The 72,089-nt window shown below is 41.1% G+C and overlaps 1 protein-coding gene across 2 annotated transcripts; it reads right to left on the reverse strand.

Annotated features, from left to right (window-relative positions):
• Positions 1-6,227: 6,227 nt before the first annotated feature.
• C2H21orf62 (chromosome 2 C21orf62 homolog) lies at positions 6,228-23,563 on the reverse strand. Of its 2 annotated transcripts, XM_033122519.1 has the most exons (4): positions 23,151-23,563; positions 14,655-14,756; positions 14,089-14,312; positions 6,228-7,925 (listed from the first exon to the last, which is right to left on the reverse strand). In XM_033122519.1, the coding sequence occupies exon 4, from the start codon at positions 7,858-7,860 to the stop codon at positions 7,201-7,203; it is 660 nt and encodes a 219-aa protein (XP_032978410.1). In that variant the 5' UTR covers positions 7,861-7,925; positions 14,089-14,312; positions 14,655-14,756; positions 23,151-23,563; the 3' UTR covers positions 6,228-7,200. The 2 variants fall into 2 exon arrangements, with proteins under 2 accessions (XP_032978410.1, XP_032978400.1); XM_033122509.1 differs by lacking the exons at positions 14,089-14,312; positions 14,655-14,756 and having other exon boundaries at positions 23,151-23,561.
• Positions 23,564-72,089: the final 48,526 nt, after the last annotated feature.

Genomic DNA, 72,089 nt, shown 5'->3' on the forward strand with positions numbered 1-72,089 from the left:
ACTCAGTCCTCCTATGTCTTGATTGGAGCATTTAATTCATTTACATTGAAAGCAATTGTTGATAGATATGTAGTTATTGCCATTTTGTTATTCGTAATTTTGATCTTTTTTTTTCCGTCTTAAAGAGGCCCTCTAACATTCCTTGTAATACTGGTTTGGTGGTGATGAACTCCTTTAGTTTTTTCTTGTCTGGGAAGCTCTTTATCTCTCCTTCGATTTTAAATGATAGCCTTGCTAAGTAGATTAGTCTTGGTTGTAGGTCCTTGCTTTTCATCCCATTGAATATTTCCTGCCAGTCCCTTCTGGTCTGCAAAGTTTCTATTGAGAAATCATCTGACAGTCTTATGGGAGCTCCCTTATAAATTACTAGTTGTCTTTCTCTTGCTGCTTTTAGGATTCTCTGTTTGACTTTAACCTTTGCCATTTTAATTATAATGTGTGTAGGTGTAGGTCTCTTTAGGTTCATACTGTTTGGGACTCTTTGTGCTTCCTGGACTTGTATGTCTATTTCCTTTGCTAGATTAGGAAAGTTTTCAGTCATTACTCATATTTCTTCAAATAGATTCTCAATCCATTGCTTTCTTTCTCTCTTCTCCTTCGGGTACCTCTATGATGCAAATGTTGTTACGGTTGATGTTGTCCCAGAGGTCTCTTAAACTGTTCTCAATTTTGGATTCTTTTTTCTTTTTGTTGTTCCAATTGGATGTTTTCTGCTACCCTAGGTGGCTGGAGGCGACCTAATAGGAGCTATAAAGTGATCTGTGGTTGTTTGCTGCCTGTGCTAACCCTGGAGGTGTTTGGGAGATGCCGCGATGTGAACTGAGAAGAGCTGCCACCAGTACCAGGCTTGGGGTAACTCTGCAAGAAACCACGATACCTGGAGTCCTGTTGGCACCTGCCAGCTCCCTTAAGTTTCAGCCACTGATAAATCTTTTTGTGGTACACGAGTTGGGTGAGGCAGGGTCTCAGGGAGTCACTAGAGTAGGAAGAGTTGTGGTTACCAGGTTAATATAGACTCCCGTTTGGTGCTAGTGCTGAGCCTGGAGCAAAAATCTCAGACCATACCAAGTCCCGTTGCTGCCAGCTTGGGGTCCGTGGACTCCCACAGTTTTCCAAGAAAAAGACTGCAACTCGAGAGGGACTGGCTGCTCATAGAGAAATTACCTCCAGCTGTGTGCAAGTTGGGTGAGAAGTGTCCCAGCTGAGTCAGCAGGGCAGAGCAGCAAAGCTCACCAGGCCAATCAGATTCAGATTTGGCCTGTGAGTGTGGGCTTAACATAGGAAAAATTATGCCTGTCTGCTATCTGACTGAGAGAAGGACCCCTCATGAAGAAAATGTCAACTGTCCATCAGTCCCCCTGAAACCACACACCTAAGTCTGCTCCCTGTATGTCTCTGAGGCCCCCTGAGTCACCGTTCCTCCACTGGAGCCCAAGGTGAGTGCCTGCATGTGAATGAGTCTGTGGACAGGCCATATAAAAGGATGTTTGGGTTTCCTGCAGACTCCGTCCCACCTAAAGGGTTGGAATCCCCACTGTTTTTCACAGCCAGATGTTGTGGGGGCTCCTCTTCCTGGCACCAGTACTCCGGCTAGGGACCCTGGTGTGAGGAGGTCCCTTGCTCCTCCAGGAGGAAACTTCATGGCCCAGATATCCCTCCTGATTCTCAACCACTACAGGGAGGTTTGGAGCCTGTTTGGCTTGTGCACCCCTCCTGCCAGTCTCAACGTGGCTTCTTTATATTTTCAGTTATAGGACTTCTGTTGGCTAGAATTCAGATGGTTCTCCAGGTTGTTTGTTCTATTTAGTTGTAATTTTAATGTGTTCACGGAAGGACGCAGGCACAGTGTTTATCTATACAGCCCTCTTGGATCTAGTTTGTGTGCACTTTAAGACACATCCCTAAAGTGTGCTTCAAAGTGGCTGTGCCATTTTATTCTCTCACCAACATTAAATGAGAATATCTATTTGCCTACAAGCATAACAAAACTTGACATCAAGTAACATGTTTTGCCAATCTAATGGATGAAATATTAGTATTCCATTGCATTTCTCTTGTAGAGGTAATGCTGTTATTCAATTATTGGATATTTGGGTTTCATTTCATGTGAATTGCATGTTTTTTGAACATGCAATTCCTTGTTTTTCCTAATGGCTTGTTAGTATTTTTATTTTTGTTTCCCACTGTGGGGATAGAGTCCCAGAGAGCAGTTTCTAGGCTCTTGGCCTCATGTGGAAATGTGCTGGCTTGGTTATTAGATGGCTATCAGCTGTAATCAGATGGCCATCAGCTGTGGCTGGGTGACAATCAGCTAAAACCAGTTAGCCATTAGCCACGGATATAACTGCCATGGCTACGCTAGGGCGTTGGTTGGTTGGTTGGTTGGTTGGTTGGCAGGCAGAGAAGCAGACGGAAGATTGCAGCTCCTGCTTCCTGTGTCTCCAACCCAGCCACCAGTGAGAATATAGTGGTATGACTCCCTATCTATGGCTCCATTGGTGTTCCTTTTTGGTGTCACCATGTCCTGTGTTCTTGTGCTGGGAGCAGGGGCTGAGACCCTGCATGACACCCATATTTTAAAGTTGTTTTTTACTTTCATTTTAATATTATCTGACTGATTATTATGATGTTTGTTATGAGATAAGGCTGTAATTTGAAGTAGTAAGCACTTTTTGTAGCATCATTTATGTAGTAATACATCTTATTGGATTTTCCCTATCACAAAGTGAATTTATGTTTATCCAAAAAATTGTTTTAAATCAAGATGATCAAGGAAAAGAAAATAGAAATCACTTCTGATACCCAGACACTGTTAATATTTTAGCATTTGTCCTTCTAATCTTTTTATTTATATATTTATTGGCTTCAAACACCATTTATTGAATAACTTTCCCTTTTCCCCATGGATTTGTGATTTTACTCTTAACAAATACTAATTTTTAAAAATCTGGGGTCTGTTTTTGAGCTGTCCTTACTGCTTTATTTATTTGTCTGTGTGTTGTTGTGCCTTTGTCGTTTGAATTGGTGATACCCATTATTTATGGTATGTTCTCCGCTCTGTAGAGCCAGCTTCCCCTCATTGCTTTCCTAAAGTTTAGACTGAGCATACATCACTTGTGTATCTTTCTGAGTTGTGACTAGAGACTCTGCCAAATTTAAAATACATTAAACATTTGAAGAGAACAGGCTCAGCATAAAACAGAAAGGTCTTTTTACGTTGCTTTTTCCCCCGTAACAAATCATATCAGGTTGACAAACATCCTCCTATAAATTCTGAAGAGAGAGAGAGAGAAATCCTGAAGTTATTAGTGAGCAAGTCTGAGAAATGGAAATTGATTGCCCAACTCCCATTTTTAACTTAAATTGTGTAAAATGCTATTAATATCTTTTCTTCATTCCTTTGTTTCTTCCTTACTTTCAGGGGGCTCTAATAGGTTCACTCAAGGGATTTAACCCCTGTCTCATTTTTCCCAGAAGACCTTAAATTCCTCAACCAATCCCCACCCCCATGTCCCACCTCAGGTTTTCAGGATCATGACTCTGGATGTTGAAGAGTGGGGCTGCTGCATGCTGAATGCAAATTTCCTAAAATTCCCACCTCTAGCTCTGGCAATTGAGATTGGGCATTTCAATCCTGCAAGTGACTCTCCACACCCTGAAGTCATGGTCTTCACTCAGCTCCTTCATCTTTCCACCCCAGTTAGTGGTGTGCTGAGACACCTTTGTACTGGCTCATCAGAGCTGACTATTAAATTTTCAGGAACTTTGCAAGCTGGTTGTTAAATAGTCATTATTAAAAATTAAGTTATATAAACTTACCATTAAATAAATTTTATAAAAACAAAGATAAGGACTCCTCAGAACTCATCACTTCTTAATTATTCTACTGCATTTTACTATTATTTATGCTCCTGAGGTTTCTTGTGCCTTTGGTATCTGTAGGGTTGAAATGCTCTATAACGATGTCCTTCTGTGCGTCTTTGCTCAACTCTGTCTTCAATGACTTCTCTTGGTAGCTTGACATCGGTGATGGTGGCAATATTCACACCACTGAAACTGGACAATGCCACATATCAGGGTTTGCTTTATTGTTTTGTTGAGTGTGATGCAGAAAATGTTACCCATGCAGATTAAACTTAAAAATGCATCATGTCTACAGCTCTTACATTGTAAATAGTCCCCCAAATCGAGGAAATATTACTCCAGTACTTAGAAACTATTATTTGATTCAGCAAAGAATTTGCTTACATTATTGACCAGCAAGTGACATTCCCACATACATCTTTCTTGTTTAACTTTCTTCTTACTCCTCATGTAAATGAAAATAACCAACATTCAAGCCAGATTACACTCGCTCATCAGTTGCACCCTAGTTTGGCTTTGGATAAAAGAGTTTGGTTAAAATCAACTAAAGAGTTCTTTGAGAATGAATTCTGTACATAGAGTTTATAATGAAGATTATCATATATTTTATTATCATTTGTAAATTTTGTGCTACACATCCTTTATATTAGTAAAATTTATAATAAACATATACATATATATTCTTGTTTTTAAAAATTTTTTGGAGAGCTGGTAGTTAAACTTTTACCAGCACACCACTGATCAGAGGTGACAAACAGTTAGGCCCAGGCTTGATGGGGACTATGGACATAGTTTGTTTGACCCACACAGTGCTACTGAAAGCAACAAACAAACCCAAAAGAGGAACAGTGTGCCAACATTTGCAAGTTGTGAGATTTCACATAAAAACCTGGAATTCCTAATTCTCTTGAAGGATTGGATCTCTCATGTATTCTCTCATGGCACACTCAGCCAAAGCTGAGCTGCTGTGGTCCCTTCAAGGAGAGTGGGCACTCTCAGTTTGCCACCATCTCCACGACTCCCTGTTGTCCACTGCCTGGCTCTGCAGCTGAGCACCAAATGCCATTCTTCCCTGTATACGTGCAGTGGATTTTCTCTGTTCCTCATTTATCCTTTGTCAGTGCAACCTGAACCACATTTTCAGTCCAAAATCTGGCAACCTCAAGCTTGATTTATAACTAAACTAACGTTTCTCTTCTATTGACTTAATTCCCATTGACTCACGGTTATTTCTTATAAGAATCACTTAAATTATATGTGACAGGGTTTCAACACTATTAAAAGCCACCAAATGGAAGATAGGTACATTAAGATACTCGGAATTTCTAACGTCATTCAATTTTATACTTTACTAGTAAAAATCCACTAAGATTCAATTTTTTACATTTTCAGTAACTAATGACAGTAAATATATTCATTATTAATCTTTTCACTTATGTCCTTCTTGCCTTTCCTTTCCCTCCCTTTTCTTTCCTTCTTTGTCTTTTTCTATCACTTTAATCTTACCTCTCTCAAGGAGAATGTCAGTAATGAGGTCATTGCATTTTTCTATTAAAATTCATACTTTGGTCTTAGTTGTGGACTATTTAAAACACAGACATTATGGACTCATGCCAATTAGCCTGAATGGCCAAATCCCCCACCAATTAAGCACATGTAGACATATCAGGTTATTTTAGTTACCCCATGTTAAGGTTAAGAGAAAAATATGATGAACGTGATCTAAAGTTATCCACCCCCAGACATCCTCTTAGTTCATAACAAAGCTATTTCTTGTCCTTATGGGATCAGGAATGCAATAGTGTTTCAATTTCTTTGCACTCTGAGTTTAGACATCTGTGCCATAATTACCATCGATTTTTTATATTCCACTTTAATAGTACATTGGGTCTCTGTGGAGGACAATTTTCTTTGTGCAATGATGAATCAGTTTAACTTTTTAAAAAATGTTGCTTTAGTTCCTTGTATCAACACATAAAACCATTTTGTGTTAACCATGTCATACCAAGTGTCTTAACTTTCCAGTCTGAAACGTCCCAATGGACTGAGCCCTAAAAGTTCTTTTGTTAATTACCTATTAGTAATATGAGCATTTAACCCATAGGAATAATGTTACTGTGTTTCCCTGAAAATAAGACCTAGCCAGACCATCAGCTCTAATCCGTCTTTTGGAGCAAAAATTAATATAAGAGCGGGTCTTATTTTAATACAATATAAGACCAGGTCATATAATATAATATAATATAATATAATATAATATAATATAATATATAACATAATACCGGGTCTTATATTAATTTTTACTCCAAAAGACACATTAGAGCTGATGGTTTGGCTAGGTCTTATTTTCAGGGAAACACGTTATGAGTGATTATCAGATTCCCAGGCTAGCCCCTAAACATCTTTCATATGGTATTAATCTAAGTTCTGATTTCTGGAGCAGGAAAAGGAAGACGAAAGGGATGAAGAAAATGAGAGAAGTAGAGGAAATTGTGTAGCTGAGATAGAAGGAGGCAAATAAAGAGAAGAAAACACAAGAGAAGGGCTAGAAGAGGAATATGTCTCTTGATTCTAAGCAAAATTTTAAGGTATGCGCAATTATTGTTGTGTCCCCCAATCGCGCTTCTATTTCCCCCTCCTTGAGACCCCAGTGCCCTCCATTTGGTCCTAAATTTCCACACTATCCAGGCCTGTTCTGTTTCCAAGCTTCTACCCTTCCCTCCCTCCTCCCAAACACATTCACAAAACTCCCCTTTCTCAACACATCTGCTCTTAGCAAGGTATTTGGAAAATATCAGTCTAAGAAAACCTAATTATCTTGTGAGACTCAGTCCTGAAACCTCTGAAATCTATCAATTCTCCCTTTGATGAATCAGTGTGCTGTATTTCATGTGCTGTAACAACATGGCACAGAAAATAACGCAGGCATGTTTTGAAGGAAGATACCTTTCTTGGAGATGTCATCAGCTATGCCAGTCTCCACTAAGTAGCCCCTGGTGTACACTGCTTTCTCCATTGCTAGTCTGACATTACTACACAGACCCATCCATAGCAGCGAGGACTGAGCCTCTCCCTGGCCCTCAAGGCACATTTCTGGATTGAACCAAGTTGGTTTTTGGTTTCTTTTTATTTTGTTTTTTAAACAGCTCCCATGGTTGGGCACGGAGAGGAGTAGAGAGGGCTGGGTATTTCTATGTGTGGCTCTGCTGTGACGGGGGAGGGGTTGGGGGAGAGGCAAAGCTGTGGGGAGACATACTCGTGGCCTTATCTTCACATTCCTCCTTCAACTTATCCATAGGTGGCCAAAGTTCCAGGTGGTTGGACACAGTTACAATGTTAGTAAATGAATGTGACAACGTAGCTTTTGTTGCTTAGTATTGGGAAGGTGTTAAAGTAAGGAAAGTAGGGAAAGTTGTTGGCCATGCCGGCAACGTTTTCAATGCTAAATGATTTTAGGGATGACTCCTTGTTGAAAAGTGCCATGTCCAAGAATGAGACATACGCACAAGTTTGCCAGCCTGTGTGTGACGCCGGGGGCTTGTCTCTGGGCTCTGCCTCCCCAGCGCTGTGGACAAGTAAGCTCTGCTCTGGTGAGGCGTGCTTGGCCTCGGTGTTGATGCGAAGTCTCTTCAGACCCCAAATGGCCAGGTACTCAGTGGGGAGAGTGTTTGTACCGCACAGAGAAAGCTTCAGGTCCTGGACCAGCGTGAAGTTCAGCAGGAGGCCCAGTGCAGATGTGTCTGTGAACCAGATGGTTAGATGGCCACTGTAGCTGGTTCGCTCTATTGCAAAGGGCAGGACGGTTTTACAGCTGCACATTAGGTTGGCCAGACTGTAATCACAGTCCCGGATGTCTGCAGAGCAGCTGCAGTTCCGAATGGTGTGTTCCTTTGTGAAAATTAGTGTGCTGTTCTTCTGACCTCTTGTGAAGCAGTGGAATGCAAAGATGCCCAGCAGGCTGATCAGAAGGAAGCTATGCCCAGAAGGTGGTGCCATTCTTGTCCCAGCATGCGCCAGCGTGCTTGTGTTCCCCTTCCGGGAGCCAATTCATTGGAACTCACCTGAAAGAAAATATGCAGCTTTGTTACCACAGCCTCTCATTAGAAATGTGCAGCTTGTGGGAAAGGCGCCCCCTGAATAACCCGTCATAAACTTTTCTGTCTTACAGTTCTACCACAGGCGAGCAATGCTAGGAGCCAAGGGTAGGGGACGCTCTTTTCTCTGTCCTGGGAGAGGCGGCAGCCAACCCCGTGACCTCTGCTCTTCTGGGCCATAAAAGTCCCTGGGATGTCTGCTGACAGTGAGACTAACACACCAAAGAGAGATCAGGAAAGGACCCCGGAGAGGAGACCTAGCTCATCCTTTCTGTGGGTAGGGATTTGGGGTGACGTGCGTGTGCACATTCTCCAAACATCCAGTTACGGGGACTGAGTACCTCTCAGCCCCTATAAACACGCACATTCCCTCCTGCCCCTCCATATCTGATTTCCTGGGATTCCAGAGACGAAACAGTTCCTCATTGGATTCAGCTGCCCAAGAGCTTCCTGTTAAACAACATAACATGAATACCAGTGAAGCCGTTAGTTAATGGTAAACTTTAATGTCTAACTAGACAAACAGACCCCCCCCCCCAACTTGTTAATCTGTCTGTAGGTCCATTCATACTTTTCCTGGCCTCCTAGAACTACAATGATTAGAGTGCGTTTTAACTGTGTCAATAGAAATGAAAAGACTAGTCACACGCCAGTTAATCACAACGATCTTGATTAATGCATTTATGTACTCCTTTTCCAGGACACATTTTATCAAATACTTTACTGTAGGGCTCCCAAACCAGGCACTGCCGAAAGACCTCAATAAGGTGGGCATGCATGCGTGGTTCTAAGAGCAACACCAATGTCCAGTTTGGGAGGAAAACGCACTACTGTTCCTGGCATACATTGGGGGTGCAGTCTCCTCTTAGGATGGAATTGGAAGAAGATACATATTATGAAACAGGGCACCAGATTTTAGTTTCGCAAAAATAATTAAATTTCCCCTGTGTTAGCTGATGACTGAAGAGAGAGAGACCAAATAATACAATTCAGTTCATCTGTATTTATGGAGCCCGGGGGGTATGGTGAGAAACTTGGAGTGAAACTCCTGTTTAGGACAGTCCAGAGCTGAGGTCTGGGACCCTGAAGGAAGGGCCGGGGAGGGGTATGCGGAGGGGTCAGTCTGGGGAATTAATAAGAGGACACTAATAGCAGGAAAGAGGCTAGGCAGACATACAACATTTAGGGAGCAAGATGAGGCCACAGGTAGCAAGGCCAGGCAGTGAGAAATCCAAAGGGGACCATGCTGAAAATGCCAGGTCAGGTGCACAGACAGGCCGTCGTCAGCAGGCGGTGGGAGTGCAGAGAATTAAACATAATTCAAGTAAACTTGAAGGGAAGGTGCACTGCATTGAAACGTCCTTCATTCATTCACCAAAGGCTTATTGGAAGTTTACTAGGTGGCAGGCCCTTTGCTGGCCCTGGGGATACAGCCCAGAATAAGACTAAGAGCTTCTGGAGCTTATGTTCTAATGGGCTTGATTCTGCTTGCAGAGCCCAAGGTGGGCCAGGCCTGCATGTGAGCAACAAAGCCTGCAGTAGTGGAGACGGGGAGGGAGGCAAAGGCAGGAGTCAAGTGGGCTCCGCATGGGCTTTGTGCCAAACACCAAGCAGAAGAAATGAAGATGAACAAGCCCCAGGCCCTGTTCTCTAAGGGCTTACGCGCAAAAGAAGACAAATAAGACTGAATTGAGAAAGGCTCTACCAAACGTGCGTTTGGCTATAGGAACACAGCAGAGGGGTAGATCAAAGTCCATTTTTGGAACCAAATAAGGTGCCTCATAGTGTTTTGTATTTATTTTAAAGTGGGCACAGGACTCTCTTAAAGGAGTTGTTCATTGGTTCGTGTTGTAAAAATGCATAGAACCAGAATTCTCCCTCAACGAGAAGCTTAACAGTTTTAATAGCGTTACAATGTGGTGGTGACTAGCCCATTTAGTAAGGAACAATGAATAATTTATTAATTAAGATAATTTTAGACGGTCAGCTGTCCCAGATTCCACTGGAGGTTTCTAGGACTTCATGTTCCGGTAATGCTATCATCCCACTATCACCCCAGAACTATTGCTGCTGTCAGTGCCACGGGCCTGCTCGGTCCCAGCCCTATGGGGGAGGGGAGGGAAGAGGCTCTACAGACCAGCCTGGCACCTGGTGAGAACAGGTCCATTGCATTCTTTCAGGCACAGATACCTGCACGCAAGAAAAAAGGAGGTAGAAAAAAGAAAGGACGTTCATTTGCAGGAAGGAGTGGGGCTGGAAGTCCCCAAAGGGGTTTGTGAGCAAATTCCCAACAGCCAAGGCCCTGGCTGGACCTCAGGGTGGCCTCTGCCTTCTGGACACCAGGGAGCCCAAAGGGCGGGCCAGGAGGCCAGATGCAGGAACCTCATGAAGGCGTACAGAGAGGGACAGATATCCTTGGGAACCAGTTTATGGGGTGACCACAGACATGCCCATTGGACAGTTTTCTCCTTCAGTATTACCACAAATTTCTTTCTGTAGGTTTATTGAGCATGGGTTGTGACACCATAGTTTCACTATGTGTTTATCCATGAGGGAGCAGATTCCATCATGGCATAAGCAGAACGGGCACAAATACATTACGCTGCCTCTGCCCCTTGCTATGTCCTTGCCTGAGTATGAAGGGGCTTATTTAGGATACAGAAGGAAAGTCTCAAGGATGGAGCACACCACAAGCTGGCACACTGAGAAAATGACATGTCAGAGTGAGCCAGAGGGTTCCAGCTCGACAAGACCCATCAATTCCCCTCTCCCACTGCCACCCCTGTCATCTCCATAGCCTGACTACCTCTCTTGGAGTTTTCAAATTCTAGACACCCCATGTTACATAGGTAATTTTCCTTTTCTTTTTCTCACTCAAGAGATATTCCCTCACTCAGATATTATCTTTCCATGAAGCTTATCATGACATCTTCCACTCCTAGGTAAAGTTAGGTGCAGACTTAACACCCCCTACAAATTGTTATTGTGGTGATTATTGGTTCAAGTGTCTCTTCCACTGGGGTATAACCCCTTTAGGGAGCTTTAACTGGCTTTATATTCTCAATTGCCAGCACAGTGCCTTGCACACAGCAAGGACTCAACAAATGTTTATTGACTGAATGGAAAAAAATAAAACCATAGTTTATCAAATGTCAGTGTAATAAGACTCCTTTAACTGCTTGTGATGGAAATCCAATTCAGGCTGTCTTGAGTAAAAAAACAAACAAACTTCGGTCACATAATTTTTCAAAAACCACGGTAGGATGTCAGGTATGGCTTGATCCAGGTGCTCAAAAATAGGTTGTTAGGACTGTCCATTTCTTGTCTCTGGTTTCCTCTGTATTGGCTTCATTCTCAAATCACCCTTTCTGGAGACCAAATGGTCACCAGTAGATCAGGTTTCCCTTCTACAAGCTGAGTCACCCCCAGAGAAAAATGTCTGTTTCCCTGTAGTACTGGACAAATATTCACTGGGCTCAGTCACATGCTCAGCCCTGGAGCCAATGAGTAGCATCAGCTACACTGGAAACAATGGGTTGTTTCTAGTAAAGGAAATCAGAGAGCTTTAGCAGAAAAAGGCAAGGTAGGTAGTCATAATGACGGCAGCCTATTAGACCCACGGGGGAGCCAGGCCTTCTTACTGCTCTCAGTGTTAGCAGACATTGGGCACCCGCTTGATAAGATACACTCCTGGAGGGTGAGTATGTGCCTCCCTTTGTGGGATACACCCAAGATTCCAAATGGCCTATTGCACTGGAATTCTCATTTTCACCTCTGCCAAATCTACAAGGATTTTTGCAGGAACACACTTTGGGGGTTGCATTTGAGAGAGACAGCCTGGCCTCGCCCCCTAAGTCCTGGCTTCAAAGTGGGTGTTTGGGGGGCTCAGACACTGGTTTTTCTTCTGCCTTTCTTTGCAGTGCTGCAGCTCAAATTGACAGGTCAGATCATCTGCCTCCTGACAGAGCATCTCGTCAGCTTCTGGTCTTCTCTAATTTCCACAGTTTTCTCACGTGAGCCTTTTCCCTAACTGCCGATCTCCTTTTAAAATAAAAACCACTTCTAATTTCAAGTTAACCTCATTTCTGAATTCAAATTTCAAGTTGCTTTTGATTTTTAATTGCTGTAAGGATTTGGAGAATGTCACTATATTGTTTCACAGCTAAAATCTTGTCTTTTGTGTTAAGACTGTGGAGTTCAACATATCGTTATTTATGACATTTCAAATCTGTTTGGGGCAAATGGTCCAAATGCTGTGCTCCCACTGACACAGTATCTCCTTACTAATAATATCTTCTTATGAACAGAACTAGTTCAGTTTGAAACATTCCTTTTGGAGCCAAGTATAAACATTATGTAAATGTTGGGTGTAATCCTAGATTGAGAGGAATCTGTGTGGAATTTGTTTTGAAGTAACCGATGTCTATATCTGCTCGATGCAAACACCTTTGCTTCCAGGCAGCTGGTTGCTAGTTTTAATTGCTATCAAGATTTCTTCAGCTGCAATACAAAAATAATATTTGCACATATTCGGAATAGTAGCTCAGGTTTTTAAACATGTTTGGGGATTTAAAGGCTCAAAGATTGAATAATCATGCACAGGTTTCAGCGTCTTGCCTGAAAACTTTCGGTGGATTGACAACCACCCGCGACCTCCTCTCCCCCACCACCACCTCCGAGCTTTGGCCATGGTTGCAGAATGCCATTCATTGTGTCTTACAACCTAGATATGTCAGAAACTTCTAGTGCCTGCCGGTGGGTACCCATGTTCTCCTCTCCTCCCTTGGTACGGTGCTGGACTTCATTTCCCAGCTTCTTACAGGGAGGTGGTACCATGTGGCTGAGTTCCAGCCAATAAAATATGGGCAGGAAATCCTCTGGAGAACCCAAGGGCCTGAGACAAAAACTTAAGTCCCTAAATGACTGTGAGGAACAGAGCACACCCCTCCCTTTTCTTATCTCCCCCACACACACACCTTACATGGTGTTAGGCTGTAACGTAAGGGAGGCATTGAACTCGACTTTCCTAAGCCACTGATATTTTGAAGTTTGTCATAGCAGTTAGCCTGACCTGACTGATACAGCAGGTGTTAATATTCCTTGGCAATGTATGATTTTTGACATTCTCTTTTTTCAACAGAAAGTGAGAAACAAACATTTTCAGAGAACACTTGTATGGTGCCAGGAAATGGCCTTAAGCAGTGGGAAATCAAAAAGGAAGTAGACATCTCTGCCCTCAAGGAACGTGATATTTGCCCAAGGAGCTTCCCCTGTACTCTGGGGGCAAACCACTGAGCAACTAATTATAAGACAATGTGATTGGTGAATACTTATTAAAGATACAGATTACACATTGGGCAGGAAGAAACGGGGAGGACTCCCACAAGGGGTGCTGTTTGGGTTAGGCAGAGAAGGGGTTGGGGTGAGGACAGCGGGGGCACTGCAGACAGAGGGTCACTTGACCAAAACCTCAGAGAAACTAGAATACTTGGGGTGTCTCGGGGGCCCATGAGGCGGGGAACGTAGGCAAGGCAGGGTCACAGGGGACCTTGCCGACCGAGCAAAGGGTTTCATCTCCAAACTCTTCTGATCTTCACCCCATCAATTAAAACTTAAAATAACCCTCCCCAATAGGTGTGATTTTTTATTTGTAAAGGTATTATAAATATGAAGCATACATATTATTTACATTGTAAACACAACACAAACAGTAGAATTTTTAAAATTTGAGGTGTAAAGTAAATATGAAAGTTTGAGTAATTTCAGTTCTACCCCATTGGCTTGCCTTGTGAACTCCCTTTGATGTAAACACCCCCTTTGGAGGCTCCTGAAAGAGGCAAAAAAGAGGTGCTGAAGCAGGGGAGACCTCATTAGATTTGTGCTTCAGGAAGGTCGTTTAGAGACTGAAATGGGGAAGTAGAGATGAGAGGACAATGAGTTCTAAGAGAACATCTTTTGTATTTTTTTTTTTTTTTTGAAGGTTTACCTCTCTCTGTTTGCTGACTCCTAACTCCAGGCTTTCCAGATAAATCTATTTCCATATGTGAAATCCTTGAGGGGGTGGAGAGGACTAAGAGAGTAGGATTTAGGAAGTAGGGATGAGGACACGGCATGTGGCCCAGACACCTGCCTGAATCCCTCGGAAGGAATGGGTGATGTGGGAGGCAGGAGACGCCAAACGGGCAGCCCTGGGAAGCATTCGTTGTTTCATTCTTAGCATCCAACATGCTTGCCTGGGACTCCACTCCGGGAGACATCCACTCTGCCCCTGACAGCCACGAGAAGGGCAGGGTTCATTTTCTCAGAGTGAAGAGCTTCTTGGTGGTGTCGTTACACTGGCGACAAGACCTGCTGCTAATGAGACAAGCTGTGGTCAAGATACTGAAGTCAGTACAGTGTCTTTCCCATCCCCAGGCTCCCCTTGCTGTGCTTTGATCTTAATTCTTTCATCTTCCCCTCATCTTCTCTTTCCGGACACCTGGTGCTAAAAGCCCACTTTTGTGTAGGGTCTCATACCACTTGGTTAAGCCTTAAAACAAATGTAAATAATCACATCCTTGCTCAACGGTATTTACACTTATTTAAACTTTATCCCTAACGTGTCCCTTGTTAGAGGGGCACAGAGAATTAAATAGGAAGCATGGAAGAAGTGTGGGGTGGAGACACCTCTGTAGGACCTCAGAAGGGACTGGTCACCTGTTCTCAGGCCGGGTTCCCACTGGTCTTTGCCTTCCCATCCAGGCTAAGAAGGAAACGTTGGCTCCTCTACGTTATGTGGATGAGATGCTCACGGAGACACTATGAATGAAAGTTTTTGGGATAGAGCCTTGAGAAACTCTTTGAGAAAAGGGATTTTTAGCATTTTTCTTTTCTTTGGCTCTGACCCACAAATGCACTACAGGAGGTGAGAGATAAACACGATGTAAGATGATATTTAAAAGAGGAATGACATCCTTGTTGTTAATATTTCAAAGCTTATAATGTGCAGAGTTCAGTTAACATGGGTCTCTCCCTCGTGTTTTCTTACTGGGATAAGTGTTGTCTTTTCTTTCTTCTCTACATTCCACAACATCCCCCACCCCTGGTACAGCCGCTGAACGTTCACAGGCCCTTACAAGCATCTGATTCTGATGTCACCGCTTTGTGGACTCTCTGATGGTGGAGACCACTTTCCTTTCATTGAGGGTCAGTCACACAGCTCCCTGTGAGAAGCAGGAAACCGAGTTCGCTGTGATTCTGACGTGATCAGTATCGCGTTTGATTTCTACAGCAGGATCTAAACTATTGCTCCCATCTGACATATTTTCTCACCTGGAAAAAGAGGAAGAAAAGTCCACGTCGCCAGGCAAAATTAGCCTCAAGCATGCAATTCGGGTCTTAAAGGACACAATTGAAAGTATTTCGGTGATTGTTCGAGTTCGACTCAGGTACATACATTGTTGAGCCAGTCAGAGAGCCTTTCTGTGTTATTTCTCTCCATGTGGCATGGGGATAACAACACCTACCATGCAAGATTATAATAAGACTAAAGCAGGTAACATATATAATCTATTCACAACTACGATTACTATCACTCATAAGTAAGTGTACACATAGTATTATAGTACTACTCACAAACAATGATATTTTGTTATGTCAGAATTACAGTGATAACAGGAATAGACAGAGGGTGCCAAAAAAATGTATACAAGTGGACCCTTTGGTCAGTGTGGCTCAAGCAGTGGTCTGTCATAATCAGAAGTGTCTGGGGCGGCTGGACGTCTCAGTTAGTTGGAGTGTGGGCTCTTGACAGCGGGGTTGCCAGTTCAATTCCCACATAGGATGGTGGGCTATGATCTTGCAACTAAGACTGAGGGCAGCGACTGGACTTGGAGCTGGGCTGCACCCTCCACAGCTAGATTGGGGGATGGCGACTTGACTTGGAGCTGACAGGCCCTGGAGAGACACACGGTTCCCCAATATTCCCCAGGAAAAAATTTTTTAAAAGTGTGGTGGCTTGCAACAAGAACAATTTATTATTTTTTAATAAAACCCACACAAAACAAAGTGTCTGGACGCTAACGGGAACCACTTTGAGCACCTCTTGTAACTGCAGAAGTTAAACGTGACTTGTATTCATTTTTTGTTATCGGTACATATTGAGTATTACAATTTTAATAGTTTTTTCCTTTCTTAAAATGTGTATACCTTTTTTTTGGCACCTTCTGTATTAGTATGCTCTGTCAGGGCACCTCAAATCTACCCCAAAGAAATCTAAATTAACTGGTTCATTTAATACACAGCATGCATTGAAAATATGAATGGTGAAAAGGCTTAGAATAAAACGAAAGGCCTCTCTGCATCATTTTTCCTGTAACAAACAAATCTGATTTATAAATGTTCTCTTGTAAATTTTGGAGAATGAGAGGCATTAAAATTACTAGTGAGCAAGTCTTAGAGGTGGAAACAATTGTCCAATTCCCATTTTTACTAATTTAAATGTATGTGAAATGTTGAAAGGCACAGCAGGAGTACGGGATATGATTAAAACACCTTCTTTCTGGTCTCCTACTCTGCGTGTTGGATATGGTGGTGGGCTGAATAACGGCCCCTAAAAACGCCCACACCCTAATTCCTAGGACCTATGAATGGTAAACCTTACAGCGCAAGAGGGACTTGACAGGTATGATTAAGTTAAAGATCTTGAGATGGGGAGATTACCCTGGATTATTGGAGTGTGCCAATGTGATCACAAGGTCCTAAGAGGGACACAGGAAAGAAGAAAAAGGCAATGTGACAACAGAAGCAGAGATGGGAGGGATGTGGCCATGAGCCGAGGAATGGGAGCAGCCTCTGGAAGCTGGAAGAGGCAAGAACAGATTCTCCCCTGGAGTCTCCAGAAGGAACCAGTCCTGCCAACACCTCCTCTTTAGCCCAGTCAGACTGATTTTGGACTTCTGAGCTGCAGAAATGTAAGAGAATAAATGTGTGTTGTTTTAAGCCCCCTACCTTATGGAAATGAGTTACAGTAGTAATAGGAAGTGAATACAGAGATTATGAGGAAACTAAACCACCTACCTCAAACCACCTTTTGGACGAACCACACTAGCCTGTCTTTATCCACAGCCCCACGGTATTCGCGAATTGTTTCATGTGTCTTATTACTCTCATAGACTGGATCATAAGTTCTTGGGGTAACTGTCCTGAGCTCCTTTACTACTCTCCTGAAGTACCACTCAAAGCTGTCACAGAGTGTCACCCGCTATTAGACACAGCCCAGCCTCAACACATACATCTGGACACGTCTCCTGAGTTCAGGGAATGACTATATCCGGGTGGTTATCTGCATACGTGGAACTGTGGAAGAAAAAAGAAGGAAGGGTGAAGATGACGTGTGAGGGCCTGGGGCAGGGATGAGTGGAGGGATAGGATGGCACTTGTCTCTTCTCAGCCCGGACTAATTAATGCCTTGGGCTGAGTCCAGTGGAACGGCAGGCAGAGGCTGTGTGAACTGCCCTCAAGAAATCTGAGATGTGAGGCACAGGCGGCCCCTGCCCAGGTGACAAAGTGTCACCCTACGTGTGGGACACAGGCATTCTCCCCACTTCTGCACTGAATGCAGCCCAGGTGCGGCACAGTGAGGCATGAGGGGCAGACATCACTGTCTGGCCCTTTCCGGAGGACTGACTGGGGACGCGTCTCTCCCGACAGTGAATCAGTGGGGAGACCCATGGCAGAGGCAAGGGACAGTCAACATCCCATGGTGGTCGAGGACAGGAGCAGGCTAAAGGACCATTTTTGAGCTCAGGTAAGACACTCCTGGGGACGCTAAGAAATAATTGGAGGAGACTCTACTGTGTAGACAGTGGTGGGAAGGAGACAGGACCTATATCAGGTGGTGGGAGCACAAACCGGCAACATGCAAGCTAGTATATTAGGGTTAATTTAGCCTTATTCGTGCCCACTGGTTGGTGAAGCCAGGCTCTCTTCAAGTATCAACTGATTTACTGCTTTGAGATTAATAATAGAAATGGACTAAGGTGCTCAGATGCTTCTAGACTAAGATGATTAAGAATGTCTGTCTAAAAAGCAGACATTTTGTGTTTTGTAAGCATTGAGCTCAACTGGGTGTTGATTTCACCCACTGATTTGCTTATTGGGTGCTGGACCCCTTCCTGTTGGCGTGCTGTGTAAGTCAGGGTTTAGTGTGACAAAGCCCTTGTCTTCTTGTCAACCGTGGTTTTCCCAGACCCTAGCTCAGTGCCTTCTGAGAGGCACTCCAGAAATCTCTACATTATCTGAACAAGTCTTTACATTAGCTAAGTCAAAGGTGCATACTATTGCATCTTTATTTTTACCTCCTCTTTCACCTGTTCCCTCCTAGACGTGTGGAGTGTGTCATGTTATCAAATCAGCAAGCAAAACTCATCTTCTTCTGTTGGATTTTCAGCGTATGGCCTAAGCCATGACAGAGAAAGCATCATAAGATTTTTGTGCATGTGTGAGAGGGTGTGAACTTTGAGCTCAGTGTCCTGTGTCTTGCCTGTGGGTCTCCTGGAAAGCCACTGAATGAATGACATCTGGCAAAAGTCCCATGAGGCATCCCCAACCTCCTGTGACTTAACCAACGAGCCAAGTCTAGGTTCGTGGTTGACTTGGAACTTTCCAGTAAATGTGATGGGGACACAGGTGAAACACACTCGTCTAGATTGGGGACCATGAGCCACAAGTCAGAGCCCATTAGTGTTTTTCCACCTCACTCCACCCAGCCTCCCAAGGCCTAAGGGAAGCATGAGCAGACTTAGCATATATTAATGTCACAAATATTTGTGAGCATCAGAAGCCACTGCCCAAATTGCTCTTGGTCGAGGGCTTTATAATAGCCCCTGCTGCAAACTTCCTCACAAGCTAACATTTAAGTGTCCAGTTTCATAAAACTAACTTGAAGAGAGGTGCTCAAATTACTAGGCCACTATTATATGAGGGTGGGATTGGTTGCCAAGGAAAATGAGTCAGAGTAATCCGTTTGCTAGGAGATGGGAAACAAAAAAAAGCTGGCAGACCTTTAATATTTTAATTACTTGCTTCCAGAACAATAAAAAGGGATTCAGATCTTCCACTTACAAGTTGCACATTATTACACTCCCGTAAAGTACCTTGAACTATTTCCTCAAGATGTGAGACTTCAGCTTTTTCCTTTCATCTGTATTCAACTATTCCAATGATTAGATTTCAGAAAAGTAAAAATTAAATTTTCCTTTAGTGGTTTTAGTTACAAATATTAGAACCAAAGGTAATTTAAACCTTATTGCTTTCTTGAAAGATTTTTAAATGCCCCCTGAGAGGGACAACTAAAGGTAGTGTGAGATCCTGGAACAACAACCAAAAACAGGATATTAGATAAAATCTAAGGAAATCTGAATAAACTATGGACTTTAATTAATAATAATAATAATAATGTATTAATATTGGTTCATTAATTGTGACAAAGGTACCATATGAATATAAGATGTTATTAATTGGATATGCAGTATATGAGAAGTCTCTGTGCTGTCTACACAATTTTTCTGTATGTGCTAAATCTAAAACTATTCTAAAAATAAGAGTTTATTTAAAAGAATGCCTCCTGATCTCATTGATGCCTCCTTGAAGATTATTTTTGTGACAACAGCAGAACTCCAGTGAATAATCTGGGCATCACAATTTGGGCTAAACTGAGTACCCACGAAATGGTGTGTACGCATAACTCCAAATGAATTCCTTCAATCTCCCGGCCACAGAGAAGATTCTGGCTTCCTCAGTGACTTTGAAGACCAGGCATTTTGGAGACGCAAATGGGAAGTGATCCTTTTATGGGAAATGGATCAAAACTGGAAAGGAGAGGCAGCAGGGAATATTGTGGGAACAAGTCCCAAGGGTTGTGTGTGTGTGTGTGTGTGTGTGTGTGTGTGTGTGTGTTGTCTTCTGTTGTGTGTGTGACACCTTCCTCATACTGCTTATGTTGCCCCCTGTATCTGGGACTGTTTTCTGTTTCTCATCTTCTAAGCAACCACCTCCATCTCTTAAATGGTATTCAAAACCCACCTCCTTCACAAAACTTTAGTAAGCGAGGGAAATGGATGACAGTTTCTGCCTGCCTCAAACCTGTTTTTTTATAGGGCACATTAGTCCACCATAAAAGAAATTAAAAACAAGCTTTTGTATGTAAATCTGCAATCAAACAGAGAACGCAGTGCTTATTTGTGTTGGATTTTTAAGCCACTCCAATCAGGATGTTCTTCCCATCACTTCATTGGAGCTATTCTCTTCAGGTTCCCAGAGACCCACAACCAGCAATGTGCCAAATCCAATGGCCAATTTCCTGGTCTCATTTCACTTGAGTTCTCACCAGCATTTGACATGGTTGCCCATTCCCTCCTCCCTGAGCAAAGGACTTTCTGTTCTTCCGCAACACCACATTCTCCTAGTTTTCTTCTACCTCAATGAGTGCTTCTCTAGTTTCTTTGGCTGGGTCTTCTTTGCTCCTCATTCATTGTTGCATGTTCCTGGCTCAGTGCCTGGCTCTCTTCTCTATGTATATCCACTCCCTTGGTGATTGCATGCTAACCCGTGGATTTAAATGTTACCTCTCTGCTGATGATTAACCAGCTCCCAAATTCTTCCCTGAGCTTCATGCTCTTATATCCAGCATTTCTCTTGAAAGCCCTACCTGAATGTCTAACAGATAACTTAAACTTAACTTGTCAAAATATACAACCCTTGATTCCCAAGAGAGTTCAGACTGCTAGGTAGAGAAGACATGTCATTGGTCAACATTTTACCACATCAGAATTTACTGTCCCTCAGCCCTGCGTTCCCAAGGCTACACTAGATAAATATAGAAAATGCTCATTGATAAGGGGCAATGTACTTTTACAGAAGAAATGTGAGAGATACATGTGTGTTGAAAATTGACTGAAAGTAGGACGTATAGGTATATCTCATGTTTTATTGCACTTCGTTTTACTGTGCTTCACAGATGTTGCATTTTTTTTACAAATTGAAGGCAAGATTGTCCACCAGCAAAAAGATTATGACTTGCTTTATGCGGTGGTCTGGAATCAAACCTGCAATATCTCTGAGCTATCCAGACCACCACAATAAAATGAGTATTGCGAGTCGTAATCTTTTTGCTGGTGGAGAATATTGCCTTCAATCTGTAAAAAACACAACATCTGTGAAGCATAATAAAACGAGGCACAATAAAATGATGTATGCCTATATACATATTTTTTATTAATAACATTTAATGAGTGCTTCTTTTGTGCCAGGTACTGTTCAAGGTACTGTACATGGTTTATATTATTTAATCCTTCCAATAATCCTAGATGTAGATATTAGGGTTCCATTGTCATACCAAAAAATGGCAACGCAGAGAGGTTATGTAACTTGCTCAAGGTCACAGAACCAGTAGTAAACAGCTAAGATTTGAACACAGACAGCCAAATATACTTTAGGGAGTCATGGTGAAAATTACAGTCATAGTGAAAATTCCCACCCCAGGGTCACGTTCCTACTCAAGTGACATTCCATGACAATCTATTGTCATGACTCTGGCCTGAAACTAAAGAGTGTATAGATAACCTCATGCCAGACGAATAGAAAACAAAAGGAATCAAGTGAGTTCTATTATACACACACATTTCAGAAACACTTTTTTAAAAAGGAAATGTTTACAAGTTAGATTTAAAAATAAGGGCATTAGTTGAGTGCCACTTCTGCTGACATAGGCGTGGAGTATGGGACAAAGAGTGACTCAACGGGAAGTTGTAACTGAAATATGTCGCCACTGCCCCTTTCTACTTGATCCAGGTCCTTGCGAGGGTTAATTAACCAATGACTGCACACCCCTCAAGGCTTTCCCTTGGTATATGCTCAGCTAATTAGATAACTGGGGTTCAAACCCCTAGCTTGACACAGATGCCCCCTTGATCACACAGCCATGGACCTATGTGGTCTGTCTGTTCTCCTCACTGACACAGAGACACAAGCCACTGGACACTGGAATTTTAAAAATTGGTGGTATACCAGCTTTAAACAATGAAAATATTGGTGTGGAAAAGAAAATCGGGCAATCCAAGTCAGCCATTGAAAAGTGTTCATTTCCATAAATACTTTATTGAACTCATTTTCAGAAAATGCCAAATTTCTGTCAAATAAATTTAAAGAGAAATGTTTTTTCCTTTTAAACATATTGCATTATTTGGTCTAAAAATAAAAGTAAAATCCTTCCCAAAGATCACTCTTTTCATTTAAAAACAAAAACAAAAAAAAACCTCAAACAAATGAGGGCTGATATTTTTGGCAGATTTTTAGGACAGAGTTTTATAAATATTATGCACAATTCTTTTGAAATATTTCCTTTCCTCAATATATACCAACATACTTATTGCTAAAATACTATTCAAAAACATGGTTATTAAACAATGAAATACATGCAGGACTGTTAAGGACTACCGAATTTTGCTAAAACATCATTTTGCCTTTTATTAAAGTATCATTTTTTTTTCACTTTTGAATAAAAGGAGTCAATTTTTTAAAAAGTTAACTAACCAATTCCAATGTTAATGATGATCTAAACTTAGTTTCTTATCTACCTATGTGTTCTAATGAGTTGTGTATAAATAAGCAGTAAATGTAATACTATTAGATGAAAACAGAGCAAAGAAACAATATTCGCTGATGTTTTGAGAGTTCCTAGTTTTGTTTGTGATCACAAGAAAGAGAAGAGATATGACACATATCTCTTTTATTTAATTGAATTTAGCGTGGAAGGCCAACAGGAAAAGGAAAATAAAGCCAGATTTTAAAAATAGAAACAAGAAGCCCAGGTTTTACTGAGATACCTGTTATATAATGTTAGCCTAAGTGAGCTTATCTATTTAGGGATTAGTGGGAAAGTCATTTCATTCTTGGCTTAATGTACTGAAAACATTTCCTTTAAAGGCAGAATCTCAGTAAATAGCAATTCATGTGCCCGGAAGCCTAAGCTGTGTTCCGTGGTGAAGGCCACCCATAAGTGTACATTTGGTTCAAGAAATGCAAATACTATAAGGAGATGCCGCCCACAGTGTCTCTTCAAACCGTCGCAGACTCCTCCTGCCATGCAGCAGAGATTCTGAGGTTATGAAAAACTGACAACGCTTTTCAAAAAAGAACAGAGAAGTTACTTACGTGTCCGAGTTCCACCGCGAGGCTCGCTTCTCCACTCGGCAGACCTCGCCCGATCCTTCACTCCGGCTTGACAGCTGGTTGAATCTGTAGGGCAGGATGGAATGCGTGGTCTCGCACTTGCTGTTCTCTTATGTTTTCAGAGGGCCAGCGGCCCTGGTCATTTCTATGGCAACCAGGAGGAAGCTGCCGGCCTACCGGTTTTATTAATCGCACAGTGGGAGAGAACCTGCCTTGGTGACTGCTGGCCACTCTTTCGGGATTCTAAAGCAGAAAGTTTCCAGAAGGAACTATGGAGACGGCTGCTGTATGCTGACCTTGAAGGCCTGACAGTAATGGAAGAAATTCTACTTCAGCAGGAAATTGAATGGATTAAGTGGAGAGCATGGAGACGCCTTGATGCTTTTACTTTCATGATTTGTTCCATTCTTCTTGGCCTGATGAATTGTTACTTATGGCAAATGCCTGAACTAGCGTAAAAATTATCTTATTATGGTTGTTCCAAAGAGAAAATCAACTCCTTTCAACTCCAAATCCTGCTCTCGCTCTTTTTTAGTTCATTTTTAAAACTGTTAAAAGCCACAAAGCAAATTAACATATAGAAAATATTCTGTGTACACTAACTGGTGAGGACTTACTAAATACAGGAGAAATTAGATGGACAGTGGTGATGGAGGAAAGTCTCACTAATTCAGAACACTAGGAAACCAGAATAATTGATTTGTAATTAACTGGATGCAGATTATCCAATATTTTAAAGAGGGTACCTTTTTTTTTTCGGGAAATTTATTCATTTATGGATTATTCATCTAGTGAACCCTTACCGTACTCATACACTGTGTCAGAAGATTTAAGGGACGAGAGAGATAAATGTCATGATTCTTGTCTTCGAGGAAGTTATAATATGGGAGGAGTGAGTATATAAATTGGTTGTGGGAAATGTTTGAAGGCAGATACAAAGCCAATCCATGGGAGTGTCTGAGAAACTAGGGCTGCATTTTGGCGGGGAGATTGGAGAAGTTTTTGGAGAGAGGTCGTTCAATCTGGACCTTCAAGGATGGCTAGGATTTGAGTGGTCAGATATAGGGGAAAAGGACAAACATGCCTCATGGAGTTATTCTTTGGCCAATGGAGGATGCGAGCTAATGGATACGTGTTTTCTCCTTTCTCACCCCAGACTGTTCAGACACATGTCATCTGGCTTCCCAGGTGGTCCACAGTATTAAGCACCTCAAGAAATTAAGAAAATTCCTGGAGCAAAGGTTAGGAGATGAGAGAGTGCCAGGCCTATTCAGCTCTTTGGAGGCAGTGAATCATAGTCAGGAGCAAGGGAATTGAGAATAAGAAGAATCCCACTATTGTGGCTGTTTCGTTTCAGCAAAGCAAACATAAATTCTGCCACATGAGAATAGTAGAACATGGGCTTTGTTTTAAATCTTGATTCTGCTACCTTCTTGGACATTTTTATTTAAACTCTATGAGCCTCAGTTTCCTTATTATAAAATGGGGAGAGCAATACTTCATTGAAAGGTTGAGGTGAGGATTAAATGAGATGATATATGTGGACAGGACACCCAAGGATGGGGGGAGGGCAGGCTGACCAATCATACACAATCTTTCCCAACTTTCCAGAATAATTGTGGCTGATATGGTGGTCTGGCATATTCAACCTCTGTTCCGACACCTTTTTTTCTTGCCTGCCTCTGTTATAGAGATCGGAAAGCTAAAATACTCAACTTGCAGAGTCCCCAGCTACCATTGCATCTGGCGCTCCACACATGATTTAAGTTTTATTGATCATTTATCCTTGAGTTGGAACTGAGTCACATGGAGAAAGGACCATGAGGCTTTGTTTGGGAGTTAGAGTTCAGGGGGGAGTGAGAGAACTCAAGGCATCTCTTTGGCTGGCACAGGTCTTAGCAGAATTGGCCTAATCAGGGAGCTAACGCTGTAGGGAGGAGGGGGTCTTCTGACTGACTTGCATCCTGGTGGCAGATGTGTCATGACTCGGAGCTGACGCCTGCGGCACTGGCTTCCTGTTGGAGAAGGTGGCCTCTTAATTCAGCAACTTGCTGATTGTGGAAGAGGCAGCAGCCGCCTCGATGGCCCAATTCTGTGGTGACTTTCTGAGTTCGGCTAGAGTCTGTGCAGCCCTCCCAATGACTCAGGAACTATCTGTACGGCCTTGCTGTTTAATTCAGCTGGAGTGGGCTCCGTTGTCTGTAACGGACACGAAGCCTGAGTGACATACCAGCAACTAGTTCTGGCCAAGACGAAGTGAGTGGAAGTTTACTGGTACTGCTCCTTCTCCCTTCTTGAACAAAGATGCCAGTTGGGGGAGCAGTTCCTACCACTAAGTAGGGCGGAGTGGGAATGGAAAGGAGCCTGGTGCCCTGAGGACATGGCTGAAACCCTAGAGCGGCTCTGCACTGCCCAGTCTGCAAAACAGAGATATCATCACCTGCTCAGTTATTTTAATGACGAAGATAAACTACATAAAGTATTGAGCGAAAACTCTGCACACAAAAAAGGCATTTAGTAATGGTAGCTAATATAATTATGACTCTGTCCCTTTCTCTGTTTATGACATCGATGCCTTACAAGGCCTCTTGCTGAGGGGGCACTGGGACAAAGGCAGAGAGGAGGTGGAGGTCAATTTCTTCCTGGAAACTCCAGGGCCAAACAACTGCTAATGAAATATGGCTGGACCTCTGTGTGTGGCATGTTAAACATTTACCACAGGTTTTATAGCTCTCCATCTTTCCTTTACTTCTGTTTGTTCCTTGTGTTAACTGGGTCACACAGTTTCAGTGGACTTAGGAAAATTGAGTGCTGGGAAGACTAATGAAACCACACCTTAGACTGCCTGTTTCGTTCAAAGCGAAGGGTGGTGGACAAGTGTTTGTTCAAAACAAACTAATTTTGGTTTCTTTCTTTTTAATCACAAGAGCAATGCAGGCTCTTGACAGCACATTCAAATAATACCCAGTATATTAAGTAAGAGTGAAAATCGACACCAACTTCTCTAAAATATCCTGCAGAATTAACACTGGTGTAAGTCTGCATTGCAGCAAATCTTGCTTTGTCTTTAAACTTTAGCAAGTGCTTTGACCGTTAGTTAACATGCTGGCTACCTGAACTCTTTACAATGAGGCGTCAAATTCCACTGTTTCCAACAGCCTTTCTCCGGGTATTATTATCATGTGAAGTCTCTACTACCACTGGCTTAACCACCTCCAAATCATTACCAGTATCTTTTGTTACCATTTATTTGATCCTAGGCAACTCCAGAAACCGTCTCAAGTTCTCCTTTTCCTTCCCAAATCCCTCTGTGGCGATGCCAACATCCATATTACTCAGCTCGTTGCAGGACAGCCATTCATGTCCTCCCCTAGTACCTCTGACTGTGCTCTAGACCTTATCATTAGTACATGGCTCTGTTCCACCTTCAAGTCGCCATTTCCTTCCTGTTCTTTCTCCCGTGCTCTTGCTCTGCTCCACTTTCACAGAAACTTCCATATTTAGGGCCCTGGTTTTACTTCAGCAGTTCTACCCACTCTTGATTCCGTGATCAACGGCTTCCATGCTGCCCTCCCTACCACCCCAATGGCCCACCCTCCCAATATTTGCTCCACATCAGCCCACCCCTGGAGGACCCCCGAGGCTGCGTTCTCAGCTCCTACTCTGAAGGTGCAGGCAGTCATGGAGAAAAAGCAAAGGACTGAAAGTTCATACTGCTGGGTGTGCAATGGGCCCCTGCCACCTGGGATAATTGTTCTCCAATTGTAGCCAGTGCTTTTTCTTACCACAGCATCCTCATTCTTTTTTTTTTTTTTTTTTTTTTTAAGATTTTTATTGGGGAAGGAGAACAGGACTTTATTGGGGAACAGTGTGTACTTCCAGGACTTTTTTCCAAGTCAAGTTGTTGTCCTTTTCAATCTTAGTTGTGGAGAGCGCAGCTCAGCTCCAGGTCCAGCTGCCGTTGGTAGTTGCAGGAGGCACAGCCTACCATCCCTTGTGGGAGTTGAACCGGCAACCTTGTGGTTGAGAGGATGCGCTCCAACCAACTGAGCCATCCAGGAGGCAGCTCAGCTCAAGGTGCCATGCTCAATCTTAGTTGCAGGGGGCAGACCCCACCATCCCTTGCGGGACTCGAGGAATTAAACTGGCAACCTTGTGGTTGAGAGCCCACGGGCCCATGTGGGAATTGAACCGGTAGCCTTCGGAGTTAGGAGCACAGAGCTCCAACCGCCTGAGCCACCGGGCCAGCCCCAGCATCCTCATTCTTGTAAGAGGGACTTGTGTCTTGTTTTCCTGGGAGGAGCCAGGGGCCTGGTCTAAGTTTTCTTCTTATCTTGCTCACACCAGCATAATGTCTTCTTGAAAGACAAACATCTTGAATCAGGAACCTCTTATGCACCACGTCAGGTCCTTTTAGCCAGACTTGTCTTTTATTCTAGTTGCCACTGTGGCGACCAGTTCTGCCATGGGTCCAAGCAGCTACACATGGTGGCTACCAGCCAGCACCTCTTGCTTTCCATCTTTTCAGTTTTCATTGTGGCTTGGGATACTGCAGGCACCCCTCAACAACCTCATTAGTACAACATGGAAATGCTGGGTAGTTAACGCCTCATGGAGTTTGTCTTTTTTTTTTTTTTTTTTTTTTACCAGTGTTCGGGGGGGAGGGTGTGCAAGCTGATGCATGTGTTGATATAAGAAATGTCCAAACCTGTGAAGAATTTTTATGAGTTTATTTGAGCCAAACTGATGACATATTCCGGGGACCTCGATCCCAAATGCTCTGTAGAATAAGTTTTGTGGCTTCTTTTATGCATTAGAGATTAAAGAGGGAAGGTAAGAAAAATTACATGGAGGTGGGAGGAAGAAACATGGGGATTGGATTACAGGATAGTTAACAAGATGATGTGCTCTCTTGAGGGGGGTTGAGGCATATTTCAAAGATATGTTAACCTAGATGCGCAGAAACAATGGGCAGAAACAATGGGCAGAAACAATATCTTTGCTTACTTGAGCAAAGATAAGCCTTTTACTGAAGAAGTTATATGCCTAGCGTGTGACTCCCCACCAAGACCTCTCCAGTTCGGAATTTATGATCAGATCCCCATGTGAGGTTACTTTCCATAGAAACCCCTTTTTTTCATCCACAGATAAATGCTTCCTCCTTTCTTACCCCAGACTGGCAATGTTGAGGCATCTGTCAAATGGCTTCTCAAATGGTCCATGGGATCATGCAAATCAATAATGTATCTTGTGCGCCTTCTCACTGCTTCACTATCCTTCACTACCGGGGATCACACTGCCCAGTAAAGTATGTGCAGATAGTTAATTTTCTGATATTCTGCTCTCTGGGGATATCAGGCTAAGACACATCCTTTATTCTTCCTTCCAAAGTCTAAAATAAATTCCTCCTCCTCCTCTGAGCTAAAAAGCAGCCCTTCCCATTTCCTGTGAGAGGTCTCTTCTATAATGATGTCCTCACTTCTTCCAGTAAGTAGAATCTTGACTTTTAAGAAATGTGTCCTGAGAGCTTAAAAATTCCGTTTTGAGTATCTCTTTTATATATAATTACCTCCATAAAATGGAGAGAATATCTGAAACATCAAAGTGGTGTCTTCAGACCCTCAGATGGTGTTATAAAGTACGAATGCACTTTGTCATAGTACATCACCACAATAGCAACATCCATGAGCTTACCTGGGTCTACAAAGAAGCAGAGTTCCTACCACTTCACCATCATTACAGCATATATGGGGATTAATGGAGAGTAACAAGGTATGATGTGATATAGAGGGCGTAACTGCACAAGAACTTCATCTCTTCAGCATGCATTCTGCTTTAATCCAAGCTCATTTTACTTAGCCGGATAGAACTACAACTCACCTGCATTTATTTGTTCCCCACATCTTCCTACCTGTACATACACTGTATGTCCACTCCTTTTAATCATTAAGCCCTGACGACATTAGGTTCTGGTCAGCGTCAAACTCACACAGGAATAAAGCTTCAGGTCTTTCAACCATGACCAAGATACAATAACCACACCTCAAACTAGAATAAGGTTTTAGTTAAGCAAAGGTCACACCTTGGCCTCGGTTATGTTTCAGCTCCGGGTTCAAGAAAGCGGAACGGCCCCATGGACGGCATCCCCTGGAAGCCGGGCAGAACAATGCCATGACTGACACCAGGACTGAAGTCATGATCAATTGTTCCCTGCCTTAGCCGGGCCCAATCAGTAGAGCCCACAGCCCCAACTCCTAGAGCAGCCATGAGTAGTGATTTTCTCATTATATAACCTAGCCCCTAGAAGCCATCGGGGAGCCAGGCTTTTGAGAGCCCTAGCTCACCTGTGTCTCCCGGCTTGGTGCCAACTCCTTAAATAAACCTTTACTTTCTTTGCTGCAAACTCCTACTCATGTCTTTTTGTGGCTTGGATGCCCATAGGCAGACAGAGCCTTTGAGTCCATGCTAACACTGGGTAGCTGGCTAGACTTGCTCTCCAAATAAGCGACACTCATGTACACAGCAGATATAATTCCAAAAGTGTGCCTTGGCAAATTTAAAAATTACTACCTGTCATAGATCATGGGGGTCATTGACAAATAGTAAGAATCAAGAATATTAATGCTACAAATGCCAGAAATCTGCACTACTTTCTATCATCTAATTTCTACTGTCTGGACTTTGGGCTTCAGATGTACACAACCTCCTCATCCTGAAAAAATAAACCTCCACTTGACTTTATGGTGCCACTCAGCTATCATTCTATTGTCAAATAGATCCAGTGAAATGACTCTCCAGGACCTTTCATGACGTTCTTTTTAAATCTGGTGACTCCACTATTTCATGAAAATGGAGATAAAAAAACAAAAACAAAATCAATGGGGGTAGCAATACTTGTACCAGACAAAGTAGACTAAAACAAAGGCTATAACAAGAGACAAAGAAGGACCCAGTAATCCCACTTCTTGGTATTTATCCGAAGAAACCCAAAAGGCTACTTCGAAGGGACATGTGCATCCATATTTTCATTACAACATTGTTTACAAGATATGGAAGCAACAGGGTGTCCATCGATGGATGAATGGATAAAGAAGAGATGGTACATAAATACAATGGAATTTTACTCAGCCATAAAAAAGAATGAATTCTTACCATTTGTGACACCATGAATGGACCTAGAGGGTATTATGCTAAGTGAAGTAACAGACAGAGAAAGACAAATGTCATATCACTTATATGTGGAATCTAGAGAACAGGATAAATGAACGAATAAAATACAAACAAACTCATAGATACAGAGAACATTTTGATGGTTGCCAGATGGGAGGGAGATTGGGGGGATGGGTGGGAAAGGTAAAGGGATTAAGAAGTATAAACTGGTAGATACAAAATAGTCATGGGGGCGTAAAGTATAGCATAGGGAATATAGTCAATAATATTGTAATAACTATGTATGGTATCAGATGGGTCCTAGACTTATGGGGGGATTACTTTCTAAGCTATATAAATGTCTAACTACTATGCTGTACACCCGAAACTAATATAATATTGTATGTCAACTATCATTGAAAAAAAAATTATTTAAGAAAAAGAAACTAAGACTTCAATTACCGTAGCTCCTTGTCATACTACTTTTTAACACGTACTATTAATTTTAATGAAAAATGATTGAAAGTAATATTCACTAAATGTTTTGGAAATTTTCCAATCTATGTTAATACGTAATTAAAATATGCCTAAGGCACTTAACATATATTAGCCTTACACTGATGGTTGTTTGGTTTTGCATAAAACTAAGAGAAATTGTAAATAACGGCAATTCCCTCGGGGAGAAAGACTGGAAAGTATAAACCTAAGGTTAATGAAAATGACTTTTCTGCCCAAATGTTACTGTCAGAGGTAAAAAGAATGAGTTATTTGTTAGTTATGAAAAATAAACAAAAAAGAAGTACTCTAAAAAAAAAGTCCAGTGACTCTAAGCCTTAATCTATTTACCCTCTCTATGGTACTTAACTATCAGCCAACCTTTCCTTGGTCTTCCGTTGTCATCCATGATTCTGTGATTTTTCTCTGGTTTTTACTTCATTGATCACATCATCTCTTTCCTTTTGGCTCCTCTTTCTCCTTCCTTCGAGTACTACCTAAAACTTCTTGACCCTGATTTCTTTTACGTTTCTTCTTTATGAATTCCAATCCTTTGTTTCAATTATACTAGAGTCACCCCTACTTGAAGAAAAAACTCAACACAGACCAATTGATTTAGGGGAGCTGTCTGCTTGATATTTGGTAATCCATCCTCAGTAGGAACGCCTTCAGAAATGAGTAATTTACCTTCTCACACAGCAGCTTTTTGTGTGTGTTTTTGGAGAGCTCTGCTATGTAAAATGGTTTATCATGTATGGTTGAATCTGACTCCTGGTAATTTTGAGACATTGACCGTTTTTCTGTCCTCCAACGTAACATTGAAACATCTTCCCTCTTCTTCTTCAGAGCCCTTCACAATACTCTGTGGGTTCATATTAAGTTCCTCTTCGTCCCTCAGACCCCAAGCCCCAGCAATATTTTTTATTCTTCCTTCTCTTTTAGTTCATAAAGCAAAAAGTCACCAAGTGCTGCAAGTTTTGTTTTGAAATTTCTCCTGCAGAACCGTATGTTTCAAGGTAGAGAACACACCAACAGTTTTACACTGTGGTGTGCTCTCAGGCATCATCCAGCTGGATGGAGAAGGACTGTGAGGGTGTGAAGTAAAGATTGGTACACCATCACTCGAGAGACGGTGCCCATGGAACCCAATGTGGAGGGCTGTTCTAACTTAGCGGTGTTGTTCTTCACTGAAGTCCCACATTTCCAGTTAGTCTTGTCCCTCATCTAGCAAATACCCACTTCCTGATATTTGCTAAACTACCTGGACCATAAGCATCTCCTCATATTCTGCTTTATAAACATTTGTAGCTGAGCCGGCAACCTTCTCCATTACCTCCCCGCACAGGCCCAAGGATTTCTGACCAAGTACTCCACCTACTGGTGACACTGGATTCTCAGGGTCAGACCTAAACCTTGTTTTTTGTTTTTTTGTGGGTTTTTTTTTTTGTTGTTCTTTGTGTTTTACCAACGCTTACCTTGACATGTTAGAGGGATGCTCACACTTGCTTTAGCCCATTACGACCAGAAGTTTCAAACTAATGACAAAAAATTAATGTCCGTTAGGGGCTCTATCCATGAAGCAATAAGAGAGTAATTTTGTATGAGCCACACACTGATAAGATAAAACCAGAGATGAAACCCAGCTTCTTGTGTTGGTGATGGGGTACCTAACTAGAGGATGGCCAGAAAGGCCAACTGCACTCCTTATTCAACTTCGTCCTAATTCTGACTCTGACTAATTCCTCCTAACACAGAACCTTCAAATCTGGGACCTGGTTGTCTGTTATAAACCCTTAAAGTTTATAGAGGAGGAAGGCACCTCATTTACATGTTTTGTTTTTTTATTTGAGTGGATCATGAATTCTTAATTTGTCCTTTCTTTATGTTTTTCTGTTGCTTTTTTCTTCATTGTTGCTACCCTCCAATACTGAATATCCTTTTCTTCTCTTAATTACTAAAATTTCTGAACTTTTTTGGGCATAGATCTGCCAATTCAAGAATGCCTGTCCCTTGTAACTAGATGTAGCTACTTCTGTAACAACAACAACTAATAATAATAATAACTGGAAAAACCTATATGGCACTTAATGTCAGACAGTATTTTAAACGCTTAATGCATATTACTTATGTCATCCTCTCAACAACCTTATGAGATGTTATTATTAACGTTACTTTTAAGATGTGGAAACTAAAGAACAGGGACTAACTTGTACAGGCTCTTACAGCTATTGAGTCCTAGAGCTGGGATTGGAACCCAGGCAACCTGGCCCAGAGCCCTTCCCTACTCTGAAGTCATAAAAACATTTTTCATATTTTCTTCTGAACATTTTAAAGTTTTACTTTTCACATTTGAGTTTTTCATCTATAATTAATTTTAAGCATGATATGGTTTAGGTATCCATTTTAATATAATTAATTTTCCCAGTTCTGTGTATTGATATGCAAACATAAAATTTCTATTTATGTATGATAAAGTTTCTTTCTATTTCTTTCTATACTATTCTCCTGGAAAATTTGTCTATCCCTGTGCCAATATCAGATTGCCTTAATTAATTTACATCTCAATAAGATAAAACTTCTCTGCCACTTCATTTCTCTTCTCCAGCAGTGTGTTGGTTACTCTAGACCCATGCTCCTCTCTAAAAATTTTAGATTTAGCTTTTCCCATTTCCCAGAAAACCTCTTAAGGAATTTTTTTAAAAACCTGGCTTGCAATAAATCCATAGAAAAATGTAGAGAAAATTTGCATTTTGCGATAGTGAATTTTCCTAGCTGTGAATATACCTCCATTATTTGAATATTCTTTAATGTCTTTTAAGCAGAGTTTGACAAATTTTCACATAGAGACCTTGCACATCATTTGTTAGACTTATTAAGCAAATTTTTATTGAAGTAAAACATCCTGGCAACAGAGGTCACATATCTTAAGTGTGTATAAGCTCCGTGAATTCTCACAAAGTGAACATGCTTTGTTACCAGCACTCAGATCAAGGAAGTGAACATTACCTGCATCTCAGAGGTTCTCTTCCAGTCTTTACCCTTCCCCCAGATAATCGCTATTCTGACTTTTAACACCCTAGATTGAGTTTACCAGTGTTTGGACTTTATAGATATGGAAACATTTTAAAAATATTCTATCTGCTTCTTGCACTCCACATAATGGTTATGAGATTCAACCATTTGAATAGTTAGTTATAGATGACTCATTCTCACTAATTGTATGTTATTCCATTGTCTGAATATAACACAATTTATTTATCCATACTACTGATGGGCATTTGGGGTATAGCTGACTTTTGACTATTACAAATAGTAAGGCCATGAACATTGTTATGAATGATTTTTGATGAACATATGTGTACATTTCTGTTGAATAACATGCCTAGGAGTAGAATTGCTGGGCCTATATAAGGTACAGGTATGTTTCAGCTTTAGTAGATACTGCCAGTTTTCTTACATGGGTAGACCATGTCACACTCCCACCAGTAGTATGTGAAGGTTCCAGGTTTTCCCCATCTTTGCCCACACTTGGTAGTATCTTGTTCATTTCAGTCATTCTGGTAGGTGTATAATGGTATAGAATTGTGGTCTTAGTTAACATTTTCTTGGTAACTATTTGATGGATATCTTCTTTGTGAAGTAACATAGTTGTCCATAATTTTTCCCATTTTTCTATTGAGTTTTCTGGCTTTTAAAAAAGTCATTTTGTATATAATCTAGATATGAATCTTTTGTTGAATGCTTGTATTTCAAATATATTCTTCCACTCTGTGGTTTATCTCTTTATTCTAAATGATATCTTTTGAGGACAAAAGTACTTAGTTAAAAGATATTCTAATTTACTTATATTACCTATTAGTATATTCCTTTACTATTATCACATTTTATGTCAGTTTAATAAATTTTTACCTACTTTAGTATTATGAAAATATTCTCCTATGTTTTATTTAAAAGCTTTATTGTTTTATTGGGTTGCATCATATGAAATTACCAATATTCAACCTACAAAAATGGCAATATCATATGTTTCAACCTAACATATTTAACCTACAATCAGTCTGGAATCAATTTTCATGTTGGTGTGAGGTAGGGAAAAAGCTTTCTTTTTCTAGTCAACTGTCCCAGTGTCAGCTTTTCAAACAAAAGTTGACTGTGGATCTCTTTCTTTCCTTTTTTTTTCTTCAAATTTTTTATTGCGGAATATTGGGGAACAGTGTGTCTTTCCAGGACCCATCAGCTCCAAGTCAAGTCATTGTTTTCGATCTAGTTGTGGAGGGCGCAGCTCACTGGCCCACGTGGGGATCAAACAGGCGACCTGGGTGTTATGAGCACTGTGCTCTAACCAACTGAGCCAACTGTCCCTCTGGGTCTCTTTCTTGATTCACTATTGTTTTGTTGGTTTATTTGTCTTATTCCTGTGCCTATACTATGCTTTCTTAGTTACGATAGCCTTATAATAATGCGCCTTTCTTAAGTAGGTTCTGGGTTGTTCTTCTTCAGGAGTGCCGTGGTGACACTTAGCCCTTTTTATTTCCATTTAATTTTAGAATATCCAGTTTTCCAATTATCACTTTATATATTTTGATGATACTTTATGTAATGTTTTCAAGTTTAGAATTGTTATGTTTTCTTAGTAAGTTGAATTTTATATCAGAATGTCGTTTACCCTCTTTATTGGCTGTCCTAGATTTTTTTGTTTTATATATTTTTCTAATGTATCTTTATTCATAATTTTACTTTGACTATTCCCTTATCCATAGGTTTTGGGTTATCTTATGTCAATAGAATATAGCTGAATTTTAATCCAATCTGTTTTAATGTGAGAGTTTGATGCATTGATATTAACACTAGTGTATTTAGACTTGATTCTTCATTTTGCTCCACAATGGATTTATTTTTTTATCCCAATCACATGTTCTATTTTTATTCTAAACTTTCTAAGATTTGCTTTGCCAAGGCCTATGAGGCATACCTGATAATGCCCATCATTCACAATTTGACTGTCACAAATCTTAAGCCTTTACTCTGGATGTTGAGTCATCAGTTCATCTCTATTTTGGCAGTGATTTCTTGTTAGCAAATTTCCAAAACAAGATCCCCAAACCAGAATACCACATCAGGAAGTTTTGCTAACATGAGCACCCATATAACTGGAGTGCATGGGGCAGGATTAGGTAAAGCTTTTGACAAAAGAGTAATAATATATATGCTAAAAAAAAAAAAAAAAGAATAAAGTGCCAGCGATAGTGAGGGAAACAGCAAATTGATCATGAACTAAAGATACTTTTATTCCCTCCTCATTCCCTGTCTAGCTCAGGTGTCTGGTAATTTCCATAGGAAAGCAGTGCCCAACGAGGTTTTCTTCAGTTCACTGAAGTACAACATTTAAGGTAGAGAGAAGAGCAAAACTTTTCCTAGGAAAGTTGAAGCGACTCCGCTGAAGAGAAATGGGACCATTGCTTTTTCTTCCACTAGATGGCAGTGCTCTTTTGCAAACCAGACCAGATTTACAGGCTCTCGGACAAGCTAGCCTACTTCCCCTAGGAGGCACCCAAGTACTCCCTGCAGCTTTTCTCACTCAAGAAGCCAAATTAGAAGTGGTCAAGCTTCTATTTACTGAGGGAGGAGCAATACTGATACTGCCTGTCCCCTGAGGCTTGTGACTAAGTCAGAACTGGGGAAGGGAAGAGAGAGCGAGTGAGTGAAAGAGATGAGAGGTATGCTTACTTACAGCAAACACTTCAGTGAAAACATACAAGGAAGCAGATTCCTTTCGGAGGAAGTATCCTTGGATTAAACTTCGGATTTGAGAATGGAGCTCGCTCTCCTTCTCTTGGATGGTCCATATTCACATACTTTCCTTATCTGATTGTCCTGGAAAGAATTGAGTAATAGGGAGTGCTGCTTTAGGTCATAGTATGACTCAGTTAAGGGTCAATTCACCTGACAAGATGCTTACTTAGTTATATCATGGTGCCTCCTCAGTAAAAAAAGAATTTTCCAGAACATTTCTTTTAGTATTGCTGATTTTCACCAATAGATATTTGCAGAGATAATTCTATGTTCAAAAAAATTGTGCTGGTGCTTTGTTAGGTACAAAGAACTACTTGGTAGGCACTAAAGAAGCGCTATTATACTGTTGTATAATCATATTGGGTCATAAAAAATGGCACAACCAGCGACCTATCTATGAAGGGGCTGTATTTTCAAATTTGAGGAACTCAAAATACATTTTCTAATTAAAATATTTTACATGGCCATTAGTTTTCCAATTAGCTCATCATATTACTTCATATTTTATCATTTTCCTTTACCATTAAGTTAATCTATGTTATCAAAATATATAAATATAAAGAAAAATATTGTAATGTCCCCAGATTCCGTCCCCAGAGATGATCACATTAACATTTTGGTGTCAATGTTTTTCTCTGTGCATTGCAAAAAGTTGTCATAATTTTTAATTATCAATAGGATTTCTTGTTATCAATAGACAGTCTTCAGACATGAACTCTGGAGAGAAACTGCCTGATTTGATTTCTGGAACTAACATTGAGTCGGTTTCTTTCTCTGCAAAGCGAAAGTAATAGAATCCCTACAACACAGGATTATTCATAAATGAGATAATACAGGCCACGTGCTTGCAGTGCCCACTAAATGTTAGCTTTTATGTTGTTATTACCATTATTACGTAAACTTTTCTCCTGTTATAAAATTATTATTAGAAGTTTGGAAAATTCAAAGAAGTATAAAGAAGAACATAAAAATCACTTATAATCTTACTACACAGATGATCATCGGTCACCTTTCTTTTTTCATGTTAATTTAAAAAATATCGAAATGGGATCATACTGTATGATTTTGTTTGGTGCTTTTTGACTTATAATCTCACCCAAAAAACCCCTCTGATTTTACTGGCTACAAAATACTGTATTATACGGATGCATTGCAATGAACTATTTCCCTACCACTGGACGTTTGGATGTTTGAATGCCTTCCGATTTTTGCAATGATAAACAATGATGTGATTAATTCCCTAGATTTAGAGCTTTGTCTGCATTTGACTTGTTTCTCTAGATTAGTGTCTTGGAAGTGAAACTATAGGGTTGATGTATAGGAACTATTTTTAAATTGTTGATATACATTGGTTAACTTGCTCCCCCAGTAGGTACTGTCTGGGCTAACTTGGGCAGTCGCCAGGCAGGAAGGTGAACGCCAAACCAGATGAGCCCATGACACCTCTGCAGATTTCAGGCCTGGTCACCACCTTCCCCATGTGCGTTCTCATGTGTTCAGGGGTGAACAAGAGCTTAACCCCCTACCATGTATTTAGAGATAAGGTTTAAGATTTAAATAGAAGCGGTAACCCAACTACTTAAAATGAGAGGAAGGTATAAACATGGATATCAGATCTTTTACCAAGAGCTGGGACTAAGAAGGGCTGCAAAGGACGAGAAAAGAGGAGGCCACAGGTATTCAAGATAAACAGGCTAATGTCCCACCACAGCGTAAGGTTGTCAAGAACATAGACGCCAACCCTTGTTGGCCTGTCGCATGTGGTCTTTCTGCCCTTCCAGGCCCAAGTCTAAAGTTGAACTGAGAATGACGGGCAAAGCCAAGTCACCCACCTTGGCAGGTGGATGGGAAGGACTTCACGCCAAGGTGTCCTAATGAACCTGGCAGAGCCGGGACCTGGCTGGACAGATTGCTCTTCCCCAGCTCTGATTCCACCCCCCCCAGAGGGTTGCATAGCTCTCTCGTATTTTATTTTTGTCACCAGCATTATACTCCAATCCTCTCTGGTTATAACAAAAACATTGTTTATTTACTTGCTTCTTGCATAAGATTCAAGTAATAAGAGACACAGAGAGGAAAAAAAAGAGACATGGAGAAGTAGCATAATTTAAAAAAAAAAACCAAAAACTGATAATATAACTATATTTCAAATTAATTTCATATAATTTCATATACCATTTATTTCCTTTTATAACTAAAAATTACATTTTAATCACATCTATTTGAATATAGGAGGACTAGCAGTTTAATTGTAATTTTTTAAAAGGAACTTTGTGAAAAGATTCTGAGTTCTTAAAATATTAAATATTTGCCTGGAGTCGTTTGCAATTATCATAACTCAAACATGGCCTTTCTAAAATTATACTGGATGGTAAGGTATAAAACAAAAATCATTAGCAAAGCATATTATATTTAATTCAGATGATTACCATGTTCCCCCGATAATAAGACCTAGCTGGACAATCAGCTCTAATGCGTCTTTTGGAGCAAAAATTAATATGAGATCCAATATTATATTATATTATATTATATTATATTATATTATATTACCAGGTCTTATAGTAAAATAAGACCAGGTCTTATATTAAATTTTGCTCCAAATATGCATTAGAGATGATTGTCCAGCTAGGTCTTATTTTTGGGGAAACATGGTAATACAATTATATTATTGGAAAGGAAGAAATACAGATTCATATAGAATTGTATGTGAGTAAAAAAATCTTCTTAATTAACCATACATTTTTAAAAGCAGAATCCTAAACCTAAAGAATAAAATTTCTCTATTTAAATAAGGTGAGAATAACATTTTCATTTTTGCTTGAAAACTTTTTACTTGTTTAATTGTTACTTTATTTTGTTAGACTGTTACAAAGTATACCATAATCAGAATGCAAAAAACAAAGAAACTGAAACTTGCATTAAACCTATTTATCAACAAGCTAATAAATGATAATACATTGTTTGTGTGTGTTTTTAAGATTTAGGAAAAGAAACAGATTTGTTACCTTAAGCAAACACTCTGTTTTCATTGATTATCTCAAACAGCAAAGAATTTTTAGGTCACATTTCAGCTTCGTTGCCTGCCCCGAATAAAGTGATAAGTAGCAGGGTTTCAGCTTATTTTTCACTGATATGCTATATAGCTGAGAACACACATTTTAAAACCAAACTGTTGCTTGGATCGAAATATAGCTGAATGCTGTTGGCCTCTTTGATCCCCAGCCCACCCAGGCTCTCCACAGAGAGCTATCAACCCTCTCAGGTGGGTCAGCCTCCTTACTCTATCCCCCAGCAGGTCCCGCCAGTAGATGTCAACCATCCAAGATCCGGGTCCATCGTCTCCCAGGGGGGCTGGTTGTGTTATGAGACAAGTACAGATTTTGGATTAAGACCTGAGATCATCCTGTTCTGCCCTCAATTACCTAGGCAGTTATGTCTCCCTGAACCTCAGTGTCACTCTATAAAGCAGGGCTAAATAAAACTGACCTTTCATCTGAAGTGGCTGGAGAGTTTCCTGAGATAACATAAGTAAATTGTCTGCCACAATGCTTGGCACATACTGTGTTTCCCCGAAAATAAGACCTAACCAGACTATCAGCTCTAATGCATCTTTTGGAGCAAAAATTAACATAAGACCCAGTATTATATTATATTATATTATATTATATTATATTATATTATATTATATTATGTTATATTAGACAGGCTCTTATATTATAAAATAAGAACAGGTCTTATGTTAATTTTTGCTCCAAAAGATGCATTAGAGCTGATGATCCGGCTAGGTCTTGTTTTCGGGGAAACATGGTACCTCGCAGATGCAAGATAAAATACCATTTTATATAGACCGCTAGGCATCAAGTGGGCTTAACCTGGCTCCTACCATCTTCAGTAAGTCAGCTGACTTCCCTGAACCTCAGAGTCTTTATAAAATGTGTCCATAAGGCTCAATCAAGACAGGGACCATGCAAGTGCTTTGTAAATGGTAAAGCATAAATAAATATTACAAACTTATCTTTCAACACACATTTTTCTGATGTCAGTTTGATGAGCAAGGAAATACTACATTCCCGCAAATGAAGAAACTGAGGCTCAAGTACATTAAAGTGAAGTCATTAGCTGGGATGCAACCCAAATATAATTATAATGCTATCCTCAAATCTCTTCCTCAAATACAAGTACTCAGATGTTATGATTTTAATACTATACTCAAATATTTTCCTACAGTAGCAATATTCACATTTTATGATTATAATGCCATACTCAAATATTATACTAAAGTATAACACTCAAATATCATACTAAAGTATAACACTCAAATATTATAATTATCACAGTATACTCAGATATTATACCATTATACTAATACATGTTGTAATCGTAATACTATCTTTAGAGCTTTCTCATAATTATCTCTTTGTTTTGTGATTTTTCATTTATTTCCAAGTTCTGTCTCTGTGAACATGGGCTCCTGTCATCCGGACCGAAGTTGCTTATGGTTGGGGCAGCTCAGCACAGTGGCCGGCCCCACTGGCTCGGTGGACTGGCTCCTCACATCTGGGTTCTGCTGTCACTGATCTAAGGAAGGGCAATTCTTGCTATCTCTCTGAAGACTTCCTTGCTCACTCCAGGCTACATGGTCTCCCCATTTCCTGATTTCCCAGGGTGCTTAGAGGCAACACCACCGGATTTCAAAGTTTGTTCAGTGTTCTATGATAATTTCCTGTTATTAATTCTTTGTGTTTCCTTTGAAAGTAGGAACCATGTTGTAATAAGTACTTAGTAATACCTAATAAGTACTTGTAACTTAATCTATTAGTTGAAGTGCAGCCCCACCCCAGGCCTCAGTTTCTCACATGTACAATGTCAGACTCTGAAGTTGTCATTTGTCTTCTTCATGGGGTAACATCTCCACTACAGAAAAGGCACCAAATGTGGATAAAGCATCACGGATGGATGCATTTCAGGAAAAAAGATGAAACCTGGATTCTTGGTTTTTAAGACCTCATTGGCTGCAGAATCCTGCAAACATTTTTATAAGTAAGTGATGTTTGAAAGCTCAAATTGATTTCTCTAGATGATAAAGTCTTTGTCTCCCTACCTCGGTGCATTTGCATTCTTTTAAAAGTGGTCTTAATACTGTACAAGAGCTCACTTATTGACAAATGGATAATCAGTCACACACAAGAGAAATTATTTTTCATAAGGGAGCACATGAAAAATGTTCAGACTTCACTAGTAGTCAAACAACTCAAATGGTGGCAAATTATATAATTAGCTAACGTGTCTTAAAATGAACATTTGCTGTGCCAGTGAGGCCTTGGCAAAATGCTACACCCATATGCAGCCAGTTAGAATGTAAATTGATTCAACACTTTTGAAAATCAGGTGGTAATTTGGATTTAAGATCTAATGTCATAAAAATGTTCACATTTTTTGATTCAGTAATCAGATTTCTTGGAATCTCTCCTAAGCAAAGAATTCAAAAGAAGTCGAACACTATGTGTTTGAAAATGTTCACTATAATCTATATTTTTAGTATCAAACATTTGGAAACAAGCTAATAATAACTACCACTTGTATGGGCACTATAGTTCAGAAACAGTTTTCACATACACCATCTCCTTTGACTTTACAGTGGCTCTGGAAGGTTGGTGCTGCTGTTACCCTTAGTTCGTAGATGAAGAGACTCACATTCAGAGTAGTACAGGTACACAGGTCACAGACAGAACACACTGAGGTTTTCAGATTCCAAAGGTAAAGCCTCCTTGCCTAGAGCATGACATCCCTTTATAAATATATATGTCCAGCAGTAGGGTAAATATTAACTATGTGAACTTGATGAAATAAATATGTAGCCATGAAAATAATCATTATGAAAGCAACATAGCAACATTAAAAAAAAAAAAACTTGGCTGAAAAAAACACAAAGTACAAAAAAAGTCATATCTTTGCTGTGATTATTATATGGAATTAGATAGTCTTAATAGTTAAAGACTGGGAGGGAAAGGAAAAAATGTTAGTCATTGAGAAGTTTTCTTTTATTTTGGTACCACTGCGTCTGTAATTGCATATTGCTGTGAACCATCTGGCACCCTTTAGCTCTTTAGTGGAACATAATTTTTTAGGAAACATAATATGTATAAAAATAGTTCCACTGGGTTGCACTCCCTTGGAGAACTCTAAATATAAAAGTGTCTGGAAATCAAAATAAGGCTTTTCATGGAATTATGGGTCCAGAGAGTAACAAAGGCCTGTGAAGGATGGGCCAGTGCTGGTCACAGAGGCTGGGCCCGGCCGTCACAAGTCCCATGTACTGGCTGTTTCATCTCAATGACACTTGTGAAGCGAATCTTGTGTGGAGCTATGGGGATGTGGGGCCTCCTTGTGGGGCTGACAAAAGAGGGCTGGGTTTTGCCAAATGGAATCAGGCTCTGGGAGGCTGGAGGGGCCTCCATTGTCCTCAGCTCCAGTGATTAAATGCCGGATTAGAGAGGAAACATTCCTTCCACCCTCCCCTGCCCCCCAACCTCGGCTCATCAGGCCCATTCACAAGTCTCCTTCCAAAAAATATTGACAGGGGTGCCTTCTATTCATCACCCTCACAGCTGACACTGCCTCCCAGACAAAGGGGCTTCAGGAGGTTAATTAAAACCAGGTAATAGACGGAATCAAGGGCCAACACTTCAAAAATGCCACAGGGACTCTGGGGCAGGGGAAAAGACATATGGCATGAAAGCCACCTCCTGGACACTGTTCCACTCTCATGCTCTGCCTGTAGCTGCACTTGCTTATTTTCTTGTGCTGATGGACTTGAAGAACTACTTCCTCCCTAGTTTTTATACTTCTATTGACCAAGCACGTGGTGTCTTGCTGCTCGTCTTCGTCTAGCTAGTTTCTACCCCTCTCAGATATGTTATGTTTGGCAGCATCATTTGCAGCCTCTTTGTGGAACTGACACGGATATTTAGCTCTCTTGTTGCTGAGGGCGTGCCTTTGCAGGAGCATCCATGCAGGATCGGCCAGAATGCCATCAGACTAAGCCAGTGTCTTGGGCTAAACTTAACATCCTTCAGTCCGACACATTGGGTCATAATATTGAAAGGTTAGGGAGAAAGCTTTATGGAAATACTGTCTGGACTAAAGGGATACGAACTTTTTAGACCCATTACTTAGACCTAGCTATTCATCAAAATATTCGCTTGTTTTTTCAAAGGAAAATTTTTGTTTAGTGCCTTCCTAATAGGAGGCACTCAGTAAATATATGTTGCAGGTTGAATAAATGAGTGACTGAGGGAATCAAAGCATAAACTCTCATGCCAAATTGCCTGGACTTGGCAAATTGCCTCACTTACTACTTGTGTGGCCTTGAAAAGTTACGTAAGCTCAGTTTCCTCATCTAAAAAAAACAGATGATGATGGTGATGATGGTGGTGATGGTGGTGGTGGTGATGACAGTACTTTCCTCACAGGGCTGCTCTGAGGATTGAAACCATTAATATATGCAAAGCTGTTAGGTTAGTATCTGTCACAGAATATATGCTATATAAGTGTGAGCTACAATTATTATCATAACTTGCTTTCAGCAAATAAGTTCTAGAGGTGTATTAACAGTGTCCCCCTTCCTACAGTGCCAAAGAGAATAGAAACACTGGAATGGAGACAGATAGTACTATTTCCTTATATTGTATATCCTTAAGTACAATTCTAAAAGAAAATATTAAGCATGTTGAATTCAGCAGTTTATTAAAATGTAAAACAATAATGGGAATGCAAGGATAGTTTGATATTATGATGTCTGATATCAAAATTCATTATATTAAGAGGTCATAAGACAAAACCTCCATAATTATACTTTTGGTGGCCAAAAGAGCTTTTTATAAAAATTCAACAGCTATTTTTTTTATTTTAAAAGTTTTAATTAGGAATAGATTCTGGACATAATAAATTTACATGTAAACACATACACACATATTGAAAAACTATCATGACAATTAATTATAAAATGGTAGAAGCATTTTCCCATTATCAAAGATAAAACAATATTGACCACTATGGAAACTATTGTTTAATATTATTCTGGAAGTACTGGCCAATGCAATTAGACAGGAGAAACAAAAAAGTTATAAATATGGGGAAGGAATTATTTGCAAATGATATCATATATCTCTAAATTCATAAAAATTAACTGAAAAGCTACTAGAAACAACAAGATTACTAAGTAAATGTCTGGTTACAAAGTTAGTTATACAAAATTAATAGGTTTCTATAAGTAAATACAGTGGGATGAAATTGATTACTTGCAACTCTGATAGGCTAGATGAATATTTTGCTTCTGCAAACCAGGCTTTCTTCTGCCTCTGAACAGTGGGCTGTGACAGGATGAATTTCTGTTGGATAAACTGAAATGGTAGCTTGGACAACAAGGCAATTCTTCATTAAGACACACCTTTTTGTTGCTTCTGATTACCTGCTGGCAGGAACTAAGTTTGTCTGTTATATGTGTGCCATGTGTATCAAATCAGTCTTTGAAGTTGTTCAAATAAAGAGGATTAGTCATAGTTCTAGGGAAATATAAAGACTAAGCTTAAAAAAAAGCAGAGTTCATACAGCTTCATGCATCTGTTAACCGGGCTTAGACACATTTCCTTGTAGTATGGGTATTTTATGCACTGTTTGCCTTGAAACAGTCACAGATTTAATCAATTCTTTATGGTACTAGACCTATTGTATCCACAAAGAAAGAAGATGTTCCATCATTATCTTAATAGCATAACTAATACAGAGGGGCAGGACAGTCCAATCAGAAAGTTATTTCTCTGACCATTAAATTTATACATAAATTCCAAACACCATATAGTGCTTACTTTCTGATCTCCTACCTGAAACCTGATATGTTGCTTTATTAAGATTAGCTCTAGATAATAGTTTATTTTCCCCTCTAAAATGTGTTTTAACATTTTTTAAGTTATGTGATTTATTCTTACTTATTCTTCATTGTCAAATGTACATTATTCAAAGATGTGTTACCATTTTCAAGTGCTAACTAGTTAGGGAATATAGAACTTGGTAAATGATACAAAACTTCACTCACAAATCCCAACCTCCTATAATACTGCATACCTACTTCTCCCATAGTATCAGAAGAATCCTATATATAACACATATGCTGAAAAAAACAGAGGTACTGGTATATGTTTGTAGAAAATTTTAATTTAGATAATGCTAATCATTTAGAAAAGCCCCAAAAATGTATTTTAAAAACCAGCTTGAAGAATTCTGGTTATTTAATATTGTTTTGACAATGGACACTTGATAAATTTGTAAGAGATAACAATAATTATAAAATATAACACCATTCAGTTTTGTGCTTCTTACATGTATGGCTCCACATAAACAAAGGGAAGTGAGACATTGTTTTACCATAAAAGAATCCTTTACTGGAAGCAAATTCAATATAAACCCTCACATTTTTTAGAAAAATTAATCATGGTCTTTATTCCTTTTCTAAAACAGAGTGTTTAATTACAGGAGCCACAAAAATTGATTCCTTTATATAGCAAGCTCTTTTATAATAACCAAAAGTACTTAATTTACAAAAATTAAAAACACATTTATCTATTCAAGAGCTCCTTTAGTAATTTTTTGATTAAAAATTTTCTGACAGATACGTCTTTGTTTCCCTAATTTCTACCTCCTTCTATTTTGGGTTTGTGATCAACTTTGAAATACATTATAAAACAAAAATATGTAATAAAATTACTCAACATTCTTACATTGAAATTTGAATTTAATTAAATCATTCATTCATTCATTCAACAAATATGAATTGAAAACCTATTATGTGCCAAGCATATATGCCCTGGGGTTATAGCAGTGAACAAAATTCCTGTCGTCATGGAGTTTATATTCTGATTTTGATGGAGATAGGAAACTGGTGACTTTAAAAAATTTTTAAAGTCTGTCAGGTTCTGAGTTTGTCATGAAGAAAACAAAGAAAAGATAGCTCAGGTCAATAACTGTATGTTGCTAATCTAAATCCTTCTTGGAAGTAGGCAGGGTACTAATCCCTCAATTATCAATCCTTTGGGCATTCTGTGAGGATTATGTTACCTCCCTAATTGCAGTGCAGAAACAGAAGAAATCCTTCCAACTGCTGTTCCCATCTGATGGGTCCTTTGGTGGGAACAACAGGCTGTTGGAATCTGCCCAGTTTCATAGCAGTGTAAGAGCCATTCTGAGAAGAACATTTGCTTTGATGTCCGAGGAGCCCACCTTCAAATCTCACCTCTTACTATGACATTGGGCCAGATACTTGGTTTCTCTGAACCCAATTTTTCACCTATTAAATCCTCCTTCAAAGGATCATATTAATGTAAGAGTCATTGAGAAGTTATCTTACCCAAGATCCCCATTTAGTGGCGGAGCCAGGATTAGAACTTATGTCACCTCACTCTGGGGACTTGTACAAGTCCTTTGTCTACTACCATGTTTGTGTCCAGTAATCTGGTGATTTTACCCACAATGACAAGACAGTAGGTATATTCATCATTTATTAAGAAGACCTAAACCGTATGTCGTGCTGCCCCATGGACCCCTCTGGGCCTCAGTTTACCGTTATGTAAGATGAGAGAGTTGGATAAGATGATCTTTAGAGTCTCTTAACCATGCACTTCTGCTACTCCAGGTGGGGTGACCAGCTCTCCTGGTCTGGCTGGGATTGAGAGGTTTCCTTGGACTCTGGACTTCTAGTGCTGGAGTTCAGACAAACTGGGATGAGTTCACTCTACTTTCAGGCTTCCTCTGTGCTTGGTTCACACCATCACTTTTCCTGATATACCACTGAATACCTCAAATTGAATCCTGCAAAAGCTTTCAACATAAAACTAGCGAACAAAGCCGCAGTGTTGTGTCCTCTCCACCTCTCCATTCATCCTTTCTTCTCCCTTAGCAGTTTCCTATCTGAAAATGGTTTTGCAAACCTATGTTGAATCATCTACTGCTGTGGTTTTAGTTTGGGTAGCTAGCTATAAAGCAGATGACCAGCCATCTCAACAGACTAAGGGACCGTCACAGAGACTTTTTCCTCTGCCAGGCTCGATGTCTCGATGTCTCTGTTCACGTCAATGGGAAGAAATGAGAATTTCCATAATCCCGCCACCTGACCTTGTCAGAAATGTTCCCGAGTGAGTATAAATACAAGTTTCTTCTCTTGTTCCTCCTCCTCTTCATTTTAATTTTTTTCTCATTCTCTTTTCTACCCAAAGGCAGTCCCCTTCATGGGAACACCCAAAAGGGAGCTCTTGGAGCATGATGTTTTGATCCTAAGCGGAGACTGCACACCTTTCGGCTGGTCCCTGCTGGGGACACTGGCTCCCAGACCCAGCTGAGATATCACTTAACAGTGCGGGCCTTCAGGGGCATGGGATGTTCAACATGTTTACAAGATGTGTAGCTATTAGCAACATCTTACTGTTCACGCTAATTATGGAGAGGTGGCTGATGAAGCCCAGTGCTAAAGAGGGCCAAATTGCCTCAGGGTTTGGGTTTTAAATTGATACCCCAAAAAAAAAAAAATAACTCATTACAGGTGTGTTTTGAGTAGCGCCTTCCCCCAGCAGGTTGGTTGGTTGCTATGCTTCAGCTACAGCAGATCCCAAAGTGGCCAAAACACCAGGGTTGCAAGTTTATTAAGGTCTTTTAAATTGGTTCAGTGTATCCATTATTTTAGCTGCATGACAAAGACCATACGTACAAGTGTGCCAACCCCCGTGAATCCTACAGGGAGAAACCTGGTCATTAGGTCCTTCCCCTGCTGTAGTTGGGGATATAGATTTGTGTTAGGTTCTAAGCTTGTAGTGAAGGGGCCACTCTCTACTCTGAAATGCCTGTTATTACAGTAGGAACATGGGGTTTCTTTCACGTTTATAACGAAATCTCTCCATGCTGAATTTTCTTAATCAGACCAGTACATGAGTACTAGTGCTTATAAAATCACCCTGTTACTTTATTAATAGCTTCTTTGCCAAACAATGACCTTGACAATTGTTTATTCAATTTCTGCTTATTTGAAGCTTTAAAGGTTTCATTTGGTTAAGGAAAATAACTTGGAATTTTGAGGTCACTGCGATTGCTATTCTCCTGGATTTTTATTGCCCTGGATAACGAGTTACTTATTGCTTTTTGCCCCCTGGTTGGAAAGCGGTAAGTTTTATCACCACTTTATGGCCCATTTTATGAAGGGTGGTGAAATCGCACCCCATGATACTGTCTAATCCTACCAGAGTTAAAAAAGGAAATAAATCAGGATAAATACCATATCTCCCCACTGCTAGTGTAACCGCTATGTTATTTGTGAGATATTCTCACCAGGGATAAGTTATAAGGACATTTCAGCTCATCCTCAGCCTCACAGAAGAGATTCCAATATCCACTGGAAATCGGTCAGGCACCATGGAAGTTCCCGTGAGGATATAGAACATGCCAGTGACCGTGGTTACCCTTGGGCAGAGAGAGAAGGATGGTCAGAGGCGGACAGTTGATGAGACTTTTTATTTTATCCTCTTCAGCATGTTTTGAAAAACTTAAAAGACAATTGTGTCTTGCTTTTCAATAATATGAGAGAGGGAGAGAGAGAGAGATCTTTTTCTCATGCTGCGATTCAAAGACTTCCTACCTGCTTGGTTGTGTTTGCCTCCAGGCAGTCAGAGAAGGGGTTACAGCCTTAGGGCTGGTCCTTAGGGGTGGTGGCAACTGTGCGGTGAGAAGGTAGGTAGGTGCCCATGGTAATCTTGATGTAACCTCTGCACCCAGATTGGTCAAACCCTCTTATGTGGGGGTGTTTTGAGGGGAAGGTGGGAGAAAGAGTTGTAGCTGGAAGACAGGAAGGTGACCAACTGCCTCAGACACCATTCCACACTGAGCTCGGGGCCTCTGTGAGGACTGCTCTTTGCTAATTACACATTGCCGAGCGCTCATGCTCCTTGGAGGAAAGGCCAGCCACATAAAGGCAAAATAACAACCAAACATTGCTTGGAATACTGCCTACCGATATTTCTCTTGAAATTCAGTCTGATTCCATGGCATACACACCACTTGTATACTATGAGGGTTCTGCAGGATCCTCCAGCAGCGAGGAAGCAGCCCTTAGGTTGGCTGGTGCCTCCACAAAATGCTGTCCTCTCTCTCCTGATCATTAGAGAAAAACGTCTCCCTTTCAGCAAGTCTTTTAACCACATGTAATTATTCTTATCTTTATTCTAAAACCTACCCTGAGTCTGCTTTGCTTATGAGACAGAGCGAAACATAGATTTCGGAGAGCTCAGCATCTCTGGGGGCAGGAGTGAGTACAAGTATCTGTTCTGTGATCGCTGCCCCTGTCACCTCGATGGGGGAACAGGAAAAGATGGACAGTTGACTTCCCCCTCCTAACCTGGTCGTGTCTACTCTCCTTCACATCTCACGTCCTGGCCGTGCTTCCAACAACAGCAAGTCTGCAATAAAAAGCAACTTTTATGAGACATTGTTTTGCAAAAGCAAATACCCTCAGTGCGGTGATTTAGAAGGTTTCAGGGGAGCCACGGTGAGGCTGCTTGGGCAATGCCAGTCTAACTACTTCTGAAAGAGGACCATATGTTGCCTTTACAACATCCCTTTGGTGTTTAATTTGATGAAACAATGTGCCATAATCAGCCGTGAGGACAGCAGTCATGATTGATGGAGAGGGACTCACGTGGTAGAACTCTGATTTCAATATCACCACTCTAATCCCATTATTCGCTTGAGTTGGCTTGTTTTGGGCTACCTTAAAAAAAGTTATTTCTTTAATGGTCAAATTGCCATGAGGTCTGGAAGATTTAATGTATCATAAAACTCATTAAATAACCAGCCTGGCAACCCCCATGCTGGGTAGTGTTCTGGCATATGGAGGGCCCAAGCCAAAGACTGCAGGATTTATTTATACACCACCGAGCCAATGCCTCAGGGATAAGTTTAGAGTGCACAGAGAAAAGTGTTCTAAGCCAGCGTTCCTTAAACTTTCATGTGCATATGTGTCATCAAAGTTCCTTATTAAACCGTAGATTCGGATTCAGCAGGTCTGGGATAAGACTGAGATTCTGTGCTATTGACAACTCCATAGTCACCGCTGGTCCAAGAACCCCACTTTGAAGAGGAGGGTACTGGGGGATCCTGAGAATATCTAATGCTAGCAGCTAACAATTATTAACTACATAGTCTGCCTTACAAGTACTTATGTGTGTGTTACGTTGTTCTTATTTCATCCTCACTTGCAACCCTATGAGACAGATGTGATCACCCCCACCTCAAAGATGAAACCAACATACAACCTAGCTAAGTAACTTAACCAAAGTCACACAGCTTAGCTGAAATCAAGTTCAAAGCCGAGTCCTCTGACTGCACAGTCTATTTGTTTGCTGTCTTGGTTTTCAACCCCTACGCTGTGATTCCTTTGACATAACACCTAATCCCCTGGCCCCATCTTTAGTTAAGAGTGCTGGCTATTAAATAGATTGTCCAGGAGCTGGAAACATGATGACATTTGCCTTGGGGGCTTTCATTTCCTCTTTCTATATCCCTTTCTCTAAAAGATAATCTCTACCAATTTGGGCCACTGATCATACTTGAATTTTAGAAGAAGTCTGTTGAATCAAGGCGATAGTTGGTCCAAGCAAGGAGCTGCTGATACCCTAACCTGAGCCTGGTGGCTATTTCAGCCTCTGTCCCTTCATGTTGAATTGGTTCTTGTGAAGCTGATCTGGCAGCCTTCCCAGAAAGGGAATGGCAAAGGAGGAAACAAAAATCTTTGTTTGGGACCTTAGGACATCTTAGAAAAGCTGTGTAAGGTAAAGCAAGAACATTTATTATTTACCTGTTTTAATTGGCATTCCTGTTTAGGTACATTGTTTAGGTACAGATTTTTCAAATCAATACTTTTTTTTTAATGTGAAAATACATTTTTCATATTACATTGTTAAAGGACTTTAAGTAACAAGTAGATTGGTTTGGCTTTATTTGTTTACTTGACTTCACAAGTTACAGAACAATAACTACTACCTCTGCATTTACCTGAAAAAAAGTAGACACTGTAATTAACTTCTAAAAATAGCTCTTACAGAGCCATAAAAATACTTAAAAGGAAAAAAGTAGCCAGATGACATCACTTCAGAAAAGTCACTGAACTCATCCAAATGTCCCGTGTTATACAATTGAAATTAGAATTATGTATCAAAAAGATAAACCAGGTTACAGCTTTTACAGCTTTTCCTTTAAAATGAATGAGCTGAAGACAAAGAACGTTATTAGACTGGGAGTCAGGAGGCTTGAGTTTTAACCCCATGTGAATGTGAACCTCAGTTTCCTCATCTGTGAAATGAAGGAGGGAGACATCAAGATCTGACATTTGATGAATTAAGACTTACCTGGCAATGTAGCAGCAGAATAGGGTTTACCAATCAGGTTAGCTTATTAAGCTGCAACCATGACCCTCTGCTTTCCATTGGCTCTTTTGGATGCCTCATAAGGCAATAGTATTTTTCTATGTCAGCCAGTTGAGATTGCTCAAAATCCTCACAGGAGTATATGTAGATATGTAATACATATTTTACATATATTTTTGATTGCTGGACCAGGCGACCAGGCACTGAGCTACACATAAATTATTCAATTCAACAATAGTATGAGGTACGACTCTTCTCATTTCATAGATGGGGAGACAAGCTGTTAGAGGGGTCATTTTCCACCACGGAAGACTGTACATAGAGATCAGTGGCACGTCCTTCACAAGAGACCTACACCCAACGTCCATCCTTTCCTGCTAATTACACAGCTTTCTTTAGCATCAGGTCTCCTTGTTAGAGCAGAGGGCTTTGTATTTTAGCTTACCATTTGCTATTCAAAAATAGTTCCGCCAGCAGCTTGTGTTGCTCATCAAAGAGTAAGTACTTGTTCATTTTTCTTCCGTTTTTGCATGGAACTTGAGTCAGATTTGGTCTTCTTCTTCTCTGGGTTCTTTTTAATCTTAGTGGATTGTAAAGAGAAGCGTGCTCTAAATAGGTGACTGATTACTGAACGCCCTGCATTTTCTGATAGCTTTCCATTGTAAGGTAGTCATTGCATTATCAAATTCGTAGGCAAATGCCATTTCTCTAAACATATTTCTCTAAAAATATTATTTCATTCAACATATACATTTTCTTAGTCCAAAGTTCTACATAAGTCATGGCCTCTGTCTTTGCAATGCCCTAAAATGTCATAACCAAGTAGGAAAAAGTCTTAGGTATGACAGAAAAGGAATGGATGTTATAGGAAATTGTTTGCAAAGTGCTGGGAGTAATGGGAAGAGATGCAAAATGGAAAGAGACCACTGGGGTCTGTTCTACGTATAGCCATAGTGCAGAGTTTGTTGTTAAGTTGTTCATAACTTTCCCTCCCACTCCTGTACCCAGATTTAAATGACCAATTTTGGCATAAGGGCTCACATGTACGGTATATTCCATAGGCCAGGATGACTTCATAAAAAAATTCAACCACATTTAGGGTGAAGGCTGTCCATGAGTATCTCTACTGTGTGTCCCTGAAAATAAGACTGGGTCTTATATTAATTTTTGCTCCAAAAAATGCATTAAGGCTTATGTTCAGGGAATGTTATCCTGAAAAAGCATCCTAGGGCTTATTTTCCGGTTAGGTCTTATTTTTGCGGAAACATGGTAGCGGTCTAATGCTTTTGCTTTGCTCAGATTTTCAGTAGCCAGCTGTTATTGATTTGGTGTATTTCTGAATTAAGATTATACTTATTGTTTGGAACTCTTAATCCTGCAAAAATATCAGTACAAAATGTAGACACTGATAAGGGGAAAAGATCTAAGGAATGTTTGAATTAAATCATAACTGCTGCTGTATAGTTTCCAAAATATCTGTTTTTAAAAATTGTCTTGGAGTACGTGGAAACATGATAATGAATTTATAAAAATATGAGACTAACTCCTAGTATTACAAGAAGTTTGGCCAGCCTGGGGCTATATCTGATCAAGCAGGAAAGAGTTCTTAATTCAAAGATGTTAGATCAAGATTGAATTTGAAAACAATTCTTAGCCTGTTCCTTTTTTTTGTTAGTTTCTCCTATAAAATGATAGAAATACATGATATAACCTTTGTCTACTATTCTGCTGCAGTTATAATAAACCAAAGAGTTATTTAACCCAATCCAGCCTAAAAATTATCACCAAGCCAATGATAAAAATCACATGGTAAAATATTCACCTTATTTCCTGTAAAGCATTTTCCCTCAATGATTCTGCATTAGTTTATTCACAAAATAGTGGAAACCACCATGAAAAACCAAAATGGTTTTTATCTAATTTACACATAATTGCCTATGAAAAAGGTTCAGAAATCGAAATGACCCGTTTTAAAAGACCAATGCAGTTAAAAGGAGAGGAGGTATTGTAACCAGTCTTAAGCAACAGGTACTAAACATGAATAGAAATAAAAGTTTTTGATCTCCCCCTCTCTCTCTGCTCTCTATGTTTTAAAATCACCCATCTTAAATTAATTCCATTAGATTTTCAGCTGCTTTCCGAGAAGCAGGGTGCCAGAGCAGAACAAAATGTTTCCTGCCAAACAATGGTCCTGCTTAATTTGATGCCTTAAGCAAAAACCCAACAATATTCCATGAGACCATTACACACTATTTTATCCTTTTCTTTTCTTTTTCTTTTCTTTTTTTTTTTTTTAATGTTTCACTTGGGGGAGGTAGGGGGAGGGGGAAAGGCTAAAACAAACTAATTTTTGGTCATTTTATTCCTTTCGCAAACAGTTTGAAGACTAAGCAATTTGTACTTACAAATCTGGGGCATTAGCAGGCGGGGACCCTAAATCCGCAGGCACACAAGCAGTAACTGTTTGTATGCCAAGCTGTTTGTAAGCCTGATTTGACAGGAGAGAGCTATTCATTCTTTTGTCAACTGTCAGTCTAAAAAACGTTAACCTGCCCGGGTCCCGGGGTATGGGAGCGCTAAATCTTCCGTCCTACAACTGTATAATGAACAGACTGTTTCATTAGTGGGACAATTCACTCGACAAATCCAGCCCAAACAACTTATTTCACAATTTGTGAGCAGAATTAAATTTCGGGGGAGCCGCGAGAGGGGGTGAGGAGGGAAGGAGGGGGAGTAGGTGAGCCGCGCACAATATACTGAGGGATCAATGTGTTGGGACAAGTGTTGCAGGCAATTTTGCCGGCAGTTGTGGGCTGAGGCTCGCGAGGCCGCGGCATGCAGATCAGCGGATTAGGGGAACGGCAGCACTAGGTCAAGTGTCTCGAGGGGGGCTGATAAACACCCCAAACCTGACAACAGATTTTCCTTTCTTCCTGCACCACTTGTTAAGTGTCAGAGCAAATCTTTTGAATGGCAGTCGAGTTTACTTAGAGGCCCTTTCTTCAAGAAGACACTCTATCCTTTTTCTGAAGCCCGTTCCAGGCTGCCTCGGGAATAAATTTGCCCCGCATCTCACACACAAAAAAACGTCTTTTTCCTCCGCATCTTGACTACGAGCCTTTGTCTCAAGGTGTGTGAACCAGAACAAAAATCCACATGGAGAGCCTCTAAGGTTTCAGAGCCTCTGGATTTAGCTTTAATACAAATTAAACACTTTGAAGATCACACAAATACTTTTTTTGTCACCAAAAAAAAAAAAAAATCATTTTTTAACATTAGCAATGTATAGATTCCGCTGAATGGGAAAATTTCAAGTAACAAATGGTCATAGAATAACTGAATCTTAATGATATCCTATATAAACGTTGCTATTAATTCAAATCAAGTAAATAGCCAGTGTGCTATATTTCTTATGTTTTAAGAATCCCAAATGGGAGAAGCTATGCTTATCGTATTAAGTTGATCTCTGTGTTGACTCGAGTGCATGATGGAAAATCTGTGTTGATACATCAAACATTTCCTAACTAGGTTTGAACAGAGATGCTTGTTTATCGCTTTGAGATGTTCTAAAATGTCTAAATAGGCTCAAATGTCTGAGGATTCTTTGTTGCAGCTTGGTTTTGCTTAATGGTTTTAATTTTTATTTCTTTTGGCAGTTAAACTTTAAAATGATCCACTAGGAAAGCCCTCTGAAAATTAGGATGTCACTTTCCCAGACATTTATATTGGAACTCTTGGATGTAATAATTTTGAAGATCTTTTTCTTTCAATAAGTATTTTGACTATATTTCTGTAACCCTTTTTAAATTTAGATAATGGAAAATGTTATTGAAGTATTGAAAGTTCTTTAAAAAGTGAGTAATTTTCATTTCTCTTGCTAGCTCTACCCATTTTTTTTCATAAGGAATATTCAATCAGGCAAACTAGTAATCAGGCCCAAAATGCTTCTCACTTACCCACCCAGAGAATTTTGTACCGTTAGAGCTATTATATTTTCTAGTAGAAAACAACTCACATTTTTGGCTTATAAGGATTTCCAAGGGAAATATAATAGTTACAGGAATATTCTATAATCACTGCTGGAGTCCTGTTATAGTCAGAGATACATCCTTTCACCTCTTTCTTCACCCTTTTTTAGGAAAGAAAAGCTTACTATATCTCATAGTCCTGAAAGCAACTTCCAATCAAGACACTTTCCAGCCTACCTGTGGACCTTGGTGAAATAGTATGTTCTGTGGAACAATTTCTCCTCTACCTCCAAACATTGATATTTCTTGAGAAACTTAGCTTGGTGTTTACTTTCCTTGCACAGACCTCAAGCCAACTGAAAAAAATTCCCCGTTAGCCAGGCTGTTCCAATGGTCTACTGAGTTCTATGATGGCAGGAATTCTATGAATAATAATGGAGCCATGCAATCCCGTGCAGCCTCAAAGAGAATTCAGTCTAATCACCCGGAAATTCTGCTTCGTCACAGTCCTTTCTCTTGCCCTAAACTGCTTTGGCTCCCTCTTTGCTTCCACATCATTTAAGCCTTTCTGCCCACCCTCAAATCCATCCTTGGGGCCTCCACTGGTGGTTACGCTGGGGTTTCCCAGGACTTCCCAAGAGGCTCCAGCAGCTCTGTCCAGGCAGGCTCCTTCCAGTACCCAATGATGAAACCCACACTTATTCTTATAGAATGCTCAAGCAACACAGGACAGAATAAGGAACAAAGTACAAGTTTCCCTAGAATCTCCACTTAGAGGTATCTACTGCCAACAGACTGGAGGCCGTTTTTCCAGATGTCTATCATTTGTACATCTTGTTAAATAAAAATGGCACCATACGATATATGTCATTTTATAAAGTGTGTGTTTTTATTCAATAATATGTCATGGAGATTTTTTCCATGTCATTAACTCTATGTCTGCATATTTCTTTTTAAACAATGTAAGAGTCCATTGTATAGATACTCCTTACTTTTTGAACTAGGCCCTTTTTGTGGGCCATTTAGGGCATGACTATTTTTTTCATATTATAAAAAAGCTGAAACAAACATCTTGGTACAAACATTTTTGTGTACTTCTCTGGTTAGCTCTTAAAGACTTAAAAAAGGAATACACACATTTTGGGGGCTAAAAGATGTACACATTTTTTACATATGCAGTCAAGGTGTCTTCTGGGGATTTATTCTATAATATGAATCCTGCTAGCTGACTTTTTGGAGACAGAGAGAACACACAGGGGCTGGGACGCTGTATTTACCTGTGTTAATTCAGCATCTTGCAGCCTGCAGCTCTTAGACCTTCGAGCTGTGGTTTGTCCTTGGTTCTCATCAGAGACATTTACAGTGTATCTCCACTGCCTTCTCTCTCTTTCTTTTTCTTACCAAAACAGCATATGACATTTTAGGGACCTAATGCTTAGAAAGGTCTAAGGTATTATTTGAATAAATGGGTGATACAAGAAAGAAAAATTAATCTGTATATGTTCTATGACTTAGCTGGACTGTGGACTAGCTCTCTCCACTGCTTTCTTTGGCATTGCCACCTTCCCTTGTCATTTTGTATGAAAGGACGAACCTTGGCACATGCCTCTTACTTCAAGCCACAGTAGAGATTCACTCTATTTTATTTTTAGTAAAAATTTATTGAAATTATAAAACAAACATGCTCAGATTCCATAAAAATTGAAAAACAGAAAAAGAAAACATTACCATTTCTCCAAGTTGTGACATAATCTTCAACCATCCTTTAGAAAGTTACACAAGCGCTTACCCCATTGGTGACTTCACTGCTCCCTTGTGGCTGGAATGTGGTATTTCAGCCCAAACGGAAGAACTAGAGGGATTTATGAACTTTTAGAACATTGGCTCCTCAAAATAAACGTGTTTTGTTTGTGTGTTTTTCTAAATAGGATTGATTTTTGGCTTTTTAAAAAAACGATTTCTCCTGGTGCAGTAAATATGAGATTTTTATTAAAAAAAGAAAAAGGAAAAAGGGAGCCCTATCTGTGTGTTCCTAATTTCATCATTGAGTAAAATGTGAAGAATGAAGTAACAGCAGCAGAATTTGTGTCCTATTAAAATGAAGTTCCGAATGTCTGGGATAATGTTCCACGATGATACAAGAGGGATGAACACACCCTAGGTTCCGTGATTGTGACATCAAGATTGGTTGGTCTTCAGCGTGGTCCGGGACCGCCCTTTCCTGCCTTTCCTTTCCTCCTCCAGCGATCCCCTTTCTACGCTGGGTGTCCCCTGGAGCTTCTCTTCTTTGATGTGTGTGCCTGGATTCTGACTTCTGCATATTTTGACATTCTTCATTTCCAACAGCTGTGGGCTAACCACTTGCAGGCAGTGCCCGGTTTCATTCTGCAAGTGACAGGATGCTTGCCAAAAGTTTGTTTCCTTATCCGGTATGCAAAGCCTTTCAAAACATTTTCTTTTCTCATATTTCTAACAGTCTGGTCCTCTGTTTTAGGAGATATGGCTTCTGAATCTGGATGTCATTTTGGAACAACCCCTTCCCCCCCACATGGGGTTTAATTTCTCTCTCTTTAAAAAAAAAATTGAATGTATACTGCTTCCTTTCTCTTTGTAATTAACAGTTGACTCATATTTGTAATTCCTACACTCACCAAATTATGTCAGTAGAGAATTTGTTCAACATCTTTGATTCGAATTAGGTGGTTCCTGATAATTGTAAAAACAGCAGCCTCTGAATGGAAAATAGAATCAGGAATTGACATTATAGTGAAACCCTGTAACAGGAACTCCATGAATGAGCTGAATTTTTTGTCTGTTTTGATCACTGTTATATCCTCAACAGTGCCCAGCACATACTCAGTACATATCTGTGGATTGAATGAATGAGGGACTCCAATAAAAAGGAACATATACTTTGAATAATTAAGTGTAATAGGATTTCAAATCTCTTTCCTCACTCCCTCATTGATTTTTTTTAACTTTTGTTTTTTTAAGTTGTGTTTTTCCAGGACCCATCAGCCTCAAATCACATAGTTTCGATCTAGTTGTGGAGGGCTCAGCTCACAGTGGCCCATGTGGGGATTGAACCGGCAACCTTGTTGTTAAGAGCCCTGCGCTCTAACCAACTGAGCCAACCGGCCGTCCCCCCTCATTGATTTTTAAGTAAATAAAAGCTCTGTAACTTTGTCAAGTGTCTTAAATTATCTGAATCTCAGTTTCCTTGTCCATAAAATAGACACTTGATAACCTCTAAGGTCCCTTCCAGGACTAAATCTCCATCATGGTATGTGGTACACACACATCAGTACTGATCTAACCTATGCACCTGCTGCCAGGCAGAACTGCTACAGAAAAGATGGTTCCAAATGGGAAATTTCCAGAAATGTTTGGGAATGGAGGTCCCGAAGAATAAATGTGTAATCTCAAGGCAGCGCTATTGAATGAAAATATTAATTTGAATGCATAGTTTCCCTCCCTCTCTCAATCTCTCTTTCCTTCCTTCCTTCTTCTTTCTTTCCTTCCTTCCTTCCTTTCTCTCTTCCATCAGTCTCATTGCTATATCCGGTAATTAATTGATGGGTTCTCTGAATATAATTAATTTTTTTAAACTTTTATTTATTTAAGTGTGTTTTTCCAGGACCCATCAGCTCCAAGTCAAGTAGTTGTTTCAATCTGGTTGTGGAGGGCGCAGCTCACAATGACCCATGTGGGGATCAAACCGTCAACCTTGTTGTTAAGAGCACCACGTTCTAACTAACTGAGCTAACCCGCCATCCCAAATTAACTTGAAAATTACTCAAAGAAAAATAATTTTTCCACACTTAAAGTACAATACTTTCTTTGTGATTTCAAACCTGAGGAGACAGTATTTGGCTTAAGTGCTGTAGCTAGAAATGTGTTGGTCAGTACCGTCTTAGTTATAATTATTAATACAATGCTTTGAAAAATAAATTTTATGACAATATATTCAGTATAATCACATTTCATAAGCAGCTGGATATGTTCTGGAAGGAATTTATTTTGTCTATTTTAAAATGATTTAGTGCTTAGAAATTCTATTGTTTTTCACAGATTATTCTACATTTTAGCGGTTTTCATCTTTAAATTGTTTTCTGTTTCCTTGGATATTTCCATGTCATTATATTTTTCTCACTTGTTCTTTTTTAATTTACTGAAGGAAAATGAGCAGCAGACTTCTTGACCCCAGGATATAATTTCTTTATAGCCGCTTAATCCTATAAGAGAACAATCCTTCTATTTATCTAGCTGCTTTTCTTAAAGTTATATTCTTAGTTCCAATATATTAGCTTGGCTGATATTGCACTGAAATGTAGATGAGATTGTAAAGACCCACCCACATAATCTTTGAGAAGAGAAAAAGAATACAAGGTGGAAAAGCCCCATGGGCCTCTGTAAAACGGGGGTAAAAATATCTTGTGGGCCTAACCAGACATTTCACTTTAAAACTTAAGGATAATTTAATTTTAAATGCTGGTTTTATTTAATCATTTACATTTGTTTTAGGGGGATTTTAAAAAAGGAATAAAGAAATAGGAACATAGGTATAGAAAGAAAGAGGAAAGGAAGGAAGAAAAGAAGGAAGGAAGGAAGGAATAGAGGAGGAGGGCGGGAGGGAGGTAGGAAACAAGTTCTCCATTGTTAAGGCAGTGTCCCTTGCTTATCAGAGAATGTTACCATGATAAAAGCTTTCAAATACATGGCAACTCACAGGAGCCGCACAGGAGCTTCCTTCCTTGTAGTCATCTCTCAATTCACCTCTCTTCCTTCCTTCCAATGTTTTCTTTCCCTCTCAACCTTCTTTCCCCGAATATTTCCCTACTATTGCCTATGATGGGTCTGTCACTTGGGATACAGTGGTGATAACATGGGCATGACACCACACACGTGGAGCTGATCCTCTCTCCCTGGGGAGGAGGAGAAAATCGGAGACAAAGCAGAAAATCACTCAGACCAGTGAAATGATAAATTCTAATAAATGCGGCGACAAAGGTGACCCTGGAAGGTATAACAGTGGGGCAAAATTAAACTGATGGGTCAGCAAAGAACTCTCTAAGGATAGAAAATATTTACACTGAGACTTGAAGAATGAGTAGAAGTGATCCAGGAGCGAAGTATGTGTGTGTGTGTTGGGGGGGAGGGGTGTCTGTCTGTCTGAGGGGTGGGGAAGGTGTTGAGCCCAGGCAGAATGAATAGCAGGTGCAAAAGCCCTGAGATAAAAAAGGCTGAAGGTGTTAGAGGAGCTGAAAGAAGTCCAGATTATCCAGTAGGAGGGGCCGGGCTGGAAATGACAGAGGTGGCTGTGTCACTCATTTTGGATGCTCTCTAGAACATCCATGGGAATCCACTAGAAGGCACTGAGTAGGAAGTTAACATGATTTGAGTCTTAAGGAGATGTTAATGGCGTCAAGGTTTTTCTGACTGAGGAATGCCACAATGCACGCAACCAAAGCCTCACTGGGGAGCATCATGGTAGGAGCCACTAACTGTTCAGGTTCAAATCCCAGCCCCGCACATTATTAGCTGTGTGGCCTTGGGCAAGTAAATTAAGTTTCCTGTGCCTCCGTTTCTTTATTTGTAAAAGGAGAGCGATAATAGAATCAATCTGAGGGCTGTTGTGAGGCTTAATTGAGCATAACATCCAGCACACAGGTGCTCAGTAAGCACCAGCCATTATGATGCCCTATTCCTGAACTTTGCCCTTGTAAAACACAGGTGTCAGGCGGGGCGTCCGGCGGCATGAGGGGTCTCTGGTCCCACTCCCCACATAAGAACGCAGGACACGGTGAGGCCAAACAGGAACACCCACGGAGCCATAGGTAGGGAGTCACACCACTATACTCTCACTGGCGGCTGGGTTGGAGACACAGGAAACAGGAGCCACACAATTCTCAACCCTCACTGTGCCGCTTGCAGGCTCAGCCACCATCTTCTTGCTAGCCCCCGTTTCCTGCTAGCCTAGCCACGGCAGTTATATTAGTGGCCAATGGCTCACTGGTTACAGCTGATGGCCAACTAGCCACAGCTGCTGGCCATTTGATCACAGTCAACGGCCATTTACTACCTGAGCCAGCACCTTTCTATGTGAGGCCGAGAGCCTGGAAACTGCTTTCTGGGGCTCTGTCCCCACACTCCACCCCTACAGGCTCTCGCCTCACAATCTACGCGACAAGCGTCTTCCGCGAGGGGCCCTGTGCGAGGAGCCTGGAGGTGAATGCTATTTCCTGGAAACAGCCAAGCTCTCTGGTCACAGCCAGGGTTTCTCAGGGCACCACCAGTACTTCTGGGCACAGCCAGACTTCCTGGACTTCTTAGGGTACCACTAGTCTCCCCGGGCACAGCGAGGGCCTCTCAGGGCACTGCCACTCTCTCTGGGCACAGCCAGACTTCCTGGACACAGCCAGGGCCCTCAGGGCACTGCCACTCTCTCTGGGCTCTCAGGGTACCGTGCCGGAACAACAGCGGCTGACAGTCAAGGTGCTTACATGTTCTCAATGGTGGCTGGTCAAGACACAAAAGCAAACATCCCCCAGTTCCACTACATGGTGGTATGTTCCCAAACAAACAGTCAAGCTGTCCATTAAATTAGGGATGGAAGGCAATTCCCCATAGTCCATAGTCATTCGCCAGGGCTGTCCTGGGGGTGAGGGATGACCTTGACCTCACCCTCAGCTCTCACAGAGGACTCAGCAAGCCTTTCCTCCTGGGACTACAAATCCTGCATCCGGGCTGCCTCAGCAATAACCTCCCAGCGCACAGGGCCGCAATGACCTTCACTTTCTCTGGCCTCTGCTGGTTGGGGAAACGTCCATGTCTTCCCTCCCCTCCACGGGGGTCCAGCTCTCAGGCATCTGCTCCTCCTGGTCTTCCTGAGACTGAGTGTTCATACGCACAAACTGCTCCACCGCCCTTCGGAGAGCTTTGGCCGGCACCGTACCCTGCTCGCTGCGCCATTTGTCGTGCAGGGGGGCCTGCGGGGTCTCTGCTCCCGCTCCCCACATAAGAACGCAGGATATGGTGAGGCCAAAAAGGAACACCCACGGAGCCATAGGTAGGGGAGTCATACTACTATATTCTCGCGGGCGGCACTCTACTCTCACTGGAGGCTGGATCCACACTGTCCACAACCCACCATCCTAACTGCAATCCGCACTTGCCAGCTCAGCCACCATCTTCTTGCTGGCCCCCATTTTCCTGCTAGCGTAGCCACAGCAGTTATATTAGTGGCCAATGGCTCACTGGTTACAGCGGACGGCCAACTAGCCACAGCTGATGGCCATTTGATCACAGTCAACGGCCATTTACTACCTGAGCCAGCACCTTTCTATGTGAGGCTGAGAGCCTGGAAAATGCTTTTTGGGGCTCTGTCCCCACAGCAGGTCTATCAAAAAGGTAAAATTAAATGAAACTTTGTAAATGAAATGACATTTTAAATGTTTGCTAGGGAAAATGGCCCGTAGAAAATCCTTTAGTAAAACAAGGAAGCCAGCAAACAAACAAAAACACTCTGTTATCTTTCTAGTTGGAAAAATGAGATTGCTTAACATGGGGGACTGTCATGCTGCAGTGAACCAGCCCAGTCTTGGTGGCTCGGCCACTGGCTCTGCTCCTCGGAATTCCTTTGGCTCTGCCCCCTTCTGGTGCTGGTTTAATCCTCAGGCTGGTATCAAGATGGCTGGTTTCATTCCATGTGTTTCATCCAGACAGGCAACATACCTTGTAAACAGAGGAACGTTCTCTTCCTGTATCTCTCTTTAAGAGCAAGGAAAACTTTTCCTGAACCTCCTCAGCCGAACTCCCTCATGTCTCAATGACCACGAAATTGGCCTATGACTATGCTGAAACCAAGGGGAATGGAGCCATCGCGAATGATTTAAGATTCCTCGTGGCCTACGTCCTAGGGTCCTGGCCTTCTCTGAAGCATAGGAACATGGTGGAGAAGGGAAGACATGGGAGCAAAATCAGGATGTGTCAGGAAGGAGGAGAAATGTGCCTGAGGGTTAGGCAGCTAACAGCGCCCAGGACATCACTGTAGGGCAAACCATTGCCCTCAAAGCGTTGAACTCCAGGGAGGGAGACGGAGACTCAAAGAATTCAAACATTGATCACAGAATGCGATAATTACTGGAATAGACTTTTTGTCAAAGAACATGGGAATAAAGAGGAAAATCGATTAATTCTTTCCTGGCTGGTATCAGGGCTGGGTGATATCTGACCAGCTGATAGAAGAATTGAGTAAGAATCAGCTCAAATATAGATTTCTTGGTAGGAAAAATTTTTTTACAATGTCTCTGAAACCAAAATTGATTCTTTCAAATTTATTTTTTTTTAATTTTAAATTGTGGTAAGATGCACATAAGATAAAATTTACCATCTTAACCATTTTTAAGTGCATAGTTCAATAGCGGTTAGTGTATTCACATTGTTGTGCTACCCCTCTCCAGAAGGTTTTCATCTGGCAAAACGGAAACTCAATCTCCATTAAACAACTCCCTACTTCCTCCTCCATCCAGCTCTTGAAAACTGCCATTTTACTTTCTGTTTCTCTGAATTTAACTACTCTAGATAATTCATATAAGTGGAATCATACAATATTTTTTCTTTCGCATCTGGCTTATTTCACTTAGCATAACGTCCTCAAGGTTCACCCATATTGTAGCTTGTGTGAGCATTTCCTTCCTTGTCAAGGCTGAATATCATTCCATTGTATGTATATAGTACATTGTGTTTGTCCATTCATCCATGGACGGACAGTTGGGTTGCTTCCCCCTCTTGGCTATTGCAAATAACGCTGCAATAAACACGGGTGTATAAATATCTGTTCATCTCTGCTTTCAATTCTTTTGAATACATACACAGAAGTGGGATTGTCAAGCTTAATTTTCAAATCTCCAGTGGAAAAGTGTGTTCTTATTGTACAGATCACAGTTGAAGGTGGGTGTATTACATGTGCGTTAGTCTTGCTTCCAGGGTGGTATCTGGTCTGGCACCAGCGGCAGCAGCTGTGAGTGGTTAGATCCGTAGCGTCAGCCCCAGCCCTCCTTACTGAAACAGCATTTACTAGAGAATCCCCAGGTGATTAAAACTTGCATTAAAGTTTGAGAAGCCCTGCTCCAAATACAGTTTTCCTCCCAGTTTACGATCAGATTATCTTGCTTTCTTGGCTTTTACCTTCACTCAAAAATTTGCTCTTCTCTCCGCTTTGTGCTACATACAAATCATTAGCTTTCAGAGACTTGATGTTTAACATTGCAGCTGCAGAGATAATTTTTTTTCCTTCCTTTTCCTCATTTACGGTTTCATCTGCCTCTAAAAGAGGCAGGAATTAGATCAGCAGGAATTAGAAAAAAACGTCCCACATAGAGGTGACTGCTAATTAAGTCCCATCTTGAAGATGATTAGTTTAATACAGCCACAAAGCAAACAGACAAAAAAGAGCATATTTTGATTTTGGTTGAGAAGGGTAGACAGGAAAACAGAAGTCTGTGAAAAGAATTGCTAAGTGACTGATAAATAGGCTTAAGTTATTTAAACTGGCACCGAGCGCAACTTCAACAGTATGTTTTGCATCATCTAAATTTCTAAATACCTGGAGTATATTTGTAAACATGGCAATCTAACATGTTATTGGACAGCACATTCATATTCAAATGAGCATAAATGAGGATTTAACAGCTGATTGCACAGTGTGAATGATAGTGACTAATTGTCAAGTCGGAAAGTTGCGCGGATAATAGCACTAATGCGATCAGCACGCAGCCCAGGCCATATGACTTACAGTAGCGAATCTGAGCATTTGAAGCTTGCTGCCCAAGTCCCTGTGCATAAAAGAATGATTCTGGATTAGGGCAACGTGGGCAAAATGGACAGTCAGAAGGGAAAAGGGGGCTGAGAAAGAAGAATCGGAGCTAGGTTTGAGGGGCGGTGTGAAACTTTTCTTTCCCTCCACGCAGGCCTTCACCTCTTTTATAACAGTCATCAATGGGGCTCGCCCGCCATTCAGCGCTGTCCGTCTTAGAGGAAGCAATTGTTCAGAGGTGTGGCTCATTTCAGGCATTAATCTGCACTGAATGGCGGCTGTTACCCATTTTGTCTTTGCTGGAGCCTGCAGGCAGCTGGTCAGTGGAAAGTAACAATGACCACAGGAGGAGAATGGCGCAAATGCTTTGCTGCAGATGCTGCGTCCCCAACATTGACCTCCCGGGGTGGCTTGGTCCCTCGCAGCAGGAGCCCGGCTCTCCTAATGGTGGCCGGTGTGGGCAAGGTGGTGGCCGCCTGTGGGCTTTCTCCCCTCCTGATAACATTTACACCCAACAGGCGGTCACCATGAGGATTGCAAACTGAGGCCCACGCGGATAAGGCTGCCAAGGCAAAACACAAAAACAAGACCCCTCCTTTTCAGGAGGGACTTTTCCAGTTGTAATCAGTGGCTGCATTCTCAGCAGGTCTGGTGGGTGATCTGAAGCCTGGGTGCTGGGCATTTGTCAGGGGAAGCGGCCGGCCTTTCAGCCCAGCACTTGCCCCTGCGTCCTGCATACTCCCTCCTCCAGTTGCCAGCCTGCACTGCCTCCGCGAGGACCACTAGGGTCACGTTGTCTGAGGCACTTGCAGAACATTTGGAGGAGGAGAAATGTAACCAATAGTCCTGCCTTCTGCCCACCCCTAGTACCTTCTACACCTCCAAGCCACACTCCTCAAGGGAGGTGTGTATCCCTACCCCTGTCTCCACCTTCACTCTCATCTCCTTCTCCATCTCTCTCCACCTCCACCTCTCTCTCTCTCTCTCTCTCTTTCTCTCTCTCTCTCATATCTATCTACCTCTATCATATCTATCTACTCATCTCTATCACATTTATCCATCCCTGTAATCTCTATCTGTTACTATCATATCTATCTCCATCATCTCTATCTCTGTTACATCTATCATCTATCCATCCATCCATCCATCCATCCATCCACCACAGAAATACAGATTTGGTCAATTACCACTTACCACTTCCCTGATTAAACTGTTAATGACTCCCCATGGACAACACAAAGCCCAAACTTTCTACTAGAATACTGAATGTCTTTTATAACCTGTCCCATCTTAGGTCTTCCTCCTGCCCTCCCTCCCTCCCTCCCTCCCTCCCTCCTTTCCTTTCTCCCTTCCTCCCTCAGGTGATGGACACGGTGCTAGGCACAGGACAGCTTACCACTCCCTCACTTGCTTCCCACTGACCACGCTTCATCACCCCCCACTGCCCCTCCCCCATGTCCATCCCCACAAGGGACTGGTCTCAGAACCACACTGGTCCTCTTGTCTTTCCCCCACGTTCCCCAGCTCTTTTCCCTCTCTCAGCCTCTTCTCTGGGGTTTCCTTGTCCCTGTGAACCCACATCCTGTGGCATGAATGGCTCCTTGAGAGCTCCAGCTCGTCAAGACCAAACACGGCTGCATCCCCCACTGGACTGAGGGTTCCTTTCTCATTGGATCCCAGGACCTAGAAGGATTTCCGGCTGAATAATATGTGCATGTAGACATTTTCTGTGAAATAGGAATCTTTCAAAAGATACAACAAAACCAATGTATTTCTGCAAACCTAAAACTGCTCTTTTCCCCCTCAGATTTTAAGCATAAAAAGTAGACTGCTGAGCCTCTGTCCTATGACCATTGGTTCCTGAATGGCTTAAACTTTCTTTTAAAAAGTAACCTAGGCAATAATGATTCTCATTGGGGTAAAAACTAGTCGAACTTGCTTCTAAATTCAAGTCAATGGGACAGTGCCCTGCCTTTGGGACCACTTCCCCACTCTGGGTCCCTGGAGTATCTCTAATATGTTGGCGCTTCTGCAAAGGAGACACCTGCTACAACCAGCTTCCTTAACTTGAAAGCCCAAATGGCTGGGAATTAATTGTGTCTGCACCCACCTTGGCCTGTCTGCCTTTGATGGGTTTCTCTCCTGTTCCAGTGATGACACAAGAGGCTATACCCTTCCCAGTAAGCACTAAAATTGCCAACATATTGGATATATCCTTTTGTCTTGTTTTGCTTTTAAAGAAGGACTGCTTATGGCTGAACCCTATGATAAACATGATTATTAAATCGCACTTGCTGCTGCTATGGCCGCAAGGGGAAGGAAATGGGCTGGATAATCTTCTGAGAAATTGACATCAGATTTGGGTTAAAAGGTTGGGTGATTCTAGGCAATGTGTCAATCAACAGTTCTCATTATTAATCCCGGAAGCCTGGTGTTTTCTTTAAAAAGAAGGAAACAAGGAAAACTGCAATTCTCAGCAGTTCTTTGTGCCCATCAAGGTCTGCATTAATCCATGTAAACATGGATTACCTCTGTAAAGACCCTGCTTCCAAGTAAGGTCACATCCTGAGGTACTGGGAGTGAGGTCTTCAACATATTTGGGGGTGGGGTTACACAATTCAACCCATAAGAGTTGATCAGGCAAGTGGCATAATTTCACTTCAACAGAGACTTCTGGCTACTCACCGTGACTCTAGTAGGAGAACAGAGGTATATAAACATGGGAGCTGTTTTTTCTGTGCATCATAGGACAAGGCCAGACCTCAAAGCTCCGTTGAAATTCAGAGAGTCACTCTCCCCTGTCTCTGCAGAAACCTCGTGGAAACTGTGTGGAATGATTACTTTTCAAAGAACTATAGTCTTGCAGCAGGTCAAGTCTGTCTACACAGAAGGCTGTGGACCTGAAACCAGTGGGCAGCAACTATTTCTTTCAACCCGAGAAAAAGCTGGGTTTTTCTAACAATATAGAAAATATTCCGGAAATCAGGCCAGCAAAACTAAAGCAGGAGTGTCATGTACAGCTTCTTACAAATGCTTCTTGTTGCTAATCCCAATTTTAATTTCTAGGCTTATTAAAGACTTAAGGCTTTATATCCACTTCTTCCCCTTGGAAAAACCAGATGCAACGTAATGATCTCTATTTCGGTAATTTTCCCAGTGGTCACACTGTCTGTGCTGTTTAATCTTTTTTATTTCCATGTGGATTAACGAGCACTGGGTGGCTCCATCTTTGTCCCCTGGATGAGTCCCAGAGACAAGCATCTGTGAGATTCAGCGTCATTTCTTGGAGCTTAGATTTTCACCATGCCGATAAATGCCACCGTGGAGGGGAGCCAATGCTGGTCACCAAGCTTTGCCAAAAGGCTTGGAACAGAATCCAGAGTCACCACTTTCATGTCTCCCCATGATTGCGTTTCTGTTTCACCCATGGAACTTGTCTGGACGCCTATTATAGATACAAGACCCACAAATAACACAAAATAACAGAGAAAGGGCAAGGATCTAGAAGGAGAATCTTAGAGCCAAAAATGGCCTTGGACATGACTTAATCAGCCTGACTTAAACAAAACAGAACAGAACACCAGAGAGGTCACGTGATTTTCCAAAAGATACACAATGAGTTCATGAAAGAGAAGAGCCAAGCTTAATCTAGTGCCCCATTGACTGTAGCCTAGCGACCTATTTGCACTCGAGGGTGGATTTTTTTTTCCATCTGCTTTAAGGATATGTGCAAAGTTGGGATGTTAAAATTTCAGACATCTACCACTGGCATATTCTTATGCTATGAAGGGAAGCAATCGTGATGAATATATACTTTTTTGGGGGAGGGCATAACATCAATATTATTTTTCTTCTCCATCAAAATAATCTATTTGAAGACATTCCAAAGAGTATAAATAAAATGTGACCTATATTTTAGAGTGGACTTCAAGCATTGAACAGGGAAGTAAGTAGTGAAAGGATTACTTATAAAGTACACCAGCAGTAAGGGGCGGGGTATATGCATGCTTTTGGAATTAAAATACATAGAGCATTTTAAGAGTTTGTTCTGATTATTCATGCTGCATTGGCCACACTTAAAGTACTCAGGATTTAGATGAACCCCCAACCCTTCTTGCTCCCCTGAGCTAGTGAGGGTTGGGGGTGTTGTCATGGCCTGATGGGTACTCTGGAGCTCCTGGGAGAAAGCTGGTGTTCACCTACAGGTGATGATGATATGGAGCTGATGATACCCACAGGGAATTTCTCTAAGGACAAAAAGGACGGTGGTGATAAGGAAGTTGGAAATTTATAAGTAGGAAAAGAGTGTGATATCGGAAATATCAATTCGGATATAGTATTACAAGTAGAAGATTTTACAAATAGGAAAGAGTGTGGTTCAATGAGGACTAGTTAGAGGCCAGGTCTTTGTTGTTGGTTTGTCTTTCTTGATCAGCGTGAGAAGGCTGAATACTCGTTAGAAGGAGGGGCAGCCGTGGGAGGTTGGGACCTGGCTGTGGAGAACTGGAGCAGCAGCGGTGTTGAAGGCTAGGAAGTGGTGGTGACGTGCAGTTTGAAGGTATGTGGCACTTTGGCCTCCCCGACCTCCATTTTGAGTGGACAGTTTCACGAGACTGGAGACTGGTGTCAAGATCACGAGCTTCAGCATCAGGTAGATCTGGTTCAAATCATGCCCCATTCTTCATTACATGCGTGGCTTTGGACAAGTCGCTTAACTTCTCTAAGCCTCAGATTCCTCAACTATAAAATGGGGCTGATCGTATGTACCTCAATGAGTTGTAAGATTTCAGGAGGTGACAGATGTGAAGCACTTTGTTCTGTGCCTGGCGCATAGTAATTGCCTGGTAATTGATAGCAATTATTACTAATTATTACTAATAAGAACAAATGTTCTTTAAAGTTGCTTTAAAGTGAATGGAATAATTATCACAACATGTCTTTATTTCAAAGATTGTCATTACAGATGTAATTGGTTGGCTATTTGCCCTGCCTCCTTTAGCAGATAAAATAAGGCTTTCTCCCCAGAGCTGCTGTGGAGCCCTGGAGCTCTGGTCTTTTGTTGTCCCTACCTACCCAAGGGAATCCCATCCCAGGCTGTCTTCTCTCTAAATGACACAGTCACACACACACAGCTGTCTACTTCCTGGATTGTTTGGAAGTTTAGCGTCATAATTTTCCATGGACAAAGCAGGCCATGGTGATTTCTTACATATCATTTCACAACTCAGATAGAACAATGGAAGGCAACAGACAATATCTAGGAAAAGGGCAGCACTGGTCTTACTCTCTTCCTTGTAGGTCAGATAGTGACTGCAGTAGGACGTCCAGCTCCGAGGCAGGAGAAGGGGGTCACAAAAGAAATGAGACATGTTCAAAGGAAAGGAGCTGGAATGTCCAGGAGAAGCAAAACCTGTGTTACAGGAGACACAGATGAAAGGACTTGGGTGAAAAACGTAGAGAACAAAAGATGCGGGAACGCATGACAGTATCTCCTAACATTTGAAGTGCTGTCATGGGACAGGTGGATTTGATATGGATGACAAGAGGAGTAAACAGAGTCACAAGGTGAAAACTGTAAAGAGAGAGATTTGGAGCTTGTTATAAGGAACAGTTGTCCAAAGATGGAATCAGTTGCTTCAGAAGTGTATTGGTCAGGATTCTCCAGAGAAACAGAACCAATAGGCTATCTATCTATCTATCTATCATCTATCTATCTCTATCTATCATTATCTATGTATCTATCTAATGAGATATAGTAAGTGGAATTGGCTTATGTGATTATGAGGCTGAGAAGTCCCATAGCCTTCCCTCTGCAAGCTGGAGACCCAAGAGAGCTGGTGGTATAAATGGTAGTTGTATGTGATGGCCTGAGAATCAAGAGGGCTGATGATATAAGTTCTAGTCCAATGGCAGGAGAAGGCTTATGTCTCAGATTAAGTAGGCAGGCAGAAAGAGAGAATTCAGTATTCCCCAGCCTTTTTGTTCTACTCGGGCCCCTCAAAGAGTTGGATGATGCCCACCCACATTGGGGAGCACCATGTGCTTTACTCAATCCACTAATATGAATGCTCATTTCTTCTGGAAACACATTCACAGACACACCCCAAAATAATATTTAACCATATATCTGGGCATCCCATGGCCCAATCAAATCGATACATAAAAGCAACCATCATAAGAAGGTTGTGGAGTGAATTTCCTGTCCCTGGAAGTATGTAAGTCTTGACTACATGGTTTCTTA

This window comes from Rhinolophus ferrumequinum, chromosome 2 (assembly GCF_004115265.2).
Source record: "Rhinolophus ferrumequinum isolate MPI-CBG mRhiFer1 chromosome 2, mRhiFer1_v1.p, whole genome shotgun sequence".
Taxonomy (NCBI): domain Eukaryota; kingdom Metazoa; phylum Chordata; class Mammalia; order Chiroptera; family Rhinolophidae; genus Rhinolophus; species Rhinolophus ferrumequinum.

Excerpts from the sequence above, each read along its gene's own strand:
- C2H21orf62 (XM_033122519.1), bottom strand. The coding sequence starts at position 7,860 with ATGGCACCACCTTCTGGGCATAGCTTCCTTCTGATCAGCCTGCTGGGC.